At 42.9% G+C, this 71,678-nt stretch overlaps 4 protein-coding genes across 6 annotated transcripts in view; 2 read left to right on the forward strand and 2 right to left on the reverse strand.

The window, feature by feature from the left end:
• The window catches only part of LOC134087972 (diphosphoinositol polyphosphate phosphohydrolase 1), an 11,729-nt gene extending 3,991 nt beyond the window's left edge, over positions 1 to 7,738 (forward strand). Inside the window, exons 3-5 of the mRNA XM_062541847.1 lie at positions 4,566 to 4,610; positions 4,864 to 4,948; positions 5,232 to 7,738. Coding sequence (XP_062397831.1) covers positions 4,566 to 4,610; positions 4,864 to 4,948; positions 5,232 to 5,404 — 303 coding nt within the window. The 3' untranslated portion in view covers positions 5,405 to 7,738. The remainder of the gene's footprint in view (positions 1 to 4,565; positions 4,611 to 4,863; positions 4,949 to 5,231) is intronic.
• Positions 7,739 to 12,268: 4,530 nt separating this feature from the next.
• On the reverse strand, positions 12,269 to 15,109 carry rps10 (ribosomal protein S10). The gene is made up of 6 exons (XM_062541846.1): positions 14,993 to 15,109; positions 14,135 to 14,284; positions 13,590 to 13,764; positions 12,973 to 13,050; positions 12,549 to 12,604; positions 12,269 to 12,350 (listed from the first exon to the last, which is right to left on the reverse strand). Exons 1-6 carry the CDS (start codon positions 15,035 to 15,037, stop codon positions 12,309 to 12,311), a joined length of 546 nt encoding a protein of 181 aa, XP_062397830.1. The 5' UTR covers positions 15,038 to 15,109; the 3' UTR covers positions 12,269 to 12,308.
• A 2,596-nt stretch (positions 15,110 to 17,705) lies between these two features.
• On the forward strand, positions 17,706 to 55,648 carry LOC134087964 (protein kinase C and casein kinase substrate in neurons protein 1-like). Of its 2 annotated transcripts, XM_062541836.1 has the most exons (11): positions 17,706 to 17,847; positions 25,814 to 25,891; positions 41,283 to 41,409; positions 43,717 to 43,873; positions 45,092 to 45,327; positions 46,303 to 46,458; positions 48,915 to 49,090; positions 49,821 to 49,941; positions 50,096 to 50,214; positions 50,901 to 51,133; positions 52,190 to 55,648. In XM_062541836.1, exons 3-11 carry the CDS (start codon positions 41,350 to 41,352, stop codon positions 52,297 to 52,299), a joined length of 1,368 nt encoding a protein of 455 aa, XP_062397820.1. In that variant the 5' UTR covers positions 17,706 to 17,847; positions 25,814 to 25,891; positions 41,283 to 41,349; the 3' UTR covers positions 52,300 to 55,648. The 2 variants fall into 2 exon arrangements, with proteins under 2 accessions (XP_062397820.1, XP_062397821.1); XM_062541837.1 differs by lacking the exons at positions 17,706 to 17,847; positions 25,814 to 25,891 and adding an exon at positions 35,449 to 35,727.
• A 1,428-nt stretch (positions 55,649 to 57,076) lies between these two features.
• LOC134087966 (SAM pointed domain-containing Ets transcription factor-like) lies at positions 57,077 to 66,810 on the reverse strand. 2 transcript variants are annotated; one of them, XM_062541839.1, is made up of 6 exons: positions 66,340 to 66,810; positions 62,382 to 62,861; positions 60,582 to 60,779; positions 60,387 to 60,428; positions 58,734 to 58,868; positions 57,077 to 58,521 (listed from the first exon to the last, which is right to left on the reverse strand). In XM_062541839.1, exons 2-6 carry the CDS (start codon positions 62,851 to 62,853, stop codon positions 58,343 to 58,345), a joined length of 1,026 nt encoding a protein of 341 aa, XP_062397823.1. In that variant the 5' UTR covers positions 62,854 to 62,861; positions 66,340 to 66,810; the 3' UTR covers positions 57,077 to 58,342. The 2 variants fall into 2 exon arrangements, with proteins under 2 accessions (XP_062397823.1, XP_062397822.1); XM_062541838.1 differs by having other exon boundaries at positions 62,382 to 62,864.
• Between the last annotated feature and the right edge of the window lie 4,868 nt (positions 66,811 to 71,678).

Raw genomic sequence — 71,678 nt, forward strand, 5'->3', positions numbered from 1 at the left:
TGCCGAAGATTCCTAGAGGGTGCGAATAGCAGTGGTGGTTCACTGTGTCTGAGGCTGCTGATCAGTCCTCATTGAATTCTGAGCTGTCTCTCTAGCTGCCTTTAGGCCTTCTGCAGTATTTTATCGACATCAATCTTGACCGAAAATTTTTTTGTCTTGATTTAGAACATGGGGTTGATGAGACATGCATGAATGTCAAAGACATTAGTTAAGTCTACTTATTTTGTTCTTGTCAAGACAAGAACGAGACAAAAACTCAAGTAGAGATGGAATGTAGACCAGTTTGAGAAATGGTGCGTCATTGACGAGAGGACGGATGGACGGACAGATGGACGATTGATTGATTGATTGATTGATTGATTGATTGATTGATTGATTACACTTTTGTATTGTAGTCTGATGGGTCAAGTGTACAATTTCTGAGTGGCTGTGGTGGTGTTCTGATGGAATCATTGTTTTGGCAGCACTGAGGCTGGATGTTTTTTTTTCTGAGCAGCTTTGAGATGGGTACCCTGCTTTCACATGGATGGCAAATGACAAGCATAGGGTCTTACTGGAGCATATGTGGGATACATTTTATATGTGTCTCATTGAATTAACTGTTTTAGTATAACTAGCATATTATACTAAATATACTACCCCCTGGCGTGTGTGAGTGATAACGTTAGTGGGCATGTCTAATTTTGGTCAGAAAAAAATGGCTAGTTGAATTTCTGATTGGCTAGTAAGAAAAAAAAATCTACTAGCCACGTTGGCTGGTGATGAAAAAAGTTAATTTAGAGCCCTGGTGGCAGTGTCTGATGGTGAACACATGGGGCCTTGACACAAACATGGCTTATGCTGAGGGGTCATTGTAAACATTCTTATCTCTGTTAAATGCCAGTTGGTTAAAGAATCACTGGTAAGGGCATCTTGTGATTTTCCATGTGTGTGTGTGTTTATTGTATAAGAACTGTCTTCATCCACGGTTGTGTGGGCTTGTTACTTTGACTTTCATGTGAGTAACATGCTCCCGGTATCGTGAATAAAGCTGCAGTCTCACACCAGTTTTCTTGGAATAATTTTGACTACACAGACACCATAACAGAACCATGGTGTCTAGAAAAAAACTCAACAGTTGAGGTTAATTTCCGTTTGTTGGAAACTAGACAGTCCCCTCCAACTCCCTCCAACTCCCTATCTCAATGCATAGCTGGTTTTATACAAACAGGACTGAAATCCGCTTGAACAGACTGGCACATAATGTTGCAATGATTGTTACGATATCCATATATCCAGTGCTTGGGGTGAATAGCACAGTTTACCTGGTCAGTTTATCAGAGTAAGTCATCTCAGAAATAGGGCTACACATGAGTTAGCTGAAGCCTCAGAGGCAGTCTGTTGAGAATACAGTCCATGATTCAGTTTAAAGTTTGTGAAAGGTTGTTTATAGTTGGGTCCAACAGGCAATCAGATCATGCGTACTCTTCAAATTTCTGTTGATTTCCTAGGATTGGTCATTGTTTTCAGCAAATTGCTTAATAGATACAGAAGACGGGATCAATTCTCTGATTTCATCAAAAAGTGTATTGGATTACAAATGATTTAATATGACCTTAAGCCCTGTTCACAAATCAGTTTGGGTTACATCCAGCTGAATGCTGTTTTGGGAGCAGAAACTGTTGTCTTATCATCTTGTGCACTTGATGACCCACAACAACTAGCCAAAATTTGCTGCCATAATGCATAATTGACACACTTGAAGTGCTCACACAAACACATATTTGTGAATGAGGAGGAGCACTTGAGTTATAACTTGAGGTCACTACATGGCCTGCAGGCTTGCTTTGAGTTTTTCATGGATTCATACGCCCCTTGGATTAGCAGCAGAAAAGGTTAATGTTGCAGCACAAAAGGCTTGTTTGCAGCCAGTAACGGCTAGGTTTGAAGCAGGCTGTCTGCTGTGCCCCAAGGCCAACCGATCCCCTCACGTCACTCAAAAAGGAAGAAAAGGAAGACTTGCAGAAAGATGTATTATCTCTACGCAGGTGTGGTGGCGTACCATTCACTGTGCTGTGCTGCCTGCACAAACGTTGCATATCTACAAGGGCCATCAGAGGGGATATTTTTTTTACCAGTGACCAAATGATAAATGTCTTCAGATATTACCAATAGGCTCACTTATCTTTAGATGCCACTTCATTAGAAGTGTTTTTAGAGCGAGACAGATCAGCTTTTGATTGAAAAAAGGCAGCAGTTAAGCATATGAGCAGGTTTATTCCATTTTCTATTCTAACAACTTGTGTTGTTTTTAACACATCTCTGTGTCCAATAATAGGGACAACACATTAAGTATTCAGTGGCAGCAAGGTATCGAGGCATGTTCAAATAAAATATTTCAATAAAATGCTGCCTTCTAGCTTCTAACACATTTTGTTTTATCGAATTTGGAAAGCAGCGTATCCTCCATGCTGCCTTCAACCAAAGATTCTTTAGATCATTTCTGCTTCAACTCCCATGGAGTAGTCCGCTGTCCAGGCCGTCTGAAACAAAGCCCACAGCCTTCTACCTTCTACCTTGTTGCAATTGATTCGTTAGACAGTTGAAAGCAGTGAGGCCCCATGTTTCAGGTCCGGCCTCATTAAGCTTTGAAGAAAGTCTTTGTAAAGAATTCTTAGATGCAGGAGTTCTATGCACTTTTAAAAATCAACACGCACATCTGTAATTTCCATATGGACGGCGAAAAGTTTTGCACACAATTGTGCACCTGTAGGGCTGTCAGTATAGTACGAGGCTGTTACCTGGTTATGTAGGGCACAGGTGCTCTGCCCCCTACAGCTGGACATCATGTGTTGAGCATGTCTAACCACATTGGTCCATCAAACCACATTGACCCGTTTTAGAGCAAAGTTGTCAATGTACCGCAATGTGCTGCTGCATAGCACGACAACTTTATATGTATCGTTATGTTTATATTGTTCACCTTGAAATGTAGGCTACATGTGAAAATGGATAGTAGTGTAATGGATGAAAAGCCAGTTTGTATGAACTGGTTTAAAAAGTTGTGAGTTCAGTTCCCTGCCTCCACTGTGTCATAAAATAAAGCACTTAACCCAGAGTTGCTCTAAGAAGTTTGGCCCTGCCATTATTTGACATGTAAGTCACTTTCGATGAACGTTTTCAGCCAGATAAATAAAGATAAATAGATAAAGATAGATAAACGATAGGAGTGGCATTTTATGGCCTGTATGCAATTCGATTACCCTCTGGTTGTGCGGATGAATCGTTGTTTGATGTAGTCTGGATGGGAAGCAAATGAAATAACAAGTGTAACTGAGGACCATGGTGTGCTCTTTGATTGCCACAAGACTAAACTAATTGGGCACAGATTCCCAGTGAAACAGCCCTAAAGAGAACTGAAGACTCCTTTCACAGTCCTCTCTAGATCCTCTTAGATTGGTATGTGGCATTTCATTTCAAATGAGAGAACCACTTATCTATAACATGCCCCCCCTTCTGTTTAGTGCTGCCTATTACTATCTTGTGATATTAATCATTTAATTTTTTCCATGAAATTGTCCTTCCATAGAAACGAATTAAAATAAGTGTCTGTAAATATAGACTGACACCATTATACTGAATGCGGAGGGTAATTGATCTTCAGTGTGTGTTATGTTGTGAGCTGTGAATTGTTGAAACACTACTTATGGTCACATGGGTATGTAGAGTTGGGTTGTAATTGTACTCTCGTGGCCTTCAGAATTCTTCGCAGAGAAGTTCGTGGTAGCTGTGCTTGCTTTCCCTGAATAATTAGCGATTCATTTTGTGGGCGTTTTTGTTTTGTTTTGTTTGAACCCCATTGTAGAACTTTCTCTTAGCAACTTTAATCTGTTTTTTTTACACCAATAAGTGACTCTGAGGAAGGGCTTGCCCAAAATCGTAATTAAATGTTTGCTCGGGAGCTACAGGTGTGCAGACATTTTTGTCATTATTACCGTGACTTTTCCTTCAGTCCAGCACCCTAAGTCTAGGCCGCTTGTAAGTGTGTTTGTCCGTTTGTAGCCTTTTCACACAAAGTGCGTGCCCAACGCATCATATGATGGCCATTCTCTCCAGTTATATGAGTAGCTGTATAAATAGGCTAATGTGAAACTGTAACCCCAAGGACCGGGGTACATAAGTGGCGCCACTGCCAGCTAATCCTGGCCCTCTCCATTCCTGTTGCCATTCGTATGAGGATGGAGGCCAACTCATGTTTCAGAATCAGACATTGGTTGGCATTCACCTTCATGCTCCTATTTGTTGCTAATTTGGCTGATGGGTTTTCTGATGATTGAATATCGGAAGTTGCAATTTAAAGATTTTATTCACGCTTTGGATGCCATCAACACACACATACATACAGTACACACCCACCAACATCAACCCAACAACAGCAACAGGGTGAACTTGTCTTAAGAATGTTCATGATATTTGCAGCAGACTTCAGTTATAGCCCATGCTAACTGAGTTGCAGATTTATCTGGTTGTAGCTACTCCATGTTTTTTTCCCTACATAATGTTATGCCCTCTTGTTTCCCCTCTAGGCTGGAGTCAAGGGGACATTAGGCCGATTAGTAGGAATTTTTGAGGTAAGGTCCTTGAGGTAATATATTTTTTTTAGGAAATATTGAAAATTGAGAGTAAATGTCAGAACAAGGCAACTCTTTGCAACCAACCAAGGTTGTAGAGTTCTAGACCTATTTAATTTTCATATGGGTCATGTACAATACTGAATCATTGTACTTTCTGGCCTAGTCCTACAGCTCTTGGCTTCTTTTCTTCGTAACATCATCTTGTCTTGGTAATAGCCTTTGATGACACTCTTCTTACTTTCTACTCCAGAACCGAGACAGGAAGCATAGAACATACGTCTACGTTCTCGTCGTAACAGAGGTCTTGGAGGATTGGGAGGACTCTGTAAATATTGGTACGTGCAAGCCGTTCTTAATCTCATACTCAGATCTGTTGCTTGTAAATATTATTACACTTACACTAATTTGATATCTTAATGACTTAATGATTGTCATTACGTAATCATTTACACATGCGCCAATGAATAGCCAAACCTGTGGACTGGTCTCAGCTATGAGATTTTACTTCCTACAAGAGTACGGCATGGAATTTGAATTGGCGCACTGGTGGCGTGTGAGAGTGAACCGAGTGAGTGAGTGAGTGTGTGAGTGAGCGTCATTGCTGTTCTGCGTCCACAGGGAGAAAAAGGGAATGGTTCAAAACAGACGACGCCCGACGCGTGTTGCAGTGCCACAAGCCTGTTCAAGCCTCCTACTTTGAGGCCCTTCAGCAGGACTGCCTGACCAGCAATGGGACAACCCTCGTAGCCACCTACAACATCAATCAGAGCTCCCTCTCGGGTATCAGATAACTAATACAACAACAGCAACAAGCACAATAGCAAACAACAAAACAACAAGAAAACTTCAGGAGAGGCCTCCAATTCTCTTCTTTTTTCTTTTTTTTCTTTTTCTTATTTAGTCCAGTTTGGCTCTCTCCTCGTCTTCTTTCTTCTCCTGCTCTTCATACTGCTAGTGCTACTTCCTATTCTGTTTCTTAAAAAAAATGAAAAAAAACTTCAAGTACACACTGAGTACAACACCAACAGCAAAAGATGTTTGCCTTGCCAGCCTCCTGGTGCCAGAGTGAACGTACTGACTTCGTGCTGGACGAAGACGTTATAACTTTGTAAATGGAATGTTAAGAATTTTTTTCTTGCCCTTTTTCCTTCTTATGAATAATTGCATGAAATGTCCCACTTCCCCCATCCTCTTTAACCCCTCCCGACCTCGTCCCAAACGCAAGGTTTGTTGAATGCAACTTCTGTGTTACTGTCGTGTTATAAAGTAGTGGTATGAACCTAATGCGTTATGAAGATACTTTTATAGGGTCTTTTAAAACATTTTATGTTCTTTTTTTCTATTGTTTTTCCTCTGTCATCTCCTGTAGATATGCTCTTCATATGTCTGAGTGAATGGGTTCCTGGGGAAGTGTTTTATTTTTTTGTTGTTGTTGCATGAGCACGGGTATTCAATTGTCTTACCTTAAAAAAAAGCAAGTCTTATATTTGCAGTATGTGATTGGAGAGAAAATAAGATTATTGTGCACATGTAATTGCTCTGATTTGATGCTAATTGGACATTTACAGTTGAATTGAAAGTAGTAGAGGGTAATTTTCCTTTTGTTCTAAACCCTCTCGAAATTTATTGTTGACTCTAAACTTGGCTCTTGCTGTGAAAGTGAAGTCGCAAATATCTGATCCATGCCCTGTTTTTTGGTAAAAGTCACGTCAGTCCCTCAGCAGTTGTCACTATTACAGTATTATTCAATCACAGTGTACACTTTTGTATTGAGGAGGGTGCAAAATAATTGTTCATTAAATTAAACTAATTCTTCTTTAGCTTTGAAGGGTTTCAGAATCCCATGCACCGAAATACAAATGTCCACAGTGGTATTACTAAGGCTCCTCACTGTTTTTTTATTTTATTTTATTTTATTTTTTATATATATGGTCGTTAGACATGCAAAATAACGCATAGGAGGAGTAATGATTTGATATAGTATAGATGCATAATTTCTACCCTGACCATTTGCGTCATTATTAATTTGTTGGCTTAAACCCATTAATCCAGCTCACTTTTTTTCTTTCTTTTTTGCTCTAATTCCTTTAAAGGTCCGTTAAGGCTTAGGTTTATCGACTGAAGTGGTTATATTCAACCGGCCATCATTTCAAACTTTTAAACCTGTTTCAGATCCTAAATATTTTTTGAGGACAACTAACAAGCAAACAAGCAAACGACAACAACAACAAAAAAAAGTGATGAGCCTTATGTATCATTCAGATCCATTGGTTGGTTAAGTCTATTCCCGCGTGGGCAGGACATAGGTGGCGCTGGGCCTGCATGGTATGTTTGTTGCACAGTAGTTGTTCATACTGTATGTTCGACTGCACCTGCTAAAACAATGCCTCTATATAGTACCTACAGACCAGAGTCTTGGTCCTCACTTGAACATCACCACCCCCCCCCCTCCCTCCCAAGTTCCTCCCTCATCCTGTTATTTTACTCATGTACTTATCTGTAGCATAATTATTTATTTATTTTATTAGTATTACAATGATTATGGCCGATGATGAAGATTTACTTGTCTACTATAACGTGACCACTTGGAGTGTGTGTGTGTGTGTCTGAGTGTGTGCCTGTTTTGTTTGATGGTATTTGTGTGTGAGATGGTCAGTTTGTGTCTGTTCTTTGTGTGTGTGTGTGTGTGTGTGTGTGTGCGTGTGTGGCTTGGTGAGGTGACTTGTGCTCATGCCAGGGAAACGGGTGAGAGGGCAGCCAACTCAATGGGGCGGTGAAAGCACTCGGCTGCGTTTTTGGTCTTCTCACACGGCACATGATGGGGATAGACACAGTTTGCTTTTTACGTGGTTTCAGCCATTTTGATATTCAAATCAAATGTTTACACTGTGATTGTAGTAGTCTCCCATCGAACACTGGATATCTCTGGTTATTTTTTGACTAGATAAATTTGATCTCTTGGAAGGCACTTTTCTTATTTTTGTCTTAACAATATTTCTAGGTATTTTGTTTGTAATTTACTTTTCTTGGTAGATCAAATGCTTATGTGGACACCCTTCTCAATCATAAACTGATGAATTTGAACTATTCCCACAATTTACCATATTACATATTGTTTTCATGTTTTTAATCCAAATTTTATTTCAACCTGACTGTTGAAGCCAGACGAAAATGAAAAGAATGTGAGCTTGTACAATAATTGCCCAACTAAATATTTGTCACGGCTTATGCAGTTATAACTGCTCTATATATTCTAATGGATAGGATTCTTGCTGCATATAGTAGAGCTAAATAGTTCCAACATATTCTCTCGTCAAGTTTCCCTTTACCCATACTGAGAAACACACGCCCATTGCATGTCTGAAGACAAGCCCATCTTCCATGTTATGAACTATCTTGCAACTGTACCAGCTTATATCCACGGCAATCACATTTGTGAAATATTTGTAGGAAATTGTAAACTGTACTGGTTTGACAGAGGAATTGATCCAAAAGTGGATTGGATCTTGCTTCTGGCAGCAAGCCAAAACCAAGGAGATAGTGTTTGTGCTTGCTGACATATCTAAAAGGTAATCACAAACAGCTGGTGGTTCACCAGGACATTATATATAAATGAGCTAAAAAAAAAAGGTTGACTTTGATTCTAACAACATAGGAATTATCACAACATTTAATCAAAACATAGAAGAAAACATTCAAACAATCACAATATGTCTGTAGTTTGACTTCGTCAGGAAGGATTTTTAAAGAGGTCTGAAGCACATTTGATACCCAGACGCAAAAAAAAAAAAAAATGGACGGGTGCTCTGGAGAGGAAGTATGATCGAGGCGATGTTCCCCTGTAAACACCATTAAAAGGTCAGCCCATACACTAAATACCTCCCTTGATTTCACATTGTCATGGTATTGGTTTTAACTTGCTTCTACCTTGGAGAATCCAAATATCACATTGGCTCCATGACTGTTGGTTTGCTATTTCAGAAGATGGGAAAGATGGTGAGCTGATATATGAATGGCATTGGTTATATTGATCATAAGTCTGGATAGAGGAGACATTCATCAAGTAATTAATCCTAAAAGCAAGTAGTTTGAAAAGCCAATGGATACCAGCATTGCAATGAAGTTTTCCCCCCTTAGTCTAGACACAATTTACTGGTCTGCATGCCAGTAGAGTCCAGTATATCGTGTCTGTTCTCAGTGAAATAGAAAACACAATACAGGACAAATGAGAGTTCTCAGTTAAATTGAAAATAGGGTCATATCCCCCCAAAAACGGTAGAATTTAAGGGTGACCAAATCATTCGCATTCTTTTCAGAATCTTTTCTTTGCTTAATTTGTGCTACGTTGACAAGCAAACTTCATTTATGGATATCCAGGGGTCCGAATTGTATGTGTTCTTTTTCTATTTAATTCACCATCCTTGAAACACATTATATAAAGTATTGGATGTTACTTTAACATAGACATTTTTGATAATTAATGCATCTTATCCACTGTGAAACGTAACATGGACAAGTTTCTAACTTGGCATCATTCCCAGTTACGTCACATTTAGTTAAGAGCACAGAATAGAATACTGACACCTACAGGAAAACAGTGGGTACCGCACTGTATCTTGAAGGATTACGCCACCTGAAATAAAAGCAGTAAACTGCTAGGATACAAATGTGCCAATAAGCTCTTTATGTATAGACTTGGCAGTTCAGTAATAGTAATTATGTTAGACAATAATGTGGTAAGCCAGACTTATTCATACAACTTATTTTTTTTCTTTCCACTCTTCTCTGTCTTTCCACAATATCACCCTGGGGATTCTGATGAAGGGTTTGCTTGTTCTACAGTTTTTTGTTTTGTTTTGTTTTTCCTGAAATCCATGTGGCCTTCCTCCTCAACAGGTTCACAGTAAAGTAAAAATGAACTCATTCAAATGCTCATGATTAGCCTCATGTTTTTCAGAGAGAAGTCTGTAAAGCAGGACATTGTATCTGTAGAGCACTTCATCTAATAGCCTACATAATAATATGATATTGTTAAGGTAAATTCAAATCTTTGTCCCATATCTGTAATTGTTTTAATGACTTGGAGTACAAATCCATAATAATTACATTGTTTCTTAAGTGTTCAGATAAATCAAGGAGATTTGTAAAATGGTACCCTTGAATCTCTTCAGAAACGTGAAGCTCTTAGGTGCTCCAATCAGATTACAGTGAGGTAATTCCACCTGTTGTAAGTCTTTGTGTATAGTTATACTTGATGGGCATAATCCAACATTCAGCACATTTTTCAATGAACTGATTGAGGAAAAGAAGCTTGTCTTCACTCACAGAATTTCACACAGTGAACATTTGAAGCACACACGTCAAAATTACATGTAAACATTTTTGAACATTGCAGATTGTCAATATGAAAAGACTCATGATTGTGGTTGTAATCCATCTTTTCCCATCACATTGCTGGGTCAATATATACACCAACAAAAATACACTTGGAACTGTGCTCCCTATCAGGGCAGCTATAGTGACTGGATATGTACAATCTGTTTAAACCGTGTCCTCCATGGTTGACCTACATGAACATTGTTATCCAAAAAAGTAGTTATCACTCTCACACTGATCACAGCAGCTGTGCTGATGGACCTTTTCCACAGAAGCCATAACATGGAATATGTGGCAGGCCCAGGTAACTAATGACATTAATTAAGGCTCTGATTCTGCTACACTTCAACTTAACAGAGACTTCAGTGTGGCATTTGGTAACTCCTGTGCTAGCCCTGCCATTTCATGTGAAAATGGCTGCTGTGAAAAAGGTCTATAACACTTCTGCCTTTGTGAGCACCATGTTGAAAATGACACGTCAAAAGGTCCTGTTGTACTTGCAGTTTTGTCATCCTCTGCAGTAGTCACTGCTCTGGAGGCTGGGAGATGAACATCAACCCTGCTGGTGACGGACAAACTGATTAATGCAAGTCTTGGACATTTGGCTTCCTCCATTTGAATCAAGTGGTACCTCACCCCATCTAGGGGTGGTTGACTAAAACAGGAGTCATAAAGCAATTTTCTTTTCCTAATTCACTTGAGTTGCTCTACTGTTGCCAGAGATCGAGTTAAGGGACAGGTTTTACATATCCATGAATTATTTCACTGAATTCGTTGAAGTCCCCTTACAACACCAATCTGTCACCTGGAAAATGTAATATTAAATAAAAGAAACTCATAATCCCTTTTTATTACTATAGTAGATCAAACTGTTATGAAAAGACTAAAGATTGTAAAATAGTTGTGCCAACAAATAAAAGAAACAGTATTTCACAAGCCTTCTGTGTTTATTCTATATTCAGGACTTATTTACTGTGCTGTAATGAATGTGATCTTTATGTGGGACAATTTAGGTGTTATTCTGACAGGAAACTAGACTACAAGAACTGGTAGTGGAGAGTGAGGGGACTAATTGCCCAGCACATTGGCTTAATAGCCATTGGTAGCCGTGCTCTGTACATACAGAAATGTGTATTCCTTTGACATGGCATTTATTAGATACCTTAGAATCTCTCAACCTTAATTTGTTCTGGATCACATACTTTTTACTCCAAAGAACACTGCAGGTGTTGAGGGCATTGATATGGGCGACCTAAGAGTTAAGACGCGTCTTACACTGAAATCAAGCATATTGTGAACCCACAGAAATAGATAGATCTATGCATTGTCTGGCACCAAATCAAGTACTTATATGACTCATTCTAATTAACAGGAAGGAGTCATCTTTGTATTCAAAGTTCATTTAAGAGAGGGTACGTCAGAATACTGTTATGGACGATTAAATGATTTGAATTAAACCTATGATTTATAAGAATTTGACATCTTCAGTCAGGGTTCCCAGTCTAAGTGAAGACTTAAAATTCCCTGACCATATAACAGAATTTCCATGACTTCCGATATACAGAAATGGCCAATATTTTAAATTGGATGCTGAGCAGAAAAGAGCATTTCAACCAGTCAAACAGATCCCAATGTCCACTCTTGGGTCGTCTACCTCCTAAAAGTTAACTAGCATGAATCAGCCAGTTTTTTGCAGGTTTTGGCTATTACATAATTTACTGTTAATAAAATGCCCTGATATTCCTTGAACGTGCATTCAAATTGACCAAATTCCCTGACTGGAAATGCCTCTTCTGAAATTCCCTGACCCGTGGAACCTTAAGTCAGTTCAAGCTTATGAGAGAAGAGACGCAACAGTTTTGCAATGAAGCTATCAAAATGGGGTTCCAAGGGCAAGCTTCTTTAGAACTCTCCTAGCAAAGTTCAAAATAGCTTCAAGCACACCTGATTTAGGTTGCTGTGTTTATAAAGCTTTATTATTTTTGTTAGTAAGTATGCATCACACCTTACAGGATTGGGACCCCCATTTTAACCAGCCTTTAGAACAGGTCCTTTGGTTTGCGCCCATATTTAAGTGGGCAAGAACACCACAATTTACACCAACAGCAGCTGAGAACAAGACAATCTGTACTATATTGTGTACTGTTAACAAGTAATGGATATGGTCAAAATCCATAACCCAACACACCTGACCACCACAATAGCAGATGGTAGTATAGAAGTCCAGTGTGGTCACAAGGCAAATGCAGTCTCGCTCATCAAGAAAATACTGAGACGTGTCAAAGTCCAACAGTTTTTATTTTACATAAACATAGCGGTTTATTGAGGCTGCTGTCCTCTTCCACGGCCAAATCCACCTCTCTGTAAAACACAATGAGGAATTCATTACACTTACAATAAATCTTCTTAAATCACATTCTCAGCCATATAACCCTCTATCCACCTAAATCCCTACATTTTACTTTAATATTTCCATTGAAATACTTACAACACAGTTTCAAGTGTGGAACTGAATACCCACTACAAAAGCACAGGTTAACCGGAATCAAAAATACTTACAAATTGGAATTCTGTGGCTGCACCAGCGCCGGCCTCAGCCTTCTTGTCAGCACCAGCTGCAACACAAAGCATTAATGAGCACATGGAACACTCCGCCTACTGATATCAACTCCTGTGAGTCAAGACTAGGGGGGAAATTACTACAGCCATTTGCAACAGCACCACAAAGTGACAGTATTAAGCTTATTTTCACAGCCTTCTAAAAGTGTGGCCAATTTAGCTATGTTGAGGATCTAGCAACAGTTCAAAGGATAGCACATTTCCTTCACACGGGGGCCATTCTAAGGGCCCAGCACCGACAGGGCGCCCCAAGAGAGCCTCTCCAATAAGACTATATTATCGGTGGGGCCCAGAATTTTTGTCGGTCATAGGGCCCACGTTTCTAGCAGTGCCCTTGCCTTCACTAGTAATAAAGTGCACTTACGGGGTGCTGCAGAGCGTCTGTAGGTGTCTCTGTCTGCTTCACCGCGTGCCAGACGAGCAGGCCTCTCACCCTCCAAACCTGAGAAGAAAAATCGCATTAGTTTTATTACTCAAATCACACACACTGTGGCAAGCAGTCAGCTGTTACGAGTTAAGATGGATGCCTCCACCGCATATCAACACACACATTCCACTGTTGAGTTAACATACAACTTGTCTCAAGTTGGAAACATGACACTAGCATGACAGTCATATATCACTTAAAACCACCTGCTTTGAATAGACCTTTTCACATATGCAAAACGACCCATCACAGTGTGGTCACTTATGTAACTTAAAATTCTGTGTTTACACTTTGGCTTTTGGTCCTTTGCGCTGCTGAGCAATTTATTATGACTTCAAGGCTGAATATACTCTTGGTGGCTAGGAACTAGTAGATACCTACAAATCAATACCAGTCAAGCTATCTTTAAGTAGATCACGCATCAAGCAGCATGTTCAATTCTACTGATAAATGTTCAAACCTGAGATGGACCGTATCCACAATTCTCAGGGGACAAAATAACTTGTAACTTGAGTCTGACATTTTGATTACACATCAACAAAAATTGCAGGTACCTTTGGGTCTGGGACGGGCAGTCTCTGGACGAGTCTGCCTGCGGAGGGTGGCGGGCACAATCTCTGGGGGCAGGTGCAGGAAGTCCCTCAGATACTGGATGCCCTCATTGGTCAGGTACCAGTAGAAGTGCCGCCAGGCAAACTGCTCCTTCACATACCCACAGGACTTCAGGGACTATGGGGAATATAAGCAAGGTTAGCAAAGCAATTTTGATCATATTGAGTTTTGTCAGGTCTAGGTCTCCCATTGACACAGTGCAAAGTTAGCATACGATTGCTTTTTCACATGGATGGCAAAGTACAGAACAATGACACATTTACGTGTCTTTCCACTTTTACATGGATGACAGAAGTGTAGAACACGGACCCATTCCAAACACAGGCTCATTTACCAGACAACAGGCCCACCAACACTACAAGCATGGATGCTAACGCCTTAATAGTTTTACCATAGCATGTGTGTCTGTACACATCACTTTCAGTGACCTTACTGGTCCTCAAGAGGACAACGATAGTAGTACCTAAATATCAAATGGTTCACTGACCTGCATGGCCTTCATTACGTGCAGGTTAGGCACGTTTTTGTCCGCCAGCTCTGGATGCTTGGCAAGATGAACATCCTTTTTGGCCACCATGACTCCCTCCTTGAAGAGGAGCTCGTAAATGGCAATGCGGTTCTTCTTGGGCATCAACATCTGTGAGAATACAAAAGTTACCATGTTATTTACAGTTGGAAATTATTTAATTAGTCTCATAGTCCAAATCAGGCTAAATGATCCATGCTCCTAAATGACCCCAATGATCCGGAAGTTCTCCACTGGTTAGGTCGCAAGTTAGCTTGCGTTAGACGTTCCACATAACGTTTATAGCTACATGCGTACCGGTGATCGGTTCGCAAGAGCACCCTCGCCAATGCACTAGACAATATTCTAAATGCTTCGCCTACTTGCATTCTTCAACATAAAACCATTTCAGCAAACAAGAAACCGGCGACACTTCCTAGCTTAGCCAAAGTTAGCATAGTTTGCTAATAGCCACCTACTCCACGTACTCCAAAGCCTATTTCTTGAGCAACGACGAGATGTAATTCAATCAAGATAGCATTATACTCAACTGTACAACAGAATACAATTCAGACGTTCATAACGACGTGAAATCCCAACCATAAAGCGCTACAATGGGGAAAGGAGCCGGATGAGAAGGACCCTTCAGCCCACTTGCATTAGCCATCATGCCGGGACAGATTGAAGATAATTTTTTTCTCATCATACCATCATCATCAAGAAAATGACGGAATTGATTATTTCTATATTGTCTCATGTGGCATAATGTAACACCAAAACCCCTATAGGACATAAGATGTTAGAGATTTATCAAGATTTGTATAGCGCCATTTCGCCTACCTTGTCGCTCTGTTGTGATACCGGAGCAGAAAAGGGGTTGCGCATGCGCAGAGCAGCGTCTTAAATGTCCAAATGGTGCCCTAGCGGTGCTATTCTATGGTGTTATTTCTTTACCAAACATGCAGACGTGGGGGAAATCTTTCAGGTCACACTGGAAAAGAAATAGCCCACTTTTATTGAGGTTAAAAAATGATAATTTGATCAGTTATAGCCTGGTAATAGTCCGCCCATGTCAGTGAGCATCAGGTAGGGAACCAAAGGGAATTTTGTCATTTCTAACCATCATGGAAGGCTAACAGGAAAGTAACAAAGTAACCCAAAACAGCAGAATGAAACATCCCCAGCACTGGTGATTGTAGCTTGACTCAAACGCTTAACAAGCATTAAAATTAAGCGACACACATTCAGTTATGTCAATTATAGCTTATATGGTAATATGGGAACACACACTTTAGGCTATTGGAAGTATTAGCAGTAGTAGTATTGCTCTAAACATTAATTACTTTTCAGAACAATAGCCTACAACTATTTCAGTTATTTGATTTAGGGTAGGCTACCCTTTTTTATTGCATCATCTGATTATAGGCTCTCTTAACTCTGCTCTGGTCTAACGACTGTGGATGTCCTTTATCTAGGCCTACCTGTTTTATGTCAGCAACATGAGTGGCTCTTCTGCAGTCTGTTTTACTGTCTGCATAGGGTTTGGTTGATCGTTAAAGCATTGGACAGTGAGTGCCATGTTGGTGGGTGTGTGTGTGTGTGTGTGTGTGTGTGTGTGTGTGTGTGTGTGTGTGTCTGTGTCACACATTGTCACAATGTTTAAATGTTTTAAACATTGTGACAATTTCAGCTTTATTTTTGTATTATGTCTTTCCTTATGAGTAAGGCTTTTTTGGCCTAGAGGTGGCATCTTGCATCTGAGCTTCCTGCATAGACCACAACTCCTCCAGTTCATGCATGATCAAAACAAAAGTGTCATGTGGATTATCACATTTCCAACGTTTGTGCATCACACAGCATCTGAATCTAGCTTACAAAAATGTTTCTTTTTTGTGTGTAATTTGTGGCCACAATATGACACAAAAGTGAACTCATTTCATCTGTCCATTTCTGTCCTTTGCGTGTCTTTGTCCTATTAATAATTCAGCCCAGCTTCAGTTGCAAGGAGGTTGTATTTCACAAAGGACTGCATTATGTTCGGACCACAGCTTTAGAGTGTTCAGTTTCCAAGAGGTGAGCAACTGTCACCAACTAAACTGACTATCATGATGTGTTAAAGGGATAGTTCGGGTTTTAAGACACGAAGTTATATGGGTTCCCTGTCAGCAACGTTGTGCATCAGCAATGACTTACCCCCCGACAGCGTCCTGTGAGCCGAGGTCCAGCCGGTTTTTGATGCTGAAGAAAGTAGTCCGGCAAGTTTCTGGGGTCACGAAAGTAAAGTGTTTTTCTTCTCTAAACCATATGCGTTCAAAAGAGTGATATATTTGCACCACAAAAACGGTTTTGAGAAGAAAAACACTTTACTTTCGTGACCCCAGAAACTTGCCGGACTACTTTCTTCAGCATCAAAAACGATCAAAAACCGGCTGGATCTCGGCTCACAGGACGCTGTCGGGGGGTAAGTCAGTGCTGATGCACAACGTTGCTGACAGGGAACCCATATAACTTCGTGTCTTAAAACCCGAACTATCCCTTTAATGCTATAAAATACTGGCAGATACAATTGTATGCCTCACATGTTCTGATGACATGCTGTATGAATGGTCTCTGTCATGGTCTAGAGGGTAAATGGAGGCAGGAGGATTTTGAGGCCCAGGAAGAATATCCTTTAAATGGTTTACTCTGGAAATTGTCAGTAGATGTGGGAAATGATGACAACTTACCTGGAAAATCTCAATAATGATAAACGCATAGTAGTTCCATCATCATCAGTGTTGAACAGTCACCATATGAGGCAAAATAACTTCCATGTACAGTATATGTGTAATGGATTTTTTTACTGTATACAACAAATGATATAGCCACACCTTAGATGGAGATGCTGGTGAGGAAAGTCAACAATAAAATGTCCGCTATTATACATGGAAATCAAGTGTTGAACACACGCTCTTGTATGCTATACAGGCAGGTTCCACGCCAGCACTGGGGAGGCAGGTCATTACAGGCTTATGCAAACATTCTATACTATACCAGATAGACTCTATGACAGTTTACAGGTACAGTACAAGTACAGTAGAGGATAGAGAGGAGCCTGTTCACCTTGGTGATACTGCAGGTGCAGCTATTTTGCAATAACAACTTTAGAGGAGGAGAAAAGTCCAACAACCAATTAATTAACCTGAGTATTAATGATAAATTATTATTACTATTATTATTATTATTATTATTATTATTATTATTATTATTATTATTATGTAGTGTTTGCTGTTGTTGATGTTTACAATTCTGTGTGGAAGTGCTATTAACATGTCATTCAAGACATTACTTGAGGGGCATTGCCCTTCAGTGCATTTAAATTTCAATAATTTATTCTTCCTTTTCATACTGTTTTTCTGAAGCTCTCAAGAGAAACGTTAAATTCATGCCTGTGCTACAACAGGCTCACCACAGACGGCCTTAAAATGTGGTGTTCCCCTTGAGTTCGTCATCATTTGCAGCAAGTAACGACAGCCATGAGTTGAACCATCCCCCATCTGTGAAGTGTGCCTGAAAGCATCGCAGCTCCCCCTTGCTGCATACATCGTGATCCGTGGATGCTGATAGACACACACAGAAGGGTCACCTTCGGTCTTTGCATCGGAGAGAGGAGAATCCCTCAGAATACGACACTGAAATCTAACATCATATTCCTGGTAAGCAGCTGATGATTGCAAGTAATGATCACAAATTCATCATATAATTTGTTTAGCAGGCATGTCATAACTCCTGGTGTAAGGGGAAGCTTGTTTTCGACCCCATCTTGTTCATTTGTTATTTCATTGCAGCGTCAATTTCAGTGCACCAAGCAAATAGCTAGCCAAAGTGTTTTACGCTTAGATCATATGTCTAAAATGTATAATCTCTGGTCACCCTTTGAAATAGCCTATATGGTCTGATTTCGTTCTGTTTTGTTACGCATATAATGAATGCAAGAGTAGCCTAGTAGCTTATCACGATTGCATTTATGTACATCATTGCGTATGGACTTTCAAATGCAAAGTGTCATTTTGTCTGTATACAGCCTATTGCATAATTTATATGAAATACTACGCGCTCCTTTAAGTTGTATTTTAGCTCCAGCTGAAATAACAGGGGAATAGCGAAGTAAAAGCATCGGGTTGATTGTGTTATAGAAGAGTTAAGCATATTAAGTCAAGGTTGGTTCTCAGTATCTCTCTGCTTGTTTGCAGCCTATAAGACGGGATGTTTACGACTGGCGCTTCGTGTCCTCTTCAAATAAACGAGAGCCCAAGGTTGTAGGGTTGCCATTTGATGCCCTTGGCTAGATAATTAAAAACTACCATTGTCGATTAAATAAGTCTAAACATTGCATGAATGGTTAAGAGAGGGAAATCTTCCATTTTGCTACAAGCAGCAAGCAAACACGACGACTGGAATACCAATGAGGGCTTTCCGTTTTTTTCGTTATGTAATAGTTTGTCATAAAACACATGGCTGTCAACGCATTCCATTGCCCCGTATAGCATTCAGAGACCCCAGCATCTTTAAACAGTTGTCATTATGAATAAAATATATTATCCTTCTGTTATGATAGGCTATTTAATAGACGTGGTTCATAAATAGCCTTAGATTTAAAAACATTATTTGGGTAAGGCAGAGAAGTCACTTAGCTCTATTTTGAAAAGGGACATTTGTAGGTAGGCTTGCACAACAAGAAAACATTGATGATAAGACATTTCAAGCCTGTTTCTGTTTAGGTGCTATTGCAAATCAATATAATTGAGTAGCTCAAAGGAAAATACCCCTTTCCAATGCCACAACAGAAGCCTGCTGTAATTCTGAGGTAGCCTATAAATATGTGTGCACAAATATATACTGTATATTATCAATGTTTCTCGTTGTCAGTCAGTTGAAATACCCATTTAGATCTGCATCTTTAGTTTAGAAAACTATTCCTTTTATTGTAAGTCTCATCTGAAGGCATGCCCTTCTGTTTTAGTGTTCAGTCTTTGAGCTTTCCAGTTTCCTGTATATAAGTAGCTGTCCAGGGTGCTGAACCCTAGTTTAGCCATCCTCTCTTCAGTCGGAATGGGCCTTTGTCAGCTATGTGGTGGTGGTGGTCTGAGAGATAGCTGCTGTAAGGGGAAGCGATGGGTTTGATCTAATTGTTGCATGCAATCGGAGGCTATTGTGTATAGCTTTTTATTAAACTAGCCTCTGACATGCCTTTTATTTTGTCTGCTAAGAGATGCTGCATTGAGATTGAGTCTGCATTCAGTCGTCACTGGAGACTATTGATTGGAGAATTCTCTGTGGTATTACAAGAATAGATGCCTTCTCTGATACTCTTGAATCATGTTCACATGATAGTTTATTAATCTTTTGTTTGCTTCATGACTTATCAACACAGGCTCATTAACGCCTGTGCTATGGCAGTCAGTGTACTACTGCAGAACTGATCAGCAGACAAAATAACAGAACTGATTCAGCGGTCTGTTTGATTAGTACCTTTGGGTTTTTGTAGAGGAACATGTCAGTCATCTGTCTTTAAATGTGACAATATTCAGGGTTGTAACCAAGGTGACCTTGTTCCAGAAGTAGTTTTTTGTATTGCACATCGAACCCTCACAGAGCCTGTATGGCTAATTCAAAGAAGATAAGTTGGCTTCTTTGATCTGAATGATAGTCTTGGGGCTGATGGAAAATAGCCTGAGCCAAGGATATTTCTGGAACAGGTTACATTCCCTGGACAATTTGATTTTCTGTTTTGAGTGCACAGGCCTCAGGACTTTGCAAATGATAAAACAACACAGTCATCCTGAAGTCTGTGTTCGCTGTAATAACATGCCAGTAATGCCAGTTCTGCATGCTATCAAAGCACCCAGATTCAGGTGGAAAATGTGTTCCCCCTTTATCCTTACTGTTTAAACTGTATCGATCCGCACCATTGATGTTTTGGCTGATTGAATGCTCTCACACTGTCACAGGCACCTCTTCATTCACAGTGGGAGGGGTTCTTTGGCTTGATCATGACAGAACAGGCCAACAGTACTGCACAGGGTCACTCTAGGAAGCTCCTAGTCAGTCTGTACACACTTTCCGCTTTGATCCGTGATGGTAGTCAAGTAGACCTAGTGGGGGAGGGGCACTGTATTATTACTAGAGATCTGGACTGAGGTCAGTTCACTGCTGAGCTATTTGTTTTTGCTGACGTATTTAGTATGCTTTATATTCTCTGTATAGGGTCATGTGGGGGGTAAATCATTCCGTGTCTTCACATTTCATAGCTCATGCACTTAAAACCAATAGGCTGAAATGTTCTTAATTTGATTACACACACATAGCTGCATGCCCCAACACTCAACTCAAAGCGGCGTGTGTTTGCATGTTGACGTTATATTATGGTGAAACAAAGATGGCCCAGTTGAGTCTCTTTTTTGTCCGTTTTTTGTGTGTTTTTGTCTCTGGATGGAAGATGTTTAGTGTGGCGCACGTTTATGGAGATGGCGACAGTATGTTCGTGCTATACATTCACAGTGATGCTGACAACATCAAAGCATTCACATTCTAATATTGGGCTCCTCTGTGTATCTTTGTATCAAATTATTTTGCCTACCAGATTATCTCAATCCCTGGAAAGACATAAAATTTATTACAGGCCCTATAATATATTTACAGGGATTGGGTTAATCTGGTTCACATTGCATTCTACGAAAACATTTTACAGGGCATATAGACAGTAAATCAACAGTAAACAGTATCACATTTGTATTACATGTACAGTATATGCATATACTGCAAACATGATACGTTTCCCCCACTAAACTAGCCCAATCTTAAACAACATACATACTTCATTATTATTTTGACCAAGTTTTCTTTGGACAAGAATAGTGTGAGAAACTACGAAGGTTTTGTTGCAGGCAGTAATGACTTAGGCATTCCCTTTTCATTTGATCAGAGTCATACACAGTGCAGCGTGGGTGGGTAGGTTACTGCCTGCATGAGTATGATGAAAATGAAAGCACAGCGGCTAACCTTTTCCCTTTATATGCTACTCCATTTGATTGTATCTAATAGCATACCAGGAAACTAGAAGAATGTGTGTATATAGAGTGGTTGAAAATATTGATGCTAACACATTTGATGATTAGTATTCCAAAGACAGACGTTGCTATTGCTGAGAAGGTCCTGAACCCCAATGGTGGAGCAATCCGAATAGCACTAGCAACTAGAACAATAGTCATGCCGACATACTTAAAGGTTGCAGGTGAGCAACATGACGTTGGGAGTCATGCTTAGAATAGATTGTAATAATGATGAGAGGTGATATAATGACTGAAATATTATGACAGTCATTGTCTAACTTGATATGATAACTGTTGATTGTGTTCAGTAGATCCACATCTCTCTCTCTCTCTCTGTTTGCAGATTTGGCAATGGTGCAGGTATTCATGAGTGGGCCGGGGAGTAGACCATGTGCCTGATAAATATTATCCTTTCTTGCAGCTCAAGAGAGTAAAATTAGATAAGGGAAAACAGTTGTTAATTATCTTGGTATCAAGTCAGTGTAGCAGACAGGAAGTATTCCAAGCAAATTAATGGCTAAATAAACTCAAATCCTCCAGACGATTATGATGGATGAGGCTCTCTGATCTAATCAAATCAGCCATTATTTTGTTATGCCCGTGTCATTATTTGCGCTGACACTGTTTATCTACATGCTTGTCTCTTATGCTCGTTATAACATGCTCGCCTCACAGTCTTTCCCACGTTAATGCGAGGTGAAGTTTTTAAATCAGGCCAGGCCAGATAGCAGATCGTAATTTATCATTCCCACACCTGCCAGGTTGCTCGGTGATACGTTATCAAATTTGTGACCACACGCGGTCTGTGTGTGGGGATGAGAGAAGCAGAGTTATGGAGCGTGAGTTTCCAAGCCATCACACAGTATCTGATTGCTCTTTGGAGGCAATATGTATTTACTTCAATGTTCATTTTAGATTAGCACTAACCGTTACTTATTCTGCTCTGACAAAAAAAAAAAAATCCAGTTTTCTGCATTACTGTTTCATTTCTAAAATTAATAGACTTGTTCCCTTGAACAGGAACAAGTCTATTCAAGTCCTTGATCTATTTTATATCATAAGGTGTCACCAGCAAAGTATGATCACATCCAGATATTTTTTTTGGCAGACTGAGTCACTAGTCAAAGCAACTGAAAACAAATTGAATAAAACAGCATAGAGATCATAGTGTACATGACACTGATGCTACCCACGTTTGTGACACCTGTCCTGTCTATATCAACGTTGGGAAGCATTCTCCCGTTTGAGAGGTTCCTGTGACAGGGAAGCTGCCATGGGTAGCAGGTGTAGCTCTTTGAGCTTGGAGCCTGAATGCCTGAGATGTGACCTTGATGGTACAGTGCAGCCCAGTTGCTATAGCGCCTCCTCCGTGCAGTGTTCCATCCCGCTGTTCTCGGAGGAACTCGGAGGTGTCTGACAACCTGCAAAAATGGGAGAGGAGGTGAGGGCACCACGTGTCCCACAGATCCGCCCGCTCACCACCCAAAGCCTGGGGGAATGGGCCTCCTCCCCTGCACATCTAGACCAAATGTGACCATCAGGAAAATCAGCCAGATGATTTAAGACTGGGCGAACAGAATGGTGCTAAAGCTCCCCAATCTATCTAGCCTGGCTAACGCCTCCCACTTCTCAAATGAGACGTGGTCTGGCAACCAGACGTTCATTTTCTCGTATTTGAAAAAATGCCCAGATCCGTTCATTGGGCGCCATGGATGTCTATCAAATGCGCATAGCTCACCCAACTCGTTCGTATGCAACGCTAAGGGCTGCCGTAAATCCTTTCGCGTCGAATGTAGACGCAAGAAGGCTATGGAAACTTCTCGGATGTTCTGTGATTGGTTCGCCAACATCAGGCGAACATTTGGGCGTTAGTTTCCAGACTGGCTTAGCAGCGGGATTGAAATCACCGCGCAAGGCAGTATGGGAAAACCCAGGCTACAATCTATCTGTGTTGGGAAAGGAATATTGTTCATAATTAAACCAAGTAGGACTTGTGACATGATTTTGGGCCAATGTATGGTTGCATGGAATCTGGTATAATATCAGTATGATATGTGTTTTGCCTCTGTGTTACTTTGGTTAAAATCTAGAGCAAAGAAATACTCAAAGAGCAGCCAGAATTACTCGTCCTGATTCTCAGTTTTCCGTCCTCTTTTTTTGGTAATGGTTTGTGAGGTGAAAATTGCAAGTGAAAATGTCTTTGCACTCTGGGGCGAATGTGAAGGACAGTGCGAGTGGGTGAGTAACGGCAAACACGGCTCGGCACTGGGCAAGGTAATGAAGTGCAACACAGAAGCCCCAGGACGCGAGGGAAGCGTTGTGTGTTTGGGTTTCGAGCATGACCAGAACCGCTTCGGGGGATGGTCGGGATTTGAGAGACACCTCTGGAGTGTGCCGTGTCTTGTTCAGTGCACTGCTGTGATCATGAGTCTCACATGAGTGTGTGTGTGTGTGTCTGTGTGTGTGTGTGTGTGTGTGTGTGTGTGTGTGTGTCTGTGTGTGTGTGTGTTTGTGCGTGTGCCTGTGTGTGTGTGTGTGTGTGTGTGTGTGTGTGTGTGTGTGTGTCTGTGTGTGTGTGTGTTTGTGCGTGTGCCTGTGTGTGTGTGTGTGTGTGTGTGTCTGTGTGTGTGTCTGTGTGTGTGGATGTGTGTGTTTGTGCATGTGCTTGTGTGTGTGTGTGTGTGTGTGTGTGTGTGTGTGTGTGTGTGTGTCTGTTGTGTGTAGTATGGGATAATGTGCCATTCCAGACATACAGCTAAGTGATTATGCAGAGAGAGAGAGAGAGAGATTGCATTTGCTCATATTTATTTGTGTGTGTGTGTATGCGCGTTCCCGTGCGTGCGCGCGTGTGTGTGTGTGAATTTATGAGTTTATGGTTTTGCAAGTGAATGTGGGTGTTCATCTGTACATTTGCATATGCATGTATCTTTACAATTTTTTTTTTGTGTGTCTGTTGTTCTGCATGTAAATGCATTGTGCACATTTACATTGCATTTATGCATGTACACTTGCATGTGTTTTGCATACATGTGTATAGGTATGTGTGCGTATGTATGTATATGTGTGTGTTTGTGTGTGTATACTGTATGTGTGAGTGTTGCTGTGCTAGATGAATCACAGGCATGCTTCTGTTCTGCCCGGCCTGTAGGGCTCTCTGACTGAGTCAGCATGTGTAATACAGATTTGGGCTGCCCAAAATGGCTGCTCTGATTTCCTGTCTCTTACCATCAGTCCACAATTAGCCCTGCAATATTCTGCTATATGTATGTTTGCTTTTCACATTGACTGGACTCTGCATGTATGCTCGCATGTGCAATGCTATGAAAATTATTATAAACCTTTACACTACATTGTGATCTGTTTGGCAAATATACAGTATACATTTAGTAGACTACAAGATGACAAATTAGGAAAAATGAAATAATTTCATCTTGTGTGCCAACATTCTCTTTGATCAAAGTTGTTGTCCTTTGTAGTCCTGTCCGGTGTGTGCTTTTAAAAGTCTATTAAATTATTAACCAGTGTGTGAAGACTTGCTAGACCCCATTGATTATTGTAAACAAAGATCTTGGAGAGAAGGGCTCGAGCTTGCATGCTTACAGAACAAGGGTCAGAAACAACTAATTTGACAAAGACATTTAAAAAGTATCATTGCATCAAATGTCATCATAGATTTTCAACAACAAAAAAGATTGCTTGAAATGAGTAAACAACAAAATGGAAACCTCACCACTGGTGTCACCACACTGGGCCCTCCATATATAAATCAGGCCTGTGATTCAGCAGTGTGACGTCTTCGGAGTGTAATGCAATCATTGTCACCTGTCATGGAGATGGGGAGTGAACTTCACTGACATTGCGGACTGTCATCACAGCACCCCTTGGTCTAAGGGGTGTGTGTGTGTGTGGAGGGGGGGGGGGGGGGGTCAGTCTTGAATGTTTTATGCAGTGTGTCCAGCTGGACTGAGCGGCCGCCTTTGGAATTGCTGAAATAGCTCCTGAAGTATTTCTCACCGTCGTAGTCCCTGGTGTCCATTTTGCTGTAGGTATGCAGGCTATGCCGTCGTTGGCATGTGTTGTGGATGGGATCATGGGAGGCTAGACTTCACATGCCTAAGTGCCTGTGTCATGTAACATGTGTGGGCCTCATAGGGGGCACTTGAGGAGAGTGGCTGCCTGAAGAGAGGCTCTCTGGCTCAGAGGAACTAATGAATTTAAAGTAAATAGTAGCATATACATTTGGATGTTACAAGACACTGTTCACAAGCTGTTCATCATGCACTAATAGTTCATAAACTATGTTTTATATTATTCATGAGGATATTGAAATGAGTTGTTCTTTGACATTTGACATCTTGTTTACCGTAATTTCCCAACTATCAACCTATTGATCAGCTATGAGGTTAATACACAGCGACAGTTAATAATGGTATTGATATGGTTTTGTTTATTTTAACTTGCATAAAACACTGTCCGGCTGCGGCTTATACACAATGCGGCTAATACACAGGAAATGACTGTATCATGAATGGTCAGTGTGTTTATTGGTCTGCCCCTCTGTGTCTTCCAGGTGGTTGTTCCACAAAGCGAGAAGAGCGTAGCCTTCCCGGGGGTGTATGGAAACCTGATTTCTCCTTGGGTGCAGAAGGTAAGGCCAGTGGGGTGGCTGCCCTCCCCACAGCCCTGGCCCCACGTCTAAATATTTAACGAGGAGAGAGCCATCTCTTTCCGCTAACTAAAAGCCTGTTAGCAATTCCCGCTGATATTTGATCGCGGTTTCTCTGCTTCAGAGTGGGGTTTGTGTCCGGCAGCAGCACAGCGATGGTGAATGGCCTGCTTGATGTAGGCTGGTCAGATAATTACAGACTTGTGAATGTTGTTTAGGCTGTGTGTGTGTGTGTGTGTGTGTGTATGTGTGTGTGTGTGTGTGTGTGTGTGTGTGTGTGTGTGTGTGTGTGTGTGTGTGTGTGTGTGTGTGTGTGTGTGTGTGTGTGTGTGTGTGTGTGTGTGTTTGTAGGATCATTTTGTTTTGGGCCTCACATTCTACTGTAATATTGCAGTTTTGTATCAATCTGAGGAAATTACAATTTTTTAAAAATGTTTGTCACTCTTGGTATGACAGCATGGTTTTGTGGGTGATACAGCTGTTGCCAACACAATGTCCAGCTCTCACTGAATTCCCAACCTAATTGCCCCAAACGTTCAAAAAACTGAAGATGAACAATGCATCCAATGAGGGCCAGTGGAGCGCCATTAAGGCAGAGGAGAGAGGAATCAGTAAAGGTCAGCTTCATTGCACCATCTCCTAATTGCTGCCATGTTCTGTGGCGTGTCCAGAAGTGGGCAGCTGCTCCAGCAGATATCCAGCCTACGCTACCCCTGCAGCTCTCATACTCCTGATTTGCTGCCATCGCTGATCTCCATCTACACTTTACATTTTACTTTTGTTCTGAAGCACTGGTCGCAAATAGGAGCAGGCGGCGTATGTTTTCTCTCTCTCTCTCTCTGTCTCGGTCTCTCTCTCTTACTATCTCTTTCCCTCTCTCTCTTTCTCTCTCACTATCTCTCTCTTTCTCTCTCTCTCTCTTTCTCTATCTATTTCTTTCTTTCTCTATCTCTCTCTCACTATCTCTCTAATGCTCACTCTCTCTCTTTCTCTTACTCTCTCTTTCTGCCTCTCTCTCTCTCTTATCATTTGGCGAAATAGCACAGCTTTGCTCTGACATCAAAGGGAAATGAATTTGGAATAGTAATCGCTGTGCTATATTTTTTTATCAGTCTTTTTTTTTCAAAGCAGCCTGATATGACAAGCCATTTTACCCTCCCAGGCACAGAGGTTCATTTATTTGTGTACGGGAGGGGGCCACTTGCATAGTAACAGGCCTCAGTGCTTCAAGTCACCGTGAAGAGAAAAGTTGGACCAGGGAAGGTGGGCAAGAGAGAGCACAACTGTACAGATCAAAAGGCGTAATAACAAGGCATATAGTTGAGTTTTATCTTTTAGTTTAATGTATTCAAATGACTGTTTGTGTTTACGTTTCATATTTGAGGCTTTGGTTCACCTAAGTCAAGGCCACCAGACCAGCTGAATGTGGCCATGGACGATACAGGTGTTGAGTTTAGTCTTCGTCTGAGTATCTTCCTCTCCTCTATTGTGTTTAAGATGAAATGCTTGTAATGGAGAGAGCTGCTGTTCTGACACCCCTGGCTACATCGGGGTTAATTAGTCCACCAGCAGAAGATATAAATAGGAGCGTTACATTAAACTCATTGTTCCTGGTATATGTGGTAGGCCTACTATTTTTAAGGCATCCCTGGAATGGGGTATACATACATAGCCCCTGCCTCACCCTCCATCAAATTTGCTACACAGCCAGAATAACCAAGCGAAAGAATAGAGGCAAAACATGGCAATTTAGTTAATGTCGGTTAATGGAGTTGATGGAGTTGACGTCTGATGAGCAGTAGGGATTCTGATGAGCTACACACTACTAAACCCAAACCTGCGAGCTCATCACTGCAGATCTGAGACACAGTTTTTCCCCGACGTACTGTATCCTGGAGAGGCTTGGCGAGCGAGATCTGAGTCATTCGTGCGATTTGCACTTCAGAGAGGCGCACGCCGCCGCCTCGACGCACATCACCCCCCCCCCCCCCCCCCCACCCCCCCTCGCCTCCTCTCCGACCGAAAGCTTCATTACTCATGGCACCCCTCACCAAACCTCCCACTGCTAATTATCGGGGAGCATTTGAATGATACACTTCAAACCCAGTAGGTGAAGGAAGGGAATCAAAAAGACTGGGGGTAGGGGGTTTGTGGGGTGCACACGCACACACACACACACACACACACACACACACACACACACACACACACACGCACACACACACACACACACATACACACATACACACCCACACCAAAACTACACTTACACTCACTGCATGCACTCAGCATCAGATAATCAGCATCTGCAGGAAGGTAACACTGATGCTCTATCCACTCTCTCTCTCTCTCTCTCTCTCGTTCTCTCTATCTATCTTTCTCTAACTCTCTCTATTCACTCTCTCTCTCTCTTTCTCTCTCGCTCCTCTCCCATTGGCTTATGGAGCAGTTAGCGGCGGGCGGCGTGCGCTATGGCAACCCTGCCTCAACTCTAAATCTCCGTGCTCAGTATCAGTGGAGCATGACTGGCCATTCCATTGGTGCCTCCTGCACTATGCACATCACCCCCACCACACTGACTCCAGTGATACTCAGTCATACACACGCTCTCTCATGCTCTCTCTCTCTCTCACACACACACACACACACACACACACACATACACATGCTCTCCCATGCTCTCTCTGGCTCGCTTTCACACACACACACAGAGACACAGACACAGACACACACACACACACACACACACACACTCATGCTCCCTCTCTCTCTCTCTCTCACACACACACACACAGACATAGAGACACAGACACACACATGCATACACACTCTCTCACTTTCTCTCTGTCAGTCTCTCTCTCTCTGCCCCCCCTCCACTGTATGCAAGGAGATTATGGCCCTTTACTTCTCCTCTCCTCTCCCCCCCTCCCTCCCTCTCTCTCCCTCTCTCCCTCTCTCCCTCTCTCCCTCCCTCCCTCCCTCCATCTCTGTCCCTGTCACCAGAGGGCTCGGTGTGTGTTGCGTAACCACTGCAGTGGCTCTGGACACTGTGTAACAGCAGGAGTCCCTCGCTGGCGCGTGGAGCAACACAGGAGTGTGTTTACATTTGCGCCTCTCCGTGACGTCACCAGTGCCGTGGTGATTTCCGCTCATTCAGACGCTTCGGCGGAGAAATCTGCAGCCGTTGTTGTGCCAACACCCCTCCCCCATCCTCCCTCCCTCACACACACACACACACACACACACACACACGCACATATTACTGTGTTGTCTTAAAGAAGGCTTAGCTGCGTGTCACTGAAGCCTCTGACATTTCACTGTGTAACGGCGCTCTGTGAGATGAGTAATCCAGACAGCTGTTTTGGCCACTGTGTCAGATGCTGCCTGACGGCCCACCGTTTGAGTCGGAGGGAGCTGATTGGCTGATTGCTCCGCAGTGGGGGTTGCTTAGAGTGCCTATGGATGCTATGATGGAGTGGTAGTGACTGCAATCTTTCTCACTCTCTCTCTCCCTTCCCCTCTCCTTGCCTCTCCTCTATCTCTTTCTTTCTTTCCCTCACTCTCACCATCACAACTTCTCCTCCCTTCCTTTCCTCTCTCTCTCTTTCTCCCTCTCTCTTTCTTTCCCTCACTCTCACCACGTCTATTTCTCCTCCCTTCCTTTCCTCTCTCTCTCTCTCTCTCTCTCTCTCTCTCTCCCTCCCTCCCTCCCTTCTTCTCTCTTGTCTCTGCACGTGAACAGTGTAGGCAGCTCAGATTGGTCGCGGCAGTGAAGTGTAGCGGCAGTTGAGGAGGAGAAAAGTGAACGAGGGCTATCAGGAGACGGCAGAGACAGAGGAGGGGTAGAGGGAGAGATGGAGGGAGGGAGGGAGCGAGGGAACGAGGAAAAGAGTGAGATGTATGTCTCCATGCGTGCCTGCCTGCCTGACTGTGTATATATGAACTGTGTGTGTGTGCCTGGGTGGGTTACTAGGGAGGTATTCCCTGTTGCCATGGTGACAACACAAATGGTTGGGAGTCCATAGGGATGCAACAGGGAAATATGGTGGCGCCAGAAATAACAATGTGCGCTGGGCTGATAGAGGGAGATCAGTCTTAATGGTGCTCGCTAGCACACTGCCACTGTTTGATGGATTAATGGATGACTGGCTGCCAGCCCCTATTTCTGTTGGTCTGTTGTCTTAATGTAAACAAATTACTCTGTGTGTGTGTGTGTGTGTGTGTGTGTGTGATGTGTAGTATGTGTTTATGTTTGTGTCTGTGTGCCTACATGTGCTGAAATAACCATCCCTTTATATTACTGTGCTTCAAGTCCCTCAGATTTCCCCAAATTGTTTTCCTTTTCAAACAGATGAGGACCCATGATGGTATCGCTGTGTTTGTGTGTGTGTGTGTGTGTGTGTGTATGTGTGTGTGTGTTTAAGCCACCCGAAGACAGCCTGCAGGTTATCACATGATGGTTATGGTTATCATGCGATGGAAAGTTGCCTTTCCTCTGTGCCTCAAAATAGCCACACAAAATCTACTCAAGGCTGAATTTCACAAAACCCCGCCATGCTTGCAGGCCTCTCACACGACCACTATGTGACGTCTGTGTAGAAGACGCTGGACTCCTCGCTGACCACGGCAGACCAGCGGTCGTCTTGAGACGAATATACCCGCGTCATGTGACGCCTAACAGGATCACGACGGCACCTGACGGGCTCAGCAGACCTAAAACTGAAACCTGTCCCACATGACCTGGTCAGCCAGAGCTTACGAGCAAGCTCTCCACTGATGGCAGGTAGCGCTCGTTTTCACTGCGATGATGATGACATCATATGGACATATGGTCTGGACCATTGTCAGGAGGAGGAGGAGGAGGAGGAGGAGGAGGAGGAGGAGGAAGGGGGTGGGTGGGGAGAGTCTTGGAACCTCGGAGTGCTGGTTTGGAGTGATTCCCATTCTGCCGGCAGGATCTCCAGGTTCCGTTCGGAAGCAAGGTGTTCCTGTACCAAATGCTCCAATCACGAAAGTGTTTATCACATAGGGACTTGGAGGGGAGTGTCGGCGGGACAAAAATAGTTACATGTGCTGCTATTTATTTTTGGAGTGAGAGAAAAGGTTTCCTTTTTCTCCTTTTCATCATGCTTCAATGAGACCATGTTATCTGATATCAACTCAGCAAGCATCCATTTTCCACAAGGAGAGGAGAGGAGAGGAGGAGGAGATGAGAGGAGAGGAAGAGGAAAGGAGAGGGTAGGAAAAGAGGAGGAAGAGGAGAAGAGGGGAGGTGAAGATGAGAAGAGGAGGAGAGGAGAAAGAGATGAGTGGAGAAAGAGGAAAGGAGAGAGTAGGAAGAGAGGAGGAACAGAAGAGAGGAGGTAAAGATAGGAGGAGGAGGAGGTAAAGAGAGGAGAGGAAGAAGAGAGGAGATGAGGGTTTTTGCAGACAGTGGGTGCAGTAGACTCCCTCTCTCTCTCTGAGGCCACACGTCAGCTCCCATCATGCCTTTCACCTTCCACACCAGCGAGCAGCGCAAAGAAAGCCCACGGCTCCGCGTCCCCCACACACAAACAAGGACCTTCCCTCTGTCTTCTAGCCTCTATGTCTCTCTCTTCCTGTCTCTCTGTCTGTCTCTACCTCTCTCTCTCTCTCTCTCTCTGTCTCTCTGTCTGTCTCTACCTCTCTCTCTCTCTCTCTCTGTCTCTCTCTCTGTCTCTCATGCTGTCGAATCACTGTCTAATTCTACTTCCCTCCCCCTCTCATCTCACACGCACTCAGACAAAATGGACTCCAGGTTTAATTTTTTCCCCCTCGTCCCCATCTGCTGGCCTGCTCTTACCCGTAAACGGGCCGGGCTGCCCTTTGTCGTCCCTGGAGACGGGAGTGGGTCCTCAGATGTGATAGCAAGGTGCCCTCTATGACCGTCCCACCACACGCAATCCTACTAACCCCCCCCCCCCCCCCCACACACACACACACAGACACACACTCACACACACACACACACACACACACACACACACACACACACACACACACACACTGGTAGAGCCACTACCTCTTTTTACTGATTAATCTGTCTAATGGCCAGCCTTCCTCAGTCATCTCAATCACATATGACCTCTCAATCCTCCAACACACACACACACACACACACACACACACACTTACGTACACGCTTGTCATGTGACTGCCTTTATCGCTGTCCTGGGGCAGCAGAGAAGCTCTGATCTGGGTGTGAGGTGGCTCTGTCTCCTGGCAACACTCAACAGTCTGTTGTTATTTCTCTCCCTCCCTCCCTATCTCTCTATCCCCCTCTCCCCTTCTCCCTCCCTCTCTCCATCTCTCTCTGCTCCTCTGAATCATGCCTCTGTTCTAGTGCATTTAGTAAACAGTGTGACTCTGTGCTGCCATTGCTCTCTGTTGCTCTCTCCCACTGAGAATACACCTGCTGCATGCACTCCCTCTCTCTCTCCTTCATCCTCTCTTCCTCTGTCCCTCCCTCTCTCTCTCCTTCCTCCTCTCTTCCTCTGTCCCTCCCTCTCTCTCTCTCTATCTATTTATCTCCACTAACACTCTCTCTTGCTAACCAACACACCCAATGCTGTCTCTCTCTCCCTCTCCCCTTTCTCTCTCTCTCACACACACACGCACGCACTCACACACACACACACACACACACACACACACACACACACACTCACATACACACGCTCACACGCACACCCACTCACACACACGCACACACTTACCCTCGGTCTTCCTTTCCCTGCTTTAATAATTCAATCTCCAAGGGCCACAGCTCCTTGAAGTGCCCTCAGCGTTTCTGCGTTCTAGCTAGAGCTCTGCGAGACTGACCGCCCACACCATCGTGCATCTGAGCGGCCACGTCTCTTTGACGGACCCCACTCAGATGTTCTGCTGACCACTGATGCAGTATTGCCCTGGGGAGTGAGAGTTTATTGCACTTAACCCCCCTGGTCAGTGCTTCGTAAGATCCACGTCAGTGTAATTGGACCTTGGGGAATGGACAGCATACATCAGTCTTTTTGAGAAGTGTGTGTCTGTGTGTGTGGTGTGTGAGTGTGTGTGCGTGTGTTGCTGGGGGGTTGTTACGCATGCAGGTTTCGTCTTGTCTTCCGCCCCTGTGCTGTGCCCCTGTGCTGTTCTTGTGTGCAGGTTCCGGCTATATACGGTCCCTGCGCTGCAAATCTGCTTGCTTTGATAAGCCACCTGAGACGTGCGTCTTTAAAAAGACGGCCGCGTCCAAACACAGGCCCAGCGAGGAGGACCGAGGGGGAGGGGTGGAGGGGAAGATAAACTTGGAGCCTGTCTCTGAAATCTACTTACCGTAATAGGTTTACTTGCGTGTTGTGGTTTTCATTCAGCAAGGGAGTGTCCACCCAAGCATACAGATTGTGTATTTGTGTCTTTGCAAATACCACCCGCGATTACCTTAGTGCAGAGAGTGAGGGCAAAGGGGTAGTTTTGATCTGCGACAGACATTTACAATAACATGCAGGAGATGACATGCTGCGTTACGTCTTGCTCATTTCCTGTCGCTCTCTCTCTCCCGACTCTCTCTCTCTCTCTCTCAAGTGTGCTGAGAGGTGATGTCACCACGCGTTAATGCCACGCTGGGCTATCTGGAGCCTTCTCCTCCGAGTCAGAGCCTCGTGTCCTGTAGGCCCTAATCACCCAGGACACCGACCCATGCTCACAGGACATGTCCCACCCCACCCCACCCCACCCCACCCTATCCCATAATAGTCACCTCTACTACTGCACTCTCTGTTTCAGCCACTGTTTGCACAGAGGCCCATCATATCACACCAGTTGCTAATATTCTGCGGCGGCGTTGGTGTCTGTGGTTATGGTGTGGCAGACAGACTCTCTTTGTTTGTGTTCCCGCCAGAGTCGTATGCTAATGAGTCAACAGTGGCACTCGAAGCCTCTTCAGTAACAACACGAGCTCAACATCTGGCACGGAAACGGCCGACCAGTTGCTGTGTCGGTTATGAGCTGTTTGGGATGATTTTCAGTGATCCATTTTCTGTCATTATGTGTTTTCACACATGAACAAACCAAAGTACAAGTTGTTACCCTGGTCATAAAAAGCTTTTTTGGCTAATTCACCAATTCAACAACTTTTTCTATCATTTTTTGATGTACCACAACATTGTTGCATTGTCATCAGTGATTAGATGTGGTAAATTTGATATTTAATGGTTTATAGACATTTCATATTTCAGAGAAAAAAGACAAACTTGTTCATATTAGGAATGCTTGTTGGTAGAGGTTATTTTTCAGACTATAAAGTGCAATATTATGGTTGGAGATGTTGTATTCCCCATTTTAAGAGGCATTGTACACTGCTCTCCACAAAGAGGCTAACTAAAAAACAAGCATCTGTTCCTAGTGCCTCTGCCATACAGCCTTTTAGGGAATTACTTGCTTTAGAGCCTAAGCTTCTGAACTACTACATTTTATGACTAAAATATTTTTCATTTTTCCCTCTCCTCACTCGCCTCTCCTGGGATTTTTGTTATTTCTTTGTCTTTTATTTTTGCCATCACTGGTCCTTCACTTGATGTGATTTCTTGTTTGTGATTTACATCATGCAATACCATTTGTCCTTCTTAGCATCACAATTCCCTGGCCAGTAGTCATATTCAACACATCCCCGCAAAATTTATACCCATCTTTTTGGAAAGGCACCAATTCAATTAAAAATATGCCATTTCCCCTGGGTGCCGTCCATTACTTTCCCCAGTGCTCCCCATATATTTTGGCCGAGTTTGATTTATGCCAAGTGTATTTCTTCTGTGCGTGGCTCTGAATTGAAGTGACACAGGGCCCTCCCCTTCTCTGAGGCCTCTGTGCAGCCACTTCTTTGTTAGGCTCCCCACTGCACTACTACACTGCAGTGCACCATGACTGAAGTCAAGTTTCTGCTAACAGGCCAGATCTATTTAAAGGAGAAGAGTGAGAGAGAGTCAGAGAGAGGGGGTCCTGTTACAGTGAGCATCTACTGTATGGCTATTTTGTTATTTGTCCACGTTCGAAATGATAGCGTCTTGGTAAACTGCGGCGGTATGCATGCATGGCGTCCAATAATTTATGTTCTTCCTCTGCCTCTGCCTCTCCCTCTCGATGGGAGCCTGTTGGGCACTTGTCACATGTTCTCAGTATAGAGGCATTGTCTCTGTCTCTCTCCAAACACCATACATGTCTCTCGCTTGCTCTCTCTCTCTCTCTATGTCTGTCTCTCTCCATGCACCATACATGTCTCTTTCTCTCTCTCTCTCTCTCTCTCTCTCTCTCTCTCTCTCTCTCTCCCTTTCTCACTCTATGTCTATCTGTCTCTCCAAACACCATGCATGTCTCTCTCTCTTCCTCTCTCTCTCTTGTCTGTCTCTTTCTCACTCTCTTGCTCCTCCCTCCTCCTCCTCTTCTCTTCTCCTCCTCCCCTCCTCCTCCACCTCTTGCCCTCCCCTCCTTGCTTTGTGTAAGCCATTCAAGTAGAACATTGTGAGATTATCCTGCCACCACTGAGAGCAAGGCTCCTGCTAATGCGTCTCCATCCCTGCACTTCCCTTCAGTCCCAAACTCAGTTGCGGTCGAAGACGCGTTCCGGCTCTTGTTTTTGTTTTGGACACAGTTGTTGACATGTGCATGTGAGAAGATTCTGTTGATATCGTTTAAAAAAAAACCAGGAGGACGACCGGTTCTACTTGTGGAAAGCGGCGCGATTGGATTTTAGTTGGGAGCGCTCGGATAAAGTCTTTCTTTGTAGTGGTCTTCTTTTGTCTGCCCCGATGGGTTCCCCAATGGTAAGCTGAAGGAATGTGCTGGTTTGGGTCAGATCACGGGGGCGAGGCTGGGATTTTTCTGACAGTGTTGGAGAGTTTGTGCTTTGGGAAGTTTGGTCAGTTGTTTTGTCCTTTATGGTAAAGCTAGGAAATGCATAGACAGGACAGTGAGTCCTGAAGTGAAATGATGCACCTGTTCCAGAGTGGTTTCTATAAGCAGGATGTTGTTTATCTATTGCTCATTTACTTACGTTTGGTAATTTACTAAATTGCGAATTTTGGTTTTAGAGAGAGAGACTAGAGCCTTAGTAAAGTGAGAGCCATTCGCTGAGCTGGCATATGCTAAATCTACTCTGATTTGATACACAATACTCCCCTAAGGAGTTTTTTGAGCTCCCTCGCTTAGACAATAATCGACTCAAATGTTATTGTCCTTGGCAGCGTCCTCAGAATGATGTTTTGTGTCTGTGTCTGCGCTGTACACAAAGTAAATATGTGCTGTCCAGTCACACTAATCAATCCAGGATCATCTCTGCTATGCTCATATCTGTGGATCACGTCTTCAAGCTAACTTCAAGCAAATGATGCTTCAGTACAATTGGCTCTTAGCACTCACTCTTTTCTGACTTGCTTGCTTGCCTCCTTTATTGTTTTGCTCCCCTTGCTTCGGTTCCTTTGTCATGGGGATGCTCAGCCCACTCTGGTTGCATTGCCTTGCCCTGCGTTGACCCAAATATCCATGTGGCATAGCCCCCTCCCCCACAAACTCCTCTTTGTTTGGGAGACTGTCTCCCCTCGCTGCCTCGTGCTATTCAAACTCATGGGGGGGCCCCAGTGTGTCCTTGGATCCTGGCCCAGAATATGAGGGGGTTTTGTCTGTGAGGCCGTGATGGGCCCATTCTCCACTCCGTGCTCTCCTCTGTGTGGCTCTGTGGACAGCTACGTTGTTCCGATTGGATCTCTTTTGTTTTTTGGGAGTCCTCTGTGTGCTCCTGGCCTAGTAGACAACAAAGCAATGTAGTCCACTTAAGTGCTGCTAACTACTAAAAAACAGTGTGTTTTACAACTCGAACTCTATCACTGCCCTTAAGACTCTCTGCTGTTGAGGTTTAACTAGGGACTGCTCAAGCAGTGATCCTGTAATTGGCACAGATTCACATGAACAGTGGCTCACACAGACGTTTGCTGTTCACACTAATGTAAATGTCACAGTATGCGTGGTAGCGCTGCACACATCAAACATTAGCGTGACCTCTAGTGCGTCTCCTGTGCGAAATGAACATAGCTAGAGTAGTTGCACTGTCCTGGTTGTAGCAGTCGAGTCGGTTATGAGCAGAGCTTGGACAGAGGTCTTAATTCTGGAGCCTGGTATTGGCTTAGATGCCTATGAGAGAGCTGGCTAATTGAAGGTCCAGACACGCTGTCAGGTAGGGGCAGATTACTCAGATTAACATTAAGACCAGAAGTAATAGGTGCGAAATTAGTCAGGCACAGGGCCCTGTGTTTCCTCTCTGCATACTTCACAGTTTGTGGGCACAATGTGGTCCATCACAGTCCAAGAACTTTGACAGGGACACAAAAGTGTGGGCATATGGTGGGCCGCAACAAACGTGTGCATTGTTTGCTTGTCTGATGCAGCTGTGCAAAGACAACGAGGCAGCGAAGAGACGTGTTTGGCTTGTTCCACACTGCACACTGCACCAAGCACTCTGCCGCATGGCATGTATTGAATTCTTCTTAAATGTCTTGCAAATCAATGCTGTCCTGACTGTTTTCCAGACAACATTCTGGAAGAGTGGAGCAACATCTCGCGCCACTTGCCGCCGTAGCATAATGAACCAAAATGAAGTCAGTGAACCTCTCACTTCGCGACTGTTTGCGAAGCACTTTTCCTGGAGCCCTGACAAGATGCATATTAGATGTGTTCTGTTTGAGAGGGCAAGACAGCCCCTAGAAGACTGTTTGTCCCACTACGCAGCGTTAGGTCTCTCTGTGGATGCTGAGTCACTGTCTAGTTAGCATAACCGAAACAGATCTTATTGATGTAAGAGGCTAATGAGGACTGCTGAACACTATGCCCCAACAAGAGGAGCAGGACCAAAAGAGTCAGAGTCATCACTTGTTTCTGTGATTTCATGAAATTTGCACCAATTTCAAGAGTGGGTCCTCCTGACCATGAATAAATAGTACATATGGATAGTGTTTTGAGCTGTCAGTGGGTCAATCAGCATGAATTGTAGAGTCAGGGAAGAAGAGATCCCATAAAGCATGCAACACAAGGCATCTTTCTTAAATGTATGTTCTCACTTTATTATTGAAACTGGCTCCAAGAGTCAACGCCAGGCCAATATACAGTAGATCTGAAAATCTGACTATGTCCTCAGATTACTCCAGGAAGTCATGTTTAGTGCTGTGCTTGCTCTGGCATAAGGTGGATCCCACAGCTGTTTACTTGCCTGCACAAAATGATCATGACATGACCTACAGTAAACACAGAGGGCAAAAACAGGAGGTGCACTAGGCCATAACCTTTTTGTTTTGAATCCAACATTGCCCTGTTTGCACACCTCGTGTCCTGCCACCTCAGCAAGACTTCCATGCGGATTTAGGGTGACGTCGCTCTCAGTTGCCCAAATACACTGGTGTGGATGACTGTGGGGATGATTGGTGTGCTGTTGACCCGACCATGTTTCCTGTGAGACACTCCGACTCCGCCATTTGGAGGACAACAGCGCAGGCCACCCAGATCTTGACAGCCGTGAGCCGTTGCATGTGCTACTTTCATTTCAAGCGCAGCCAGAGAGGCAGCCATTTATGCCACCTGACCGACTAAAGCTGTCTGAATTACGCTGAGGAGTGGTGGTACACTGAGAAACGCTTCAGGCAAATATTTATGAATATCGTTTCAAGGCTGCCAGGTATTCTGCGTCATATTCTTTTATTGAAAATCTGATTTTTCTCCACTTCCACCTCTGACTTGCACTCTGGTTCTGTAAAGGAATATGTTTTTCTGTCACGATAACACTCTCTGGTTCAACACCCACTTGTAATATGAGCAGAAGTAAGCTATTCAGCGGTGCAGCTTGCAAACAGTGCATATTCTTTTCACTCAGGACTATGCAGGGACAAAGGAGTACCCAAGGCGCCCCGGTTGAACTTCTCACCAAGTAGGAATAACTCAAGTCATCAAGGCAAACTGGATTAAATATCCATTAAGTCTTCAGTACAAGAATAGAGTCGGGCTGTCTGTTGTATTCTTTTACTTAGAGGGCAAAAAACGATGTAATCGGTTTCACAGATGGTGATACAGATCTTTCCGTTCGTTTTGGGTCTTGTGCACATGCCAGAGAGATCCCTACTGTGACTGTGGGTGTTCTAAAAGTAACAAATAATTTAATCACATCAAATTTGAGAAGCACCCGACGACAACTCATTTGGTTTGGAAATGTGACTGTGACACCTTATAAATGAAGTGTTAGCTTCAGGCTGGTGACATCAGCTCTCATGTTACTTTACCCATCCATCTGTATCCTCAGTGGACTTGATGTGGTTAAAATGCTCAGTTACAGTCTTTGTTGTCCTGTTTTGAAGTTAATGTGTCATAAAGTATTTATCTAATTTCATCCTCTGTCTCTTCCACCTTTGGTTTTACACAGTGCTCAAACCTATAGCTTGTGTAGGGTCTGGTCATCTATTGAAAGCTGAACTGGAGGACTTATTGATTGCATCAATTGGTTCCATCATTGTGTTTCACTTAAATGACCTTAAAAGCTTTAGACATATGATATCTGGGGGCTCTAGCGATGAGACTCATTGGCTGTGTCCGTGCAGTTCATGTATGCTATTGACTTCTGTTGTTTGTTGTAGTCCCTATTTTCTTTCCCCGGCTTTAATTTCCCACCATTTTTCATTTTGTCTGGAGGCTCTGTGTGGGATTAAAGACTTTTAACTCCATGATCAAATAGCAATTAGAGATTTGGAGTGCCAAGATTAATTAGTTGCATGAGCTGTTTTAAACCGTTTTTAAACAAAGGTGATTATTAAATGAAGGTGATTTAGCCAGTCACAACAGCATGTAGCGTGTGGGAGAGAGAAGAGATGCCGTGCGCTGATGCCAGCAAGCCAAACATGGCAGGCGATTTGTTCCACATGTGTCCAATATGACCGTCATATGGCCATATGTCTCCCTGGCCTCCTAGTCCTGCACATCAGATAGGATGGCAATCTCCTCTGGAGGAGGAAGAGAATGCAGGTGAGACAGGGAGAGAGAGAGAGTGAGGGTGAGAGAGAGAGAGAGAGAGAGAGAGAGAGAGAGGCTATTTATGCGCCATGATTAGACCTGTCATTGAGGCTCCTTCAGACAGATGGGCTGGCGTCTTCAGACGTTAACTGGAGGGCGAGAGGACTCGAGGGGTGGGTGGAGCGGGCGGGCGGGGGGCAAGGCGGGTGTTGTCTCTATTTGTGTTCCATCGACCACCCGTGATGGCAGACTGATGAGGCCGATAGCCGTGGCTCTGACAACGATGCCCTCCACGCCCGGCCATACACACACACACACACAGACAAACAGCTACACACACACACACACACACACACACGCATAGACATGCACAAGCATGCATGCACACACACACACACACACACACACACACACACACACACACACACACACACACACACACACACACACACACACACACACACACACACACACACACACACACACACATACTGTATGCATTCTCATAAAGCTGTGTCTGCACAGTATCATAGCAGTACTTCTCAGAATGAATCAAGTCGTTAGGATGGCACCTGAAGATGTCTCCCACCCTCTCATTGCCAATACGTACTGTAGTTTGCATGGATTGACGCTCGTCTAGTTATACAGCAAGCGATGAGCATGATCATTTGCAACAATGTGAAATTCTTCTGCAATTTTGCGAGAATGTGTCCTCTGTTGGTTTGGGAGGTGTATTGTCTCACCAGCGTCAGCGTTAACTCACTTGCTGGCCCGAGGCTATCACAGAATTCTGCTCTCTCTCTCTCTCTCTCTCTCTCTCTCTCTCTCTCTCTCTCTCTGTGTCAAAATTGCTTTCTGGCTCGAGGTGGAGCTGAGGTGTGCAGCATGTTTTTTGCACTGTGTAGAATCTACAGTTGCCATGCAAACAGCTCTCTCTCTCTCTCTCTCTCTCTCTCTCTCTCTCTCCTGCAATAACAAAGGTTTTGTAGTGCCCAGGAGGTGCGTGTTCTGTCACATTAGATCAGTTTAAAACACTGATATATTAAAACAGCTCAAGCTGAATTTATGACACCCTGGTAACTGGTAAATTGTTTCATGATTGTTATTTCATTACGGTATTGGCAACTTTGCTGTGTCACCCCCGCAAGAGACCATCCGTACCACCGTATCACCTTATTGAACACTTTAAACCTTATTGAACACTTTATCCTGTCTCTCTACAACTGTCATAATCGCTCTTTATTTGACTTATTCATTAATACTTTTCCTGTCCTCTCTCTCTCTGTGTCTCTCACTCTCTGTCTCTCTCTCTCTTTCTATCTCTATTTGTTTTCAGTGCATGAGGAACTTGGCCTTGCAGCTGCCGCTTTCAGCCTTCAGCCAGTGTCGCTCCATCCAGGAAAATGTCCAGTACATACGATGAATCTGCTGGTGTCGATGAGACGATGGACAGCTTTTGGGAGGTACTGTAACATGTCACGTTTATCCATTCACATGCCACTTAGTTAGAAGGCCTTTTTTGTGTTTGTTGCTCTTTCCTATTTAATTTTTCATGGCAAATAACCGATGCCAGTGCATGCAATTAGTAAATAAAGAGTGGTTCTGTTTTGGAAATCTGGGCTCGCCAAGCCACTCACAAAGGCCTCTATTCAATATTTGGCTCCACACTCTATTAGGCTCTGTGCAGTGCTTTGCAAAAGATAATAATTTTCTCAGCTCTTCAAACCGTATTCATATTTCATTCATGTGTGACTTGACACTGGGCAGTGGAGACAGTTAGCATTTCTGAACGCTTGTGAGGAGATTCTGCTCTGGTTTGCTCGTAATGAATGCCTACGCGATACAAGGTCATCTTTGTGTGTCCACACAGTCCGCCTGAGAGAGGCTCTCAAATAACAAAACGTCCCTTTGATAAAGAGGTGCAGTGACAAGGGGGGCAGTTTGTTTTCCGTCTCCATCACACTTTCCCTCAGACTTCCTCTAGATGATCTGATAGTCATTGATGGGGGCCAAGAAACAAAGAACATTTTGTCTACACCTGCATCTCCATAGCGATGCTCTTATTCACATCAGCACCTGAGTGGTTGATCAATGAAGCACTGATGCAGTTTCATGGAAGTCCAAACATTCTGATTGCTAATTGATTGCTGGTGAATGGCATTCTGCTTAATGCTTACATGTAATTGCTCATGCAGCTTTTTGTACGTGGGAGTATTGAGCAAGAAGATTGTCTAGCAGCAGCATAACTGCATTAACATGCACTTCAGTATCCGGGTTATGATCGGCATTTTTGAAGGATCTCTGTTTTGTATTCTGTTATTATTCAGTCAGTCAGTGTCTTCATGGACAATATTGCTATTGGGAATAGTGAAGCTTCTTACATGAGAGTGCTGTAAAGGCCAGTGCAACGACAGCACAGTTTTGAGAACCAAGTGTTGTTGGCTAATGTAATTAGCGTGCAGTAGGGGTGCCCAGGTGTGGCTGCCCGGGGGGAGGGCGGGTGTTGTGGCTGGTGCAGGCAGGTAGAGAGGTGTCACCCCCTGTGTGTGTGCTCCACCTGGCTCCAGCATGCCATTAGGCCGAACGTCTGCAGCGCGAGGTCCTGTCCCTCCTGTCCCAATGGTGCAGCTCGCTTTCTCTCTCTCTCTCTCTCTCTCTCTCTCTCTCTCTCTCTCATTCTCTCGTTCTCTCTTTCACTCTCTCTCACGGTGCCTGGTGGTGTGGCGTCACAGAAAAGGGATTACAGCAGGGAAGAGCTCACACACACACACACACACAAACACACAAACACACACACACACACACACACACACACACACACACACTCAAACATGCATGCTAACACACTCATCTTCATACACACACACACACACACACACACACACACACACACACAAACACAAACACACACGCATTCTCTCTCTCACTCCACCATCACACACACACGCACTCTCCACCATCACACAAAGCCGCGGCCATTGCATAACTCCACATGCTCAGGCACGAGCCACTCCGTTCTCCCCTCCCCCTCTCTTCTCTTCCCCCCTCCCCTCCCTTCTCCTCTCCTCTCCTCTCCTCTCCTCCTCCCCTCCCTCCCCTCCCCTCTCCTCTCTCATCCTCTTCCCCCCTCCCTCCATCATGGACCATTAGCTCACGCCCCCTGCAGGCTTTAGGGGTGGAGCCACAGCGCGTGTGCATCCTCTCTGAAGGTGGCGAAGGACAAATAGCTGTGAGAGCACAGAGACAGTGCAGCCTGTGTTGCACACCGTGTGTGTGTGTGTGTGTGTGTGTGTGTGTGTGTGTGTGTGTGTTTGTGTGTATGTGTGTGTGTGCGCTGCACATTCACTGTGTGTGTGTGTGTGTGTGTGGGGGGGGGGGGGGTAGTTAAAGTACTGTGATGACTGTGTTCTTAGCATTTTTAACACCAGTCACATTCCCTCCCTGTACATTTGCATAGATGCATAATAGGCATCACCATTTTATGTCATTTTGGACAAAAAAAACAAAATGCGTTTGATGGACTGGAAAATGAGCGTCATGAATAATAGCACTGCTATCATCATAACCTTGGTGATCTGATCTATCAGAAGCTGAGAGAGTCTATATCATTTCAATAAAATGGGGTTTATTACGGTAATAAACCGTATAGAACTGAGGATCCTGTGTCTTCTCAGTGGTTCTCTGATGACTGTAGAGAAGGCATTAGGGTGGAAATGGCTGCCGAGGCATTTTTCACAGCCCTGTCTTTTGTCACCCTCTCTGTCTTGCAGGTGGGAAACTACAAGCGTGCCGTCAAACGGATCGATGATGGCCACCGACTTTGCAATGACCTCATGGGCTGCCTTCAGGAACGTGCCAAGATCGAGAAGGCCTATAGTCAACAGCTGACCGACTGGTCAAAGAGATGGAGACAGCTCATCGAGAAAGGTCAGGACACCTGGTGGTGCTCTTTTGCTGGCCTGCTGGCACGGGTGTTAGTAAAACTACTGAGTCACAGTCCAGTCTAACAAGGAAGCTACACCGAGCGTGGCACTGAAGCGCGTTACTGAAGTGTTTCATGAAAACCATTTTACATTTTTTAATTTATGCACCGCTATCATGTCTGGTGTAGCTACTCTCATTGATTATAATGGAAGTTAGTCATTGCAGCAGACACAACACTAACCGAACGCTTCAATTACACACCTGGTGTAGCTTCCCTGTAAAGATCATAATAAAAAAATCTGCTGCCAAAGAGGAAACAGGAGCTATTATTAACCTTAACTTATTTACTGAGGCACAGTTCAATATTAGGGCACGTGCTCCAGTAAAATGAGTCTTGATGCCCATACCTGCTGCTAGAGTAAAGGGCTTTAGATAAACTGGAGGAGACCGCACACTCTTTTTCCAATGCCAATCATTTATTTAAACAATGTTTCGGCCTGAAGCCTTTTTCAAGTTTTGCTTGAAACGTTGTTTTAATAAATTACTGGTTCGGAAAAAGAGTGTGCAGTCTCCTCCAGTTTCTCTACGGCTACGCAATCACTTCCTGCGACCAGCACCTCGTAGAGAAATACTGCTGTGCCTTGGCCTTCTCTTACTAAAAAGACTAAAGGGCTTTGCCATTACTTAGCTAAAGATGTGTTCATCGTGATGTTTAAACTAAGTGCAAATGTCAACAGGTGATTTAATAAAATGTACGGTCTTGAGCACTGATCACACAGAAAAAAAAGATATGATCAGAGTACTTATGTGACCTTTATGCATGTGCTGTTGTCGAATTGCATGAAGTGTAATAGGTTTGCATATATTGCAAGAGTGTGTAATCGTGCCAAGATATGAAATCAGTACGCATGTTGATACAAGCTCGGCCTTTCATGACACTTTGATACTGTATGTCTGTTGCTCGAGCTTAGTTTTTTTTATTGATGTCCCTAAAATTACCCTTTCACAGAAGATAGGTGCAGCTATTTCGCCAGAACAATTTCAGAGTAACAGAACAGAAAAGCGCAACACGACTTACTTCATGGTACAGCTGGTTTACTGCATCGTGCTTTTCTTTTCTGTTATGCTAAAGTGATCCTTCACATAATTCCAACTGTGGAAAGGATACTCCTTCATTCCCTTGTCTGAGACGTTGTACCTTGTGTTGTGTGCCGGTACCAGGACCTCAGTACGGCTCGGTAGAACGGGCCTGGCTGGCCGTCATGACGGAGGCCGAAAAGGTCGGTGACCTGCACCAAGAGGTGAAGAATGGCCTTCTGAACGAGGACGTGGAAAAGGTGAAGAACTGGCAGAAAGAAGGCTTCCACAAGCAGATGATGGGAGGCTTCAAGGAAACCAAAGAGGCAGAGGAAGGCTTCAAGAAGGCCCAGAAGCCCTGGGCCAAGAAGTTTAAAGAGGTGAGAATGAGCGGGAAATCTCAGGGTGGTGCAACTGGTTAAATCCTCTATACCATATTCCCGTGGAAAGTCTGCCGATGTAACAAAAAAATGTAAGCTCATAAGTAGTAAAAGCAACACTGGGAAATAAAAAAGTCTTCTTGTCATTATTGTAGTAGTGTTAACTGTCGTTAGCATGCCCTTTAAGCATTTAAAGACAACAAAACATGTGCAGACAGATTAAAAGCATTATATCACAGTTGTTGATCGGTGGTGGTTGAATTGATGGTTGTGGTAGCCACACATATGTAAGGTTGTGGTGAGAGTCAGTGTGGTGAAGGGTAGCCAGCCATAAGTCTGTGTGCGTGGGCTGGCAGGAGGGGAGTGTGGTGACGCAAGGCGGACGGCATCCTTGCCGCTGGAGACTCGCCTAATTGGGTTTAGTGAGCTGATTTCCAGATAGCCGCCACGACCCTGGCGCTTCTCACTGAAAACGTTGACTGAAGTGAGTCGTCGGAAAAGACATTAACACCAAGGTGATCCAGGGGAGAAGTAAAAGGCAGTGTTATTATTTAAACTTGTTATGAAAAAAAGGATTGACGTGTCTATTTCATACAAAGTTGTCTTCTGAAAAAAAAAAAAAAAAAATGCAGAGCATGGTCATTTCAAACTTTACAGCATCATTTTATGTATGATATTACTGTATGCACAATGTAACTTTGAAATGACATTATAATATGTGATATAATCTAATCAGCAACTAAATTGCAACTGTCTCGAAAGTGACTTGGACTATTCAGCTATATGATCCTTACTGGAGTTGTATTTGTTCTGTTGCCTATGTCCAGCATACCAGCACACACAAAAATCGCTCAGTGATTTCTACATGCCATAGGGGCATAGGTGTAAAAAGCCTTAGAGAACAAAGTTGAGGCTAGTGAACTAGATAAGACTCTGCAGGCAGGCACTCTAATATTGTGTGCTTTTTGACCACAGATGGAGACCGCTAAGAAGACCTACCACATGGCCTGCAAGGAGGAGAAACTGGCTGCCACTCGGGAAGCAACAGCCAAGGCGGAGGCCTCCGTCACTCCCGACCAGCAGAAGAAGCTCCACGAGAAGGTGGAGAAGTGCAAACAGGACGTGCAGAAGGTGAGCGGCATCATGGGACATCGCGGGAGGGGGAGATCAGAGCCATATAAAGAGAGAGTTGCGACAACTCCATTGACGCTAATGTTCCATATTTTCTCAACAATAGTTCCCGGAAGTTAGGAACGAACACTCGTTAACAGACAGTAAAAGACGGTTATTTTAAGATTCTAACGAACAGTCAAAATCGCTTCCGGGAACTATTTGAATATGATTTGAACTACTTGAAGTTACACGAACCACGTCACAAACCGAATTTTCTGTACCCGGGTTGTCGCAACTCTCTCTTTATATGGCTCTGGGGGAGATAAGGGAGTGAGATAGTCTGGCTATCACCATACTGTACCTAGTTCAATCTTTTAGGATTGAACATTAGTCTGGGGAGTCTGCACTTTATTTTGACTGCACAAGAGGCGTGATCAATGGGTATGTTTCAAATGACTCTGTACGCTGTTGGATAGTCCTTCAACCAATCAGACCAATGATTCGGGAGCGCCTTTTGGATAATTTAGTTTGTGATTTTTGACCCAGTAAATGTGGACTGGAAGCAGGAAAAATAGATGTGCAGGTTTCCAGCCTGAGCTGAGCTGCAATCGCCTGAGCTGAGCTGCAATCGCCAGCAGATCAGGCAAGGTTTACTCAGACTAGGAGTGAGAGCGAGACGTGGAACTTCTGTGTGCATGTTTACATGATGTGGCAGTTACATCTACATTTACATTTAGTCGTTTAACTGACGCTTTTATCCAAAACGACAATCAAGGTACAGATCAGTACGAGATCAGGGAGGGAGAGTAGATCAAAGAGTACCAATTATTTCTTTCAACTATACAGCTATACAGCTATACGGTTAACACCTGGGGGCAAGCTATACGTGGGAATGAATGCACCATTTTCTTTATTCTTCTTCATGATTGATTTGTAGGGCACTGTGGTAATACACGAGTGCAGTTGATGCATGATTTAGTAGTGTCACTTCTGTGCGACTGTTTACGAGGCTGTGGAGGTTCACAGGTCTATAGATACAGCCTGGAATTTGCAAGCTCATCTGACAAGATTTATGTCCTATTTTCCCATGACTCATAAGTTTATGTTTCCTCGACTCATGAGTTTATGCAAATCTGACGAAATCAGAACCTGCTTGCCCGTGTCACACTCATGTCTAGGTAGCGTATGTTATGTTTTTATTTTAAATGTGATTTTATTTGGAATTAGTCTGCAAGCCTGTATCACGTTCAGGTGATTTGGAAAGAAAAGTGGAAGAGATAATCCCAAAGATCTGCCCCTCTATTTGGAGAGAGGAGAACTGGTGATGTGAGCCGCTTATGACTTTTGGCCGAGCCTCAAGACTAAGGTGCTTACAAGGTGCTCCCTGACGCAAAGGACGTTAGGTTCTGTTAAGACTCACGAGACTTTCATTTGGGTTAATCTGCCAAGTTTCTCTCCTTGCTCTGTGTAATTATCATTAATTATGTTCGTGAGAAAAAGATGACACATTTGCACCTAATGTTACAATATACAATGCTAATCAAAATACAAGCGCTTTCTATAATGCTTTCTATAATGCATTTTGTTTTAAGAAAACCAGAAAGCCCAACAAAACGAGTGTTTCTTGCATGAGCTCCCAGCAAATGATGTGTAGGCATAGCTGTGTAAGCTAGCTTAGGTAAACTAAAGCTAAACTGTTGTCAGCCATTTTAACCTCAGCTAGCCTTTAAGTGCTTATATCGTGTGCTGGGATCAATAGTGTTTTACACAAGTGGCCTCTAAAGAGACATAGTAAGCTGTTAATTTACAGTGGTCTGACTTTGCCTCAGTGTAATGGTCAGAAAATGGCGCTGTGGTAGTAGACTGTATTAATATATTTATGATTGAGGTGATCTAATCAATTGTCTCTCTGAATTATTAAGTGAAGTAGTCATTAACCTGTCATATTTTTAAATATGGCTCTTCTGTTCAGTTCTTTGGAGGGGCAAGGAGGGTGGTGGTTATGTAGCCTGTTCTTCACATACATTAGTCATTGTAATTGGGGGTCTACCTGTGTTGGTTTAATATTCATTAGTCATTTTAATTGGTAGTCTACCTGTGTTGGTTTAATATTTAGACTCAGCTTAGTTTTTTCCTCAGATATTACATTTCAGACGAACATTTTCACAGACTCAGTGTCTTTGCTTTTGTGATCTCTACGTTGGCCTAGTGTTGAAACCTCAACAACTGTAAATGATTCAATTAATCTTATTAGGGCCGTGAGCTAAAATGATCATTAGTGCCAGCGTCTTTGACACATAGTACTCTTTGCAGCTTGTCTATACGGCTTTTTTCAGCTTGTAGCCTATGTTGTTGTTCAACGGCAGCGACAAACACAAATCTGGCAATCAGTTCATGATCATTACACACATGTGCATCGTGGGAAATCACCCATGTAAACCTTGTCCCTTTATCTCTCTCTGTTTTTATCCAAGGCCAAGGAGAAGTACGATAAGTCCTTGGACGAGCTGAACAAGTGCACGCCTGCGTACATGGAGCAGATGGAACAGGTGTTCGACCAGTGTCAGCAGCACGAGGTCAAGAGACTCAACTTCCTCAAAGAAGTGCTGCTGGACATCAAGCGCCACCTCAACCTCACCGAGAACCAAAAGTGAGTTTGGTCAGCGCCAGGTCGCACTCCAGACTGCTGCTGCTCAGACTTGTGGAAATACAACATTGAAAACAGCACATCTCTGTGTCCATTTTTAAGTACAGTATATGTCAGGTGTAACCTGCAACTGCAAGTGAATGCCTATCAAACCCACTCATCATCACTGGAAAAGTCCTCCCTGGGAAAACGCAAAGTGAATGGACTAGTTAGTGCATTCTCATTCAGCATAGATGTGTAGACATCTTGTTAATATGCTGTTCAAACGGCGTTTAGCAGCCGTATTCCAGATGCACACAAATGAATCATAATAGGACTTCATTCTCACTTCAGTAATACAAAGGTCTGGCCATCATCCTGTTTGCCCTGTCAGGAGTTACAGTATTTTCAGACAGATAATGACCGGCGTTCTATACATCATCCCTTACTAAACATGCGTTTTTTGTAGAACTCAAGCACGCCTTGATAGAGAAAAAGTGCTGTCATTTAGATCAAAATAAGACATTCCAGATCTTAACATGACGTCTCAGATGAGCAATCTCTAAAAATAGATCTTCCAAGATGTCTTACATATTTTCTATACTGACTGGGTGTTTGGTTATAATGCTGAACATGTCAGTATGTTTATGTATGTGTAATATGTCAGGAAGATACCATGATCAAACCTTCTGCATGTGTTAAGTCATTAAAAACGGTATTGGAAGGATGCTAATGCATGCTCTTCTCCTTACAGCTATGCCACAGTGTATCGGGAGCTTGAACGCACCATACTGGCAGCCAATTCGCAGGAGGACCTGAAGTGGTTCAGCAACAACCATGGTCCAGGAATGCACATGAACTGGCCTGCCTTTGAGGTATTGGATTCCCCGCCGTAGCATTTTTAGTGTTTTACAGGACAAACAGGCTGCACGAAAATAGACGTCAATACCCGTGCACGTCCAAAACATGTACTCTGTTCGTGTCGAATAAAGAAAATGTATTGTGCTTAAGTTAACTGGGCCTTCACAGGAATATAATCCGGACGCCACCAATGCTGTGGCCAAGAGGGAGAAGAAGAAGCCAGATGGTGTTGCCCCAGCCACTCCGAGCACAGAGCACGCTGGTGGACAACCTGGAGACCGTGGCAGGTAAGACACAACAAAGATACCGTCATTTTCCAACTATATCTGTAGCTGTGGCTTATACATTGATTTATCAAAATGTCTTAATCTATGAGGTCAATACACGGGGCAGTTAATATGGTATTAATGGTTTTGTTTCTGTTAACTTGCTTAAAAAACTGTCCTGCAGCTTGTACACAATGTGGCTAATACACAGGAAATTACTGTAATAGTGCAAAAAACAGAACACTTAGAGAATAAGGGGTTTACAATTTATAGTTCATACAATTTTATGAACTAAAACTGTACTGTATGTACTGTATAATAGTTGTTTTTTTGTGGATACCAAGAGAGGTCCTCCTTGAGATTGAATGCTGTGGAATGCTAAAATGTTACTTGAAGAATGTTTAGAAATACAAAATTGAATATGCAGTTGTTCCAGATTTTAATAGAATATTGCATTACAACTGGATTGACTTTAATTCTGTTGTGTCATCACTCATTCTAACAGCTAAAATGATATACAAATATCTCAGGATATGATCGGATATACAGTATATATCCGATCATCATATATAATATCTCAGGATATAATCGCATGATTACCAAAAGAAAAGTCTATGATTTTGTGTATGGATCATGATCAATGATAAACTCAGAATGCCCGTTAGTTCCTTATGTGTACTCCACATCTCCTCTTACTTTCCTCACAGTGTCAGTAGCTATGACAAGAACCAGGCCTACTCGACCGAGTGGTCCGATGACGAGCAGCCCGCCGCGTACTCGGGCAACGAGACTAACGGGGGCGGCAACTCCTTCGAGGAGGACTCTGGCAGCGCGCGAGGCGGAGGAGGCAGCATGGGTGGCGGTGGCGGCAGCGGCGTGCGCGTGCGAGCGCTCTACGACTACGACGGACAGGAGCAAGACGAGCTGAGCTTCAAAGCAGGTGCGTCTCGTTAAGATGGCACTCTCTCTCTTTATCACTCTCTCTCTCTCTCTCTGTCTCTCTTATCAAGATCGTGTGTCTGACTGCGTGTAGCATGGCACTGTCACTGTCAAAGCAGGCTTTAGTACCCGCAGACTGACTACTAGCGCTAATAAAGTGAAACATCACTGTACCGTGGAGTGACTGAGAAGAAGAAGAAGAAAAAAAAAAACCCGACATCATTAAATGGAGATGCACCTTGTCACTCCGAGAGGATATCATTTGAATATTGTGCAAATTCCAAATGTAGTCTGACAAGGAAGCGTGTGAGACAGTCAGTCTCATACTCTATTCATTGGCTTGGCACGGAGAGAAATTGGCATCAATACCCTCCTCAGAGGGGTCAATGCAGGCAGCTGCGGCGCTGAATTGCAGTCCCGAGGCTGGAGCCATTGGGGGAGGGCCAAAATGAGCCGTTGTGCTGCATAGCACTTACCGGGCCGGCCACAAAAGGGGGCGGAAAGTGCGGGCAGGAAATGACCACCCATTTGCCCCCCGGTTCTCCAGAATAAATCCCCCGTAGCGCGGGTTGGAGAGGAGAGGCCACAGATTGCCATGGTTAGCCTTATTAGCCTGTTCTGTCCTTGTTTGTGAGTGTGCCACCTGCTGTTCGTTAGCCCATGTGGCCTCTCTCTGGCTCTGTCTGCAATACGTTAAGCTCTGTTGCTGGGCAAGTTTACGTTTACTTTTTGTCATTTAGCAAATGCTTTTATCCAAAGCGACTTACATATGTCAATTATATTACAAGGGCCATTCACCCCAGAGCAACTCAAACCGCCCCAGTTGTACAATCAGGGAAACCTGGATTCAACTGCTTTTTTTGTGTCTCTCATGTTTCTGTATCTTGTTTGGAAATAGAACATGAACAATATCAGAGTTTGTTTAGTCAGCTTACACATACCACTCGAAACATACCAGTCTGATTAATTTACTGGAATTCATAATGAATAGTATTGATGATGATGATGATGATGATGATGATGATGATGATAACATGATACCCCTCTCTTCCCACAGGCGATGAACTCACCAAGATCGAAGAAGAGGACGACCAGGGCTGGTGCAGAGGTCGCCTCGACAGCGGCCGAACAGGCTTGTACCCGGCCAACTACGTGGAGGAGATCTAGCCCACGACTGAGACAGTGCAAGCCATGGGGAGCCCGCTCAGATTGTCCTTACAGAAGAGCACTGCGCCTAGCCAGAGACTTAGGAGCAACACATGTCTTGCCCAATCGATGTGTGAAGCAGTTTCATTCAAAATCTTAGTAACCTAAACACGAAAAAAAGTCTAACTATCTATACAGTATATATTTATCCACTGGGTGGGGTAATGCGCGTGGGAATGGAGGCATTTATCCAAGTGTTACATACTACTCACACGTAAATACACGTAGTACTTAAGCAGCTCCATAGTACTGTTATATGAATCCCACAAGGTGTGCGTTACCAATTGGACACGCACTGCTCTTTGTGAGGGTTGATGCAACAGTACGTTCTCTTACAGGTTATCATTAACTATCACAACATAGCAACATAGTGTAATAGCAGCCGTATAACCCTAAAGTGAGCTACAGTGGATGTGTAAGGATTTCAGTGGTGACACATATCTTATGCAGTCTCGCCCATACAGTGGCAGCCCACCTTCCATAATGTTTTTGATTTTTGAATTCTCTTATTTCTTTTTTTTTCTCTTCTGTTCTTTTGTGGTGTGCCCTCACTGGTGAACGTGTGTGTTGCAGTGCTGTTTTCTCTGTCTCTTAACACTGGATTCTGGTTGCATAGTAGCATGCACTATGCAAGAGAATTGACTTGAGTCATCAGGCCATCGTCGCTTCAGGAATCTATGCTCACCACATCCACAAACTCAGATGGACAGGGGAGAGACGGACACATAGATGAGACTGTAACTGAACCCTGAAATCTTCAGGAAGTGGCAGGTGTGCATATTTCGTGGCATTCGTGTCTCTGTATGTCCTTTCTCATTTTCTATATGCATATCACTATGATCCATGTCAAAGTATGTAAATGTTAGCATAGTTTTTAAATGCTAACATTCCTGTATTCAACTAATAAGTGTTGGGACTACGTGATATCACAAATGATCCGATGCTACTCTACAAGATGAACTTTTGAGGCTGTGAAACAGTAGTATGGATATTTAGTTTGCCTATTGCCTCCCAGGCATCGCTGATCTGATTGCTAACAGCAGTGCATACTGTTAATTGCATGTTGAGGTGTTTCAGTGCTGTTTCGAGGTGCAAAGTTCAAGTCGTGGCTAAGTGTATTAAAGTGGTCTCCTGCCTCAAAGTCATCTGATGAATGTAGCCTGTTGTTGTCAGAGAGCGATGCTCCTCTAGCATTCTGGACTGATGGAACCAGGAGGCAACCTGATCCACTGTGACTGAACACTGAAAAGTCCTCCTGCAGTTATGTGTTTGTTTGTTTGTGTGTGTGTGTGTGTGTGTGTGTGTGTGTGTGTGTGTGTGTGTATGTGTATGCATGCGAGCGAGGGTGTGTGCGTGCATGAATGTGTGTGGGAGCGTATCATATGCAAGCGTGGCATACTGTATGGCCCCTTGTCGGTCTTGTTTTTCATTCCATGTTCTTTTTTTCTTTCTGTTTTTCTTTCTCATACTCTGTCGCTCCTGTCGTGATGACAGTGTTTGCTGATGATGTTTGCTTGGGTGTTTTAGAGAGTGTTTGTCATCAGAGCACTTCACACACTCTCTGACCAGCTTTTGCTCCATCAACACACACTTGAAACAGACCTCCTACTGAGCCACCGTAGTTTTATGTGTGTGTTTTTTTTTTCTACCTTACAACTTACAACCATATGCATCCAGTATCACACAGATTAACACTGTGTTACATGTAATGTTCAGTATAACACGGAGTGTGTTTCAGTGCACCAGAATATAACCTGGGATTACAGCTGCTCTTGTGTGTGAACGAACAGCCACTGCTTCAACAAGAGCACTGTTTGTGGTACTGTGGTATCTATATACTGTATATCGGGGGCTTTAAATATCTAGTTCTCTCCAAGCGCATCCAGTACCTACACCTATAACTTAGTAGCTATGCTTCAAATGATGACCTGCAGTGACAGGTAATGCTACTGTGACTACGAAAAAAAAACGGAAAAAAAAACGAGCGATTTATTTAAATGCAACTACTCTCATTGCCAAAAGTGAGATCGAAAAACCTAAATCGCAAAAAGTGTGGGGCCAATGATGAGAAGTCATGCCGCCAAAATAAAGAAAAAGACAAAAAAAAAAAACACAAAGGAATATATTAAGAAAACAAACCACAGAAATAAAGCTTGCTGGGGAAATGGTAGTGGTGTTGACTGGCATTATAGGTGATCAGACGGGTTAGAAGGACTGGAGGAGACTGGAGGCCACTTGAGAAAGGTCCATCACCAGCTCCCTGTGGTACGTCTTAGGTCACGCTGTCCAGCCTAGCAAAAAGAATCCATAACATTTATCGTTCAGATATCCCGCGTCACCTGCACAGTATATGTAACACATGCTGAATATGCATACAATGCTCACATATATGGACACACACACACACACACACACACACACACACACACACACACACACACACACACACACACACACATGTTCAGATAGACATACAGGGCCATGCACAATGTCAAACTGTTGCACATAAAAACACATACACACACACACACACACACACACACACACACATAAGCTGTTGGGGAATATTTTTGGGATGAACAAACATCTTTATCATATCCAGTGTGTATGAGTTGTGTTTATGTAGACAAAAAAAGAAACAAAAAAAATGCAAGTGATTGAACACAGATTTAAACGATAGTGTCATACTTGTAATTGTTATCGAAAAAGATCAAAGAAAAAAAAAGGACATACTGTAACAATCAATAGGCACCATATTGTATTAATTTCATTTTGATTGGAATGGAATTGTCAATGTACCATACCTGTATAAATGCGTGTGGTTCACGCCGTCACATTTGTATATTATGATGATGTAATTTAAAGATTCTATTCTATTGTAACTGTACAACTGTGTTGAGTAGAACATGATGACCTATGTAAGTTGAAACAGTGAAGAAAAAGTGTACATGTACATGGTTTTTTATGTTTTTCTTCCTTATGCACACTTCTGAACAGATGACGGCTTATGTTGTGAAAACTCTATTTTAGCAGTCCTAGAAGACGTAGGTATGTTCATAGTTAGTGATGTAATTTGAATCTCCTAACTGGTGTAGTGCCTGTCCATCTCAATATAACATGACATTCATTTAAATATGCATAAAGATCATGATGATTATTATGATGATGATGATGATAATGATTAAGGCATCGGTGATGATGACTATTATAATGATGATGATAGTAACAAGCAACCTGGATAGTTGTTGTAGTGATGTTGCATATTGGTTTGAGAGGGAAAACAAGTTTGTTGAGAAAACATGCCACAGTGTGTCTGGGGGTGTCTGTGTTACCTGTGTGATCATGTCTAATATGAGTCATTACTAGTACAAGCTATTTTAAGAGCCAACCAATTTTGCTGTTAATTGACTCATCTTGGCTTGGTGCAGGTACTGTAGTTCCTGACAGGCAACCGCATTTGACCCTGTCAAACATTACAGTTACAGTTACATTATCACGCTTGGATCTACAGTACTTGGCTGACTTCCACAGGGACAGTTTCACTGACAGTTCATCCGTGGTTGACATATCAGATTGGCAGAAACTAAACACCTGGAGAATTTTTTCATCTGAGAGTGACAGCAAGTGTTATCTTATCTATCACGGGGAGAGAGAGAGATGCACTCCAAAACTTCCTTGTGCCAAAACACTTGGTTGTTTTGTTCACTGTAGAAAACATTGGAATCAACAAATGTGGGTCCTTTGATTATGTAATGTTAACAACAGGTTTTACAATTGAAGTAATGTTATTTAAGGGACCCTGAGGAAGATTGTTGCAAGTGGGGTTGTGGTAGCGTCGTGGTTAACGGCTTCCACTGTTGTGACCTTGAGCAAGGCACTTAACACCTCCAAGGTGCTGTGGAGACATATCTGTTACTTGCACATTTATAGACACTATTATCCAAAGCGACTTAGAGGAAGAGGAAAAAGACAACATTCGAGCTTCAATGCAGAGAAGACCTTAGGTGACAATTAAAACTACATCAGTAAATACTACTACCTGAGGAATAGAGGAGTTGTTTACTAATCAAGCTGTAATGGAGGGAGGAAGTGATCTTATAAGCAGAGCATCAGCAAATCCCAACACGGTGTATTTCACATTGTGGTTTGTTGTGCAACTGAGTCCCTTTAAACTTAAAGAGTATGGAAGCAAGTTAATGATTATGGACGCTGTTGACCACAAGGGGGCAGCAATAAAAATGATTCACACAAGCTTGTCTCTACACAGTGTAAAGCGGGTCTGGAGTTGACACCCCATTACAAATGAGTGAAACAAATGGAGAGAAATTACGCCTGATTGAGGTTATCTACACAATTAGACATGGGCGCGATGACAGCCATGCACTCTGACTCCGTATCAATGTTTTATAAAGGAACGATAACATTTTTGCCAGGCCGACATGTTATCTTTCAATAAAAAACACTGATATGGAGCCAGAGAGTACAGTGTTTCTCTACCCTCTCTGAATGATTCACCAGTGGCCTGCACCATGCCAGTAATCGTTGGTATGCGATACACCTACCTGGAAAAGCAACGGCAATCTAAGTAAAAATCTGCAAAAACAATTCATTAATTAACAATCAATTGTAGATAGTTTGCATTAAGACATCTTGCTAATCTAATTCATCAGTACTGCACAGCATTGCCTAAGGAATCATGGTACCATGTAAAAAATAAAACAGTCGTCTAGTCTTTGTTCAGGAAAAGGGATTTTATTACAGTATCTATACAGTGAGAGAACAGCTGTGATGCAGGAAATGCTGAGCATCAGGAAAGAAAATAACAGAGGGCACTGGAAAGTTTGAAACTGATAAAAAAAAAATCAACAATAGGCCTATTAATAACAGTTCCAATATGACACTGGCTGACTATTGCTCGTTTAGATTTCATATTCTAAGTCTGCAATGTGAGTGCATTGAGTTGCAATGTGATATAGTGATCAACCAATAACATGGAAAAGACTAGTCAAACATTGTGTTGTGCGTGGCTGAAATCCGCATATCAGGTTCAAGTGTTATTGACGTAAGTATTCACTGGAATCATCCAGAGGGAACAACAGAGATACTATTCTTCTCTCTTGGCTCAGTATTTTTGCATATCCTCAGGTAAACTTGACATTTAAACTGAGGAAACGCCCTCCTGAAGGCAGGCTTCATGTATGATAGAATCAAACAATAACTATCCATGCCAAAACTGACTGAAAGGGCAAACACACACACACAGAGATGCACACAAGCACACACACTGAGCGAGAAAGACGCAGGAAGGGAGTGAGGGATGAAGGGAGGGAGTAGAGGAAGAGTTAAATACGTGCCAAGACATTTTAATCATTCATTGCACACAATAAAAGCGAACCTGGGACTGTTTGCACATATGCTTCTTTTTCCATAACATAAATTCAGACTCTCATAGAAGCTGAATAGGCGTAAGCCAGTGTTTGCTGTTCAACCAGACCATAAAGACATAAACCACCCGTAAAATAAATAAACCCAGAGAAAAAAGACTGAAGGTGATCATATGGCGTAAGCCCGCGTCAAAATGTTCTTTTCACTTTCATACACAGGACACAGACAGTTTAATAGTCAAAACACAGGTTAACACCTACAAGTCATACAAGAACTATAAAGAACCTTTTTTTTATATAAACAAAACATTGAAATGCTAGTTGGAGAGAAATGCTACTTAAATCCTAGAAATAAAATATAATAAATGTGAAGGCAGGATATGCAAATGGACAGGCCTGAAATACTGCTACTTTCAGAGGCAGTCGCCGTAGTACCCGGACAAAAGATTGTAGGCCTAACCATGATCTTTGGGACACCATTGTCTCTTATGCTGAACATGGAACAACAGACTAGTGGTAACTCACGAAATGTAATCATTCAACATCATTTCATAAGTAGCTCTTTCAACACAGTTCACTGTTAGACATTGGCACTGAGTAGTTATGGTTTCATCTGTCCATCATACTGGTTGAACAAACTGATAGACCAGTCTTTGTGACACATCAGGCTTCCTGATAATTCCCTTTTTATAGTACTGTCGAATGGAGCGGCTCAGCTTGTCATAGTTCATTGCTGGACGGTTCTTCCTAATGCCCCAGAGTTTGGCCACATGCGCCGAATCCTCTATCTTGAAGATACCTGTTGATGACATCACCATGTTTAGGTTCAGGTATCTCAGATGTTCTTACTTACTTCTTACTGTATATTACACTATTTCTACATTTCAGTATTTCACTCTCTCTCTCTCTCTCTCTCTCTCTCTCACACACACACACACACACAGAGAGAGACAGAGAGAGATAGAGAGACATAGAGAGACACACACACAGAAACATTTCCCTTAAACGCACCCTTCTCTTTGTTGAGCCAGCGAATGCAGCGTCCGTAGTTGTGTGGCTTGAGCAGCAGCTCCCTGAGGAACTGCCAGAGGTGAATGGGCTGTCCGGAGCAGCAGGAGTCGGCCTCCGAGCACAGCTCTTCTGTTCCTGGAACAGTTCAGACAGACAGACCATTGGTTAGAGGTTGCGCCCTGAGCACGGCTGCCCTGTTTCTGAGACTGTGCAAAAGGACCACCTGTTACAGCGTGGCTGTCTGCCGTATTTTAAATGTCCACCGAAAGAGATATTAAATTCCTAGTGCTATTAGGGGATTTCCCCTAAATCAAGCCTGTTCGTCAAAAACAAAATCACTAATCACAAAAAAACACCAAGGCCTTCGAAAGCATTTCACGGGGGTTATCAAGGGAGGCACCTTCTTTCGTTTGTGTTTGATTAATTTAAGGCCATGACACCTCAAAAGTGGTGTCTGGTGTTTCCACAGCAAAGCTGCACTGCTCTTGAAACAGTTCGGTGAGACCACACCTGTTGCAAATGGACCATGCGTTTGCTGTTCCTGAGACTGTGAAAAGGGACTGCTTGTTATGTTACAGCCTTCGCTTTCAGAGCACTGCTTTCACACTGAATATACACCTAATATTTAACTGCTCTAATATCAGACAATTACAGTCGGGATAATAGCATAAGTGCAGACATTCATGTGGTTGAGTATGATGCCTGCCTGTTATGAGTGTTTCCATTAACATTGATAAGCAGATACATTTTATGTGACATGCACACTGTTAATGTAAATCTGGATTAAAAATATTTACTTAAAAGGCACACAATTGATTGGGTATAAATTGATTGTACCCAATGTGAGCTCAGCATTGTTGATCAAGTTGCAGCAATTTGCCAGGTTGGTTTAATGATTAATGTCATTAATGATTCCATTATTCTGTTGAATTTCTTCCAGTGACTAGGAAGTCTACACTTCTCATCATTGTGAGTTGTTTCCTCATCTCAAGCCATTACCAACACTGCCTGCTATGACGGTAGCATCAATTAGTGCTCAATGCAACACACCACAAAATGGTGTAGACATTGAAACTGACTAGATAGCAAAGGACTTCCTTATGACACAGTGAGCATGTTCTGTTTGTGCCGTGGGGATATCGGATTGGTTTCACAGCTGGTGGGTATGATCCATGTGCAGTGAGGATGTTGGCTTTATACACTCCTGGGTAGTAAAGTAGACTGTAAGATGTATAGGCCCTTCATGAATTGTCTCGTGGACACTTCTTTGGTTTCTCAGTAGACACATGGACCTTAAAAGGGCATGATTTTGAAAATGCTCCCAGAGTGTAGCACTGTAGCTGCCTGGCTACTCTAACTGTTGGCTGCAGGCAGCGACTACTTTTGATACTTACTCCATCAAAATTTCTTGTTGAACAAAATGTTAAAAAACTATTCATGAAAATATATACTATTATATACCGTTTTGGAACCACTCTTAAGCTTCTATCAATTGTTTAGTCTCACCCTAACCCAGATCTGATCCAACACATTAATTATGGTGTTTTTAAATCAGCTGTTACTTCAACAGTAACATTAACGGCACAGGAAATAGTACAATTGGGTGTCAAATTGTGTGCTTTGAGAAAAAAAAAAAAACGGATATGATCTTACCAATTCGGTTTTCACCCGGGGAACGTTCCTTCATCCAAGCAGCTAAAAATAATAGAGGAAAGTGAGTCAATGTGAGAGGTAAAGTCATGCAATGCACCACTGAAAACAATCAGTCAGCGAATTTGACATGCTCATTCATGCTGCACAAGCGGGCATGAATCATCGTACAGTACATAACATAACGTAAATACACACCTGACTTCCAAATATCCAGGTGGGCGTGCAGCACATCGCCGCACTGCGATGATCGGTGCTTGAAGTCGTCCTCGCTCATCACGCACAGGTCCTTGCCCGTGAGTTCCTGGAAGGCCTTGCCCACCTGGGGCAGGCGGTACAGGTGCTCGGTCCACAGCAGCCACTTCTGCACGTTCCCCGAGCTCCACTCCGTCGGGTCTGTGAGGGAAGGCCACGGGTTATTTACTTCACACACTTCTCTTTTTTTAAGTATGTTTTTTGGGCTTTTTGCCTTTATTTCTACAGGACAGTAGAGAGAGACAGGAAGTAAGGAGAGAGAGATCGGGAAATGACCGCAGGTCGGACTCGAACCTGGGTCCATGTGGGCACTCGGACTCATATGTGGTAGCCTGTTGCCTGTTGCACCACAGCAATCCCCTTCACACACTTCTCTAACAATCTCTCACCAAGCGATCCGGTTCTCTAAATTCTGGGCATGATGAGAGAGTAGCATGAGTCATGACACCTGTTTAGTGCACCCGTGTGCCAGTCACATCCGGCTACTCTGCAAAATATCTTCGGCAGGCGCAAGGTTGTCTGTTGCACTGGACAAATCCCACACTGAACAAGCTAGGGCTTGACCCTATCTAAAGCCCTCTCGTTCAGTTCTTTGAACACACACACACACAGGCAGGCATACCCCATGGACAAGTTTACATTTCACCACCACCCCTTACACACACACACACACACACACACACACACACACGAACGCACACACCTTGAAATGTGAAAACCGCAGACATTAGATTGAGAGTCGAAATATGATTTAATAATGAATTATATTAGAGCATAATACAGTGTTTGTCTCTCAACGTGAGACTGTCACCCGAGGGCAGGTGAGTGAGTGTGTGAACAGGTGAAAAGTCAACAGAGCCATTTGCACAGGGTGGGGTGGCTGAGGGCTGTTGTCTTCAGCCACACACACACACTCTGCGGAATTAAGAAAAGGCTTAGCAGTCCTTGCCACCGAAGCCTCGCATAAGCAGTAGAAATGACCTGACAAATATTTGTTACAGACATCACCTCCAGGACCACTGTTGGGCTATTTGCAAAGTAGTTGCTTTTGAATAAGACCAAATGTCAGTTAGACCACACAAGAAAAGATCAATGTCATGTTATGTCAATAAGCTGGTTCACCCTGAGAGCCAATGCTTCCTACTCATGATCCACAATCCCAAAAATTGGCCTGGGACAAAAAAATTGGCCTGGGAAAATGTTTTCAAAAATCTAGAATCCAGACAAAACAGGTTTGTTTTTTATGTTGAATATGAACATGATGTTTTAAAGATGCATGTATAACATGCGCACAGCATTAGAAGAACATGTCGAGGGCTAAGTAAGTGACATTTTGGTCAAAATTGAGTTATATATATCACCTGAAAGCTCTTGATGAGCTCTCTTAGCTGACAAAATTATAGAAGTAAAATATTTATAAATATATAGTTATTGAACAAAAACCCAAAGGTCTTTAACTGTGAACATATAGAAGCAATTAGATTTGTTTTGGCTCTCCTGTAAAGTTGGTGAATCGCTCGATCGGTCGATGTGATCATTGAACGTTTCCCATTAGGGTTATTGTTAGGTTGGCGTTTGAGTATATTCATACCAACATTTATACCAAGCCCCCCCCCCCCCCCCCCCCCCCCGCCTCCAAAAAAAAAGTTGTCTTCATCATTCATATCGATTACACTAACTTCCCTGAGCTAAAGCCCATGTATTGGTGCATGTAGTGGTGTAGAAGTGTCTGAATAACTGTACCTGGAGTGATGTTGAGCAGCTTGCAGGCCATCTCGATATCCTTCAGCACCTCTCCCACCACCAGACTCTGCACTTGCTCCAGGCAACGCTCCTCCACCTGTCCCTCCAGCTCGGGCGAGAGGCCCCCCAGGCCTCCCTGGCTGTCGATCACCGGGCACTGCTCCGGTTCCTTGCTGTGGGTGGCCTCGTCATCCAGGTCGTGATCGTTGTGGCGATTGTGGTCGCGGACGCATGGTACTAGGGGGCTGGCCACCTCGGCTCGCTTCAGGAGCCAGGCCGTGTCCTCGGTGAGGTACATGTCGAGACGGGACAGGTAGACCCCCGGCAGGCTACGTTCGGGTATGCTGGGAAGGCCGCGCGGAGGCTTCATGTCCTCCATGGTGGCCCACGAGTCAGTTGGGCAAGGGCCGAACCCTGTGAAGTCATAGGGCAAGTGCAGACTGCTGGCCAGGTCATGAGCTGGACTTCCCATCGTCTTCTCTGCTAAAAAAAACACAGTCCATTAGTTCTCTATTAGGCCTACTATACCCGTTTCCCAATACCATTATACTGTGTAGTGCAATGCAATTTCCAATTGTCAACCAACCATGGTTGTGGATGATACAATTCAGTTCCTCAAAATAATTTAACCTCTACGGATGCGGATGGAGATAAAAAAATCTGATTTCTGGCGAACAGTTGCTGCAAATGTTTGACAGGGTCATATTTCCACATGCAAATTGGGTTTCCATTTGCGGTTCATTGTTGGCAATGTTTCAGAATATTTGCAATCTTTTTTTATGCAAATTGTGTTTTACCAGAAATTCACTGGAAGTTTATAGGCTAGTGTAGTGATAAATCACTGGCGAAAACATTTGCCTCTAATGGCAAACTTCTCATTGCTGTCAGAACTTTGCAGGAGGTTTTCCTCTTGCAGCTCACATTGCCAAACTTCTGGCAATATTTTCTCATGAACTCATTTGTTTCCTACAAATTACCCACACATTTGCTGCAAATCTGCCACAAACATTTATTTTTTGTAATGTGCGGTAGAATATAAACACTATATGTTACACAGCACTAATTGTACAGGCCATGGTTATCTCCAAGCTGGACTATTATAATTCACTGTTAGCTGTCCTACCTGCTTGTATAGTAAGATCATTATTGACTCAGAATACTGCAGCACGCCTGGTCTTCAATCAGCCAAAGAGGACACATGTAAGTCATCTCCTAGTTTCTCTCGAGTCTCCACTGGCTCCTTATAGTGACCAGAATTCAATGTAAATCTCTCACTTTGGCCTAAATACTGACTGGATCTGCTCTGTGCTATCGTCATTCAATGATCAAGAAGTACAGTAGGCTATGTACCCAACCGCCCAGCACTGCCTTCTGATGTGTCTGTTGTGTCGACCAGCCATAAACGCTACTGTACTGTAGGTCAAATTCAAGACTCTTTTCTTCAGTGGTTCCTTGTAGGTGGAGTTGCCCAGTGCTCTCCACTCCTGTCATAGTTTTGGGGTCTAATGGCATATCTGTTCAACATGCGCTTATATCACTCCCCTCCAGGAAACTCGCAAGTATTATTGCTGTTCTCTTTGGTGTAGTCCTACAAACTTTATTTGATTGTTTACTGTTAAATGTAGCTATTGTATTGTTGTTATTTGTATGTCGCTTTAAACAAAAGCATCTGCTAAATACCATAACCATAACTATAACTGTCATTACTGTGGACTTGCACTAAAGATAATTGAAAAATGTTTGGAAAAATAATTGGTAATTTGAACATTATTCACCATATTGTCATCTGTCGTCTGTTTATTTGGCTGTCTGACTCGCAGTTTGATTTTGAAAGACCAACTTTTATGTGTTCTTTGGCCCAAGGGAGAACCTCAAGATATTGGGAAAGTATCTGAAATACTGTGTGGATCCACAAATGTACTGTAGTTTCAGTTTTGTTGAAGTTGTGAGATCACAAAGTTGTGATAAGAGAGCACACAACATTAAGCCTCAACAAACGTCTGTGCAATCCAAGTACCCTCATAGTTCCTTATAGGTATGGACATACAGTATAGGCTTGTGTATGCTACAGTAAAATAAGTGGTTACAAAATATTATAAAATATTGCTATTTGCAGAGAGAGAGTGGAAGAGAGATAAAGAAAGACAGAGAGAGAGAGTGACCTTTAACCTTACTTGGAAAAACTGCCAGTCCTTACAATACTTGGCCAGTCAGTTATATCACAATCTATGATATCTTAATCTATGCTCTGGCTATTAATCATGAGAACATGGGCCTTAAGACATGAGAACAAAAAGGACAGGACGGGTATTTCTCAGTGTGTGATATATGTCTTTGGTTACATGCCAGCGTTCATTAATCCACCCGAAGGAAAACATTTCCCCTTTGTTTCAAAGCACGTCAGAGATGACGCCACGGCCATCATTTACCCACTGCCGTCGTGACCTCTTGAAATGAATGCCCTCACTGGGTGCACTGCACTCTTGGGTTAAAACAATTCCCATCCATAGCTTCGCACAGCCGTATTTGCCATGTCACGGTGGGATTCTGGCAGGCATTATCTTTGGAAAACGGAAAGCGACTAACGCAGTGCAAAACCCCTCTACTTGTAATCCTCTGTGTGTTCTGAGGGAAAAAAACGCTTAGTCTTTCTCATAGTGCCGTGGGCAATGTGTTTGTCGAGAGGGGTGTGACTATTTGCAGTGCCATTGCCGAGAAGTTTTGCTTTCATCTTTTGGGGACTAATGAATGATTACATCTCATGGGAAAGAAAACGCTGCATGTCTTCAAAAGATGATCAAGACATTTACCAGTAGTGTTTTCCCATTTTAAAAAATAAATAACAATTCATGAGATTACAGCATGAGATACAGGAGAAAGACAACAACTGAACTTGTTTGTTGTTTATCTTGCGCCCTCATATGCAAAAATATAAGAAAGATAAATAAATAAAGAATGAAACAAATGAAGTGAAATAAGATAAATTAAATAACTGAATTTATACCCACATCATTTATTGTCTCATCTTTGAGGGAATTTGTTATTATTTGGAAATTCAACATGATTAAACCACTAAAATGGCTCAAATCTAAAAATATCCAGTGGTTTACACTTTGATAAGAATATGCAGTCATACAGATAACCGCCATTGCTGTTCAGTCAACATCACTGTAGCTATGTCAACCACTATTCATTGTTTCCAAATAACATCAAATGGGTGGGTTTGAGATTTGAATAGACTTGTAGGCACACCTATGAATTAATTTATTATTGTAGTGATTATTATTTCTTTGATTCTGTCTTCTGGGGTTTGGGTGACAAGCCCTATACTGGTCTATTTTGACTCCCACACAGACACACACATACACACACGTGCACACACACACACACACACACTGACTGCTGTCAGCCTTAATCCCCGAGGTCACTTATGTAGTGTTTGTCTATTCAAATCTTCAAATCAGATAGTGATCTCTGGATAAAAAAAAGAGTTCACTTTCACTAATCCTGTGCCGTGGAAAGGAATTTCAACAGGAAAAGGTGTTCAGTAACCACACAGAGAGCTTATCTGCCATCTACAGACAATAAGGGTCTAAGGAATTTGATCCAGTACCAGTAGTTCCTTAAAATAGGTTATCAGTTCAGTTGTGTCTTAATCAAGCTATATGGTTGAGGATTAACGGTTCATTTGAAGTACTAAGGAAATAAATCACAAAAAGAAAATGAATTTGCATGGGACATCAAACCCACAAGTTCACACCACCTCAAAACAACCACCTACGCACAAAATCACCTGCCAAACAAGGCAATGTTGTTGTAAGGTGCAATATGCAATACTGTATGTAATATACAAGTGGCTTTGGATAAAACGTGTGCCAAATCAATACACGTAAGAGTAAATGTAAATGAATCATTGGCATATAGTCAGGTACAGTTCAACAGGTGCACCTGTTCTTACCTGATTAGAAGTTCAAATTCCTGGATGTGGATTGCTGGGGTATTGATGGTCCGCTTGTTTGGTTGGACAAGGTGAAGACTGACCCAAATCTCTCTCACTGCTGTTGGTGGTGTTTCTGATGGAGATGATGAGACATGCCACCCTTCTGTCCAAGTCTGGGGTGGCGTGTGGTGGGGGATCCTTGGTACTTGATAGAGTTCACTGTGAGATCAGGCTCTTGTTGGGCTCTTGGCAGGGATCTTCAGTCTTCTTTCTCCGATTTACCAATGTCCAAAACGCATGAGGGGAAAAAAAAAACTCGACCTGCGAGAGAATTTGAGGGACCCGTCTGGTGGAGGCTGGGGGCACTTTCGGTGCAGTCTGCCTTTACCTGAGGTATAAGTGACCAGGGCACTTAGAGAAGCTCATATTCTTATCAGTACAACAATACCCAGCCAGGCATTTGTGGCAGGAGAGGGCGTGTTGTGTGAGAATGTGTGAAGGAATAACTGTCACACACGGCCCTTAAGACACATTTATAGGGACGCCTTGTTTACTTGAAGTAAATGACTGTGCCTGCGGAGGTAGGTGTGTGTGTTTGTGTGTGTGTGTGTGTGTGTGTGTGCGTGTGTGTGTGTGGCACACACAGGTGCATGTGTGTAGGTGTGACTGTGTGCCTCCTTGTGTATATGTGTGTGTGTGTGTGTGTGTGTGTGTGTGTGTGTGTGTGTTTGTGTGTGTGTGTGTGTGTGTGTGTGTGTGTGAGTGTGTGTGTGTGTGTGTGAGAGAGAGAGAGAGAGAGAGAGAGAGAGAGAGAGAGAGAGAGAGAGAGGAAGAAAGAGATGTGCGAGTATATTTTTACCTTATTTTACACTTCACTTTGTTTTACTTTAGTGTCAAAGACAAAACACTTCTCACACATTATCATATTAGTTTATACAGTAGGTTCACAAGCAGAGATATAGAATCATGGCCTTGGTCAAAGACATTTTCCCTAACCCCAACATAATGATTAAAAGATCAAGAGCAAGAGCACAGTCCACATGGGTAAAAAATGTCATTCCTTTGTGTCAAAAATCAACTTGTTTTCATCTTACTGAGCAGAAAGTACCATTACACATCATGACTTCAAACGTCACACCTAGCACTGGCAGTATACAGCAGAAGAAATTAAACAGTAAACAGACCCCTCATGCCAGCCTTGTGTAGTGTTAGCGTAGTGGTTAAGGAACTGTGCTAGCATAGTAGCCTGGAAAGTTGTGGGTTCTATTTCCAGCTTCCACCATTGCGCCCTTGAACAAGGCACTTCACCTCAAATTGATCCAGAGACAGTGTTATCCCTTGTAATGTAATTGACATATGTAAATCACTGTGGATTAAAAGTGCCTGCTAAATTAATGAATGCATGTGAAACGCCATGACCAAAACTCTGTGATTGCACCTGTTGAATTCCAACCAAGAGAGCTACCATGGTGGGTAGCCCAGGACATAAAGGACTGCTCTCAACACTTTTCTATCTCAAATTCCTTAGCATAGTAATGCCTCACATTGACCCGCAGACTCCAACACCTATGGCAGAGGTTGCCAGTTAAGGCACCAACGGGGACGTCGGGAGCAGTTTGGGGTTCAGTGTCTTGCTCAAGGACACTCCGACAGGGTCAGTAGGAGTTGGGCCCGAAACAGTCGTCTTCCGGTGCCTCGACCTCCTAAGCCACCACCGACTGCAGGACATACTGTAGATTATACACGCATAATGTTGGTGATGTTGGTGATCTCTGAGCGTGGTTTTCTGTCAGTATGAACAACTGAAAATGAATAATGGTTTAGCTGTCCGTACATTAAAAAAATTGTAAAACAAGTAACAAACAATAACAAACAAACATAACAATGAGTGTGTGTGTGTGTGTGTGTGTGTGTGTGTGTGTGTGTGTGTGTGTGTGTGTGTGTGTGTGCATAAATTGCAAATATATCAACCTGTAAATCAATATTTAAGATGACACAACTGTGTACAATCAATGGCATCTTTGTTCACTGCAGGATAGATACAGTCAGTACACACCTTCAGTGTAAATAAATCATAACATGTCTTGTCACGTAAAAAGAAAAAAAATGGTCAAAATGTTATGATGCATATCGTTCCTCTACTTTGGTTACCAACATACCTGCCAAAGGCAAAAACTGTCAGAAACATGTGTCAAGGAATTTGTCTTGGAGCAATTTTTTCAGTCGTCCATGGAATGGGGAAGATATGGGTGATCAACAGAGGCAGAAACAGAAAAATCCATATTCCTGAGAATTTGTTTGATATGAGTGGATTTGCATGTTCTTATGCCATATCCCATTTAATTACAATGGCGTAAGGACACGCTTGTGTTTCAAAAGCCATGTTACATCTCTATTCCTTTATTCATTCCATGCTCATGCCATGAGGACAGTCTGCAGCCAGCCTTAATTAAGTCTCCAGAATCAAGAAAATGCTTCTTAATTTGGTGCCATCAACTAAAGAGCAGGGTTTTTCAAAATGGGCGCCGTGACGCATGCTCAGGGGTGCCATGGTATAATCCAAAATAGTGTTTCGAAATGCAGCATGATATAGAGGTACAGACGTTTTATGCACTTTAGTTGAAGGCATATTCCTGATATTTCTGTTCACCTTCTGTTCTCGATTTAAAAAAAAAATAAAATGAATTAAAGAGAGGTTCATTTAAATAAAACAAAAACAAGACCTTCTCGTAGTAATGCTATGATGATAAATGCAGTTATGGCCTATCCAACATATCACAAGGTTAAAAATGACATGGAAGTACAAATAATCCACAAGGGGTGTTGAGAGTAAAAAGTAAAACAAACAGGGGTGTCGTGGATGGAGAGAGATATGTTTAGGGGTGCTGTGGATGGAGAGAAATATGTTTAGGGGTGCCGTGAGCCAGAAATGTTTGGGAACCACTGCTATAGAGACATAGTTTGGTATGAGCACACATACAATGTGTGAGCATCCCTGTGCAAGTGAAATGTAATAGCCTACAGGAGATAACGTGGGCTAGAAACAACAATATTTGAAATACTATGCCGGTTTAGGCATTTTTGGCAACTGCAGAGCTCCCTCTAGAGTTGTGATGCATTTATATGGTACTCTGTATTGTAAATAGCAAACTTCTCGTGACTTATCCCCCCATGTATTAATTCAATAGATAGTATAGCTTAATTAAGCTGTGGCTTGGGCCTGTGCATTAATATCCCAGTGATACCTTGAAACTCCTCAAAATGAAGCTGTATCTAAAGGCTAGAGTTGCAACTTCTTGTAACAGAGGTGTCTGATATTGTAGCAAATAGCCTATTTTGATGACAGCTTTAAAACATTTACTGTATTTCACTTATCTGGCTGGAGTGAACGCAGACCATGGGCTTGCGCATATAAATGAATTAGTGAGATGATCTGCATCTCGGATAACTTAAACAACCTATGGTTGTGCTTCCCCATTTGCACAAAACATGATTTCTGAAAAGTTTTTTTCATTGATAACATCATATACACTGTATGTCCCCATGTAGGGTAGTGTAAAGCGGGGAAGGGATAACAGGTAGATAATGTAGGCCTACATATCACGAGCCACACAGAACATGGGCGCTGCTTGCTCTGGGCCGGGTTTCCCAGATTCGTTAAGAAGCTCTTTAAGTGCTAAGAACTTCTTAGGAGTGTAAGAATGTTCTAAGAACACTCCTATGAAGTTCTTAGCACTTAAGAGCTTCTTAACGAATCTGGGAAACCCAGCCCTGTTCTGTCCCTCCCAAACTGCATTAAAATGGTGTTTAGCAGCCAGATTTTCTACATTTTCCCACTAATATCATCCACTCCCCCTCTCAGAAAATACTACCAACATCCCTACAGGGAATTATTGACAATCTGTCTTGATTATGTCACTTCCCTACCCCCCGACACACACACACACACACACACACACACACACACACACACACACACACACACACACACACACACACACACACACACACACACACACACACACACACACACACACACACGGCCTCTTCCCATACCAACTTTGGTTTTAATTAAACTAAAATAAAGCCTCCTGGATACATGTCTTTTGAGATAGAGTTGCTTTTATTTATTCAGTGTGGTAGGGTGTCATCTAGGTTTTTTGGCATGGTACAGTCGCCTAGGACGAGAGAAAGGTCAGAGATACCACTTAACCGCTCCCTCCCTGAATTTGTTTAAGTATACAACAATGCTGTAGACAGTCTCCTTCCTCTTCCCTAAATGAAAGTCCTGCATTGAAATGTAGCCTGTGTTTAAACTCACTTTAAACTAAACTTTGAAAAGTTGGAAAACTAACTTTTGAGTATTTTTCAAAGGATTTGAAGGAGGACAAAGTCAGAAAACATATGGCTCGAGGCAAAGCTTTAGGACGTTATTATCCAGCAAACTGTCAGTAGTGCTAAACCAATAAGTATCAACTGTTTTCTTGTCTGGTTAATGTTGAAGTTAAGTCAGAAGGCAAACTGCAAGAGGATTATGGTTCAGAGATGACCCAAGTGGCAGCCTTTCATTTGCTATCAACAAACACACACTGTTTTTAGTTGGCTGTTTGGAATGTATTGCAATCGGTGAGGGTGTTCAGTGGAATTACTACAGTACATAGTGCTGAGAAAAGCTAAAAACAATAGTATATTTCACAATTTCAATGCTATTCACATGACTCATTTCCAGTAATCATCCAGGATTAATCCTACTCCTGCTGTGACATGACAGAACTCATTGAACTGTGACATTATCTTGTCATAGGCCTACTGTAAATTAAACAATGTTGCAAAAACTGACTGATGTTATGTTAACCCCCTCACATTGAATCTATGCTGAAATCCTAGACATCTGAATAAGTAGATGTGAAGAAACAGGATTGCATTCGGCCCTATCATTGCCATCACTGCACTGAAAAGGTCATTGAGAGTCATGTGGAAATAAATGTATTTTTACAAAATAATGTAAAATAATGCCTCTTTGTAGATAATACAGTTTGTGTCAAACATATGGGAGACACTGTACAACACCTCTATTTTCCAATAATTGAAATGGCATTTGAAATGGCCTTTTTTCCCCGTAATTTACTCTAGGCTACTAATAATACCCGGAATGGTACTAAACTTTAACAGTAGTACAAATATGGTCTGTACTCATAAAACATTGGAAAGTTTGTAAGCACATCAGGAGTTTATCTAAATAACACTTGCCTGTTGGCTATACTATCTGCTGCTACCGCTGTGTAGACGTCAAGTCAAGCCATAGTAGAAGAAGGGGTAATTCACGAGAGCCGTTGGTTCCATTAGCGTCTGCATTA

This window comes from Sardina pilchardus, chromosome 7 (assembly GCF_963854185.1).
Source record: "Sardina pilchardus chromosome 7, fSarPil1.1, whole genome shotgun sequence".
Lineage (NCBI taxonomy): Eukaryota > Metazoa > Chordata > Actinopteri > Clupeiformes > Clupeidae > Sardina > Sardina pilchardus.

Coding starts and splice junctions, on each gene's coding strand:
- rps10 (XM_062541846.1), bottom strand. CDS start 15,037: ATGCGCAACCCCTTTTCTGCTCCGGTATCACAACAGAGCGACAAG. Junction 13,765..14,134: donor ACGTAATGAAGGCCATGCAG/GTCAGTGAACCA, acceptor TATTCCCCATAG/TCCCTGAAGTCCTGTGGGTA. Junction 12,605..12,972: donor CAGACGCTCTGCAGCACCCC/GTAAGTGCACTT, acceptor TTTGTGTTGCAG/CTGGTGCTGACAAGAAGGCT.
- LOC134087964 (XM_062541836.1), top strand. CDS start 41,350: ATGTCCAGTACATACGATGAATCTGCTGGTGTCGATGAGACGATGGAC. Junction 43,874..45,091: donor GAGACAGCTCATCGAGAAAG/GTCAGGACACCT, acceptor TGCCGGTACCAG/GACCTCAGTACGGCTCGGTA. Junction 49,942..50,095: donor TGAACTGGCCTGCCTTTGAG/GTATTGGATTCC, acceptor GGGCCTTCACAG/GAATATAATCCGGACGCCAC.
- LOC134087966 (XM_062541839.1), bottom strand. CDS start 62,853: ATGGGAAGTCCAGCTCATGACCTGGCCAGCAGTCTGCACTTGCCCTAT. Junction 60,429..60,581: donor CCTGGATATTTGGAAGTCAG/GTGTGTATTTAC, acceptor TATTATTTTTAG/CTGCTTGGATGAAGGAACGT. Junction 58,522..58,733: donor CTGGCTCAACAAAGAGAAGG/GTGCGTTTAAGG, acceptor TGTCATCAACAG/GTATCTTCAAGATAGAGGAT.